Genomic DNA, 72,089 nt, shown 5'->3' with positions numbered 1-72,089 from the left:
TTGAAAACTACGGTAATCATTCATGGCCTTGATCCTGTATCAAAAGGATCAACCTACAAACGTTGCTATAGTCACGATACTGTCATCACTGCTCTCGATCGCGAGCAAAGCTAAATAAGAAAAAACTATATTGACAAAAGTGTCGCCGAAAACGTTTGAAGTCGTTAAATTTCTGGAGGTGATATTACTTGTATCAGGTGTCAATTTGATTTGGTGGTGTGAGGTAATTTTGATAGTATCATTCACAGCTGATTCCGTGGTAAAAAAAAATCTATCTCTACACTATTAGAAGCAGTGCTAGAAATCAACCGTTTGTCTGTGTTACTTAACCTTGCCAACAGGGAGAGTAATTAGATTGCATTGCAAGTCTCCCTAGGGAAATCACATTTCGTTCAATTCGTGTTGACGTTATGTTACAGTGAAATGGACATTCCCCTTCATCATCATCCATACACAGCCGATTATTTGGATCAAGATTCCCGTGTTCTAGTTTGATTTTTTAAAAACCGGTCGGTATGTCTGTCTGTTCGGTCTGTTCGGTCTGTCTGTCTGTCTGTCTGTCTGTCTGTCTGTCTGTCTGTCTGTCTGTCTGTCTGTATATATGTCCGTCCGTACGCCCGCCCACCCGCCCGCTCGCATACATCCATGCAGCATGTATGCTTGCTTGCCTGCCTGCCTGTCTGTCTGCATGTGTGTGTGTGTGTGTGTGTGTGCGTGCGTGCGTGCATGCGTGTGTGTGTGTGTGAATGAATGAATGAATGAATGAATGAATGAATGAATGAAAGAATGAAAATGTCTCTTTTTCTGTCAGATCGTGGGTGAGTTTGCGAAGCTAGGTGCATAAGTGTACTGTGTGTATGTGTATGTGTATGTCATTGTACATATACATGTATGTGTATACGTCTGTCTGTCTATCGCCCTGTCTGCCTGTGTAGGTATGTCAGAGTGTGTGTGTGTATTTTTGTGTATATTTGTATTTCTAACCATTTTGTCATGTCCAACTCATATGAATCTTGATAATCAGGGATAGGTAGAAAGCTTTCACTTTAAATAGCTACAGAAAGTATATCATTATGTGCATGATGAGTAACTCTAATATCTTGGATTAACAAGTAATTTGTTTCCATCGTCAATTGATGTGAGTACAAAATTACCCGGTGGACAGACATCTAATCTATTACGTTCATAAATTGGAAGAAAACCATACACAATTAATGTGTTTACATCTACATATACGAATACGTTATCAAATGTATGTATGTATGTATGTATGTATGTATGTATGTATGTATGTATGTATGTATGTATGTATGTATGTATGTATGTATGTATGTATGTATGTATGTATGTATGTATGTATGTATGTATGTATGTATGTATGTATGTATGTATGTGTATGTGTGTGTGTGTATGTATGTATGTGTGTATGTATGTATGTATGTATGTATGTATGTATGTATGTATGTATGTATGTATGTATGTATGTATGTATGTATGCATGCATGCATATATGTATCTATCCCCATGTAAATACAATGTGTAGGTAGATAAGTGAAATATATATGAAAGTAATAATCCTATAAATCATTGTAATATTCATAAATACTAAATAGTATTTACTAATACGGGAACGATGATCTAGATCCGTACTCTACCTACGTAGTATTATAACGAAATTAATTAAATCGTCCTCGAACCATCATTAGTTTGTTTTCAGGTATGAATATTCGTCTTTAGGTTATTAAAATTGATATGATTGCTTTACGCAGCTCACAACTTTATGTATTGTTTTAGTTTTATCAGAGAGCCTTGCTACTTTTTTGACAAGTTGTCTTCGGTATCTAGATTAATAAGTACTGCTTTTCAAAAGTTCAGCATTAACGAGGACACAAAACTCCAGTTAGTCTGGTTCGACAGAAATCTTACTAATGCTACTATATTTTATTGGCTAGATCTGATGTGACAATAGAAATCTTACCATGTACAAACATTGTTACATTTTCTTTGTGAGGAAAACCTTCATATTAATGTTATCCCACCCTTAAATGAATTAAAATGTAACAATTAAATGCAGGAAGTTGAACTTTCAATTTCCTACATATCAGTAATTCAAAAGTAAATCGACCCATCAATACATCCATTTTCATGCAGAATAACAGAAGTATAAAGATTTATTGAGACATATATACAGTCAGTACAGGACTATAATTCGATAGTAAGTAGGTCATCAGCCGGAATGGCTGTTTTGGTCAACCATTATATTTGATGATATCTTCAGAGTCAATTGACCGTCACGCTAACCAGTCATATGTTGCATGCAGATGTGAGTTCATGGTAAAGTTTACTGTCCGTGACACATTGCGTCCAAGCCTTCTATTACAACCAAAATTATTGTTGTGTCTAAATTATAATCTGCTCAACAACCATTGATTTTTTTTCTTTTGAAAATACTGTTTGTTGATAGTCTGTTGATAGTCTGTTGATAGTCTGTTGATAGTCTGTTGATAACTCTGTAGTAGTTGTGTTAGTATACCCGCAACAGTGTTTCATTAAAGTGGTAATCAATCAAGGTCATCAGCCATGAAAACGTTGATACTAGAAATATTTTGGTATTATTTGAAAGAAAATATTCCCTTAACATACCATGTCTGTATGTTGTCACATTGTAACTTTCTGTCTGTACCAAATACAACTACAGTGCTTCATTACACCAATATTTTCAATTGTTCTTCCACCAAAACAAAAGCAACAATAGTCAAATTAAAAAATATATATGATGACTTGTTCTATTGCATTGATGTTGTATAGCCTGCAATTTATACACGACAGTGATCCTGTTTTTATTATGAGAAAATGCCAAAATGGGTAAAGGGTGTTTTTTGGCTAACGACCGTCCAAGGGATGGACGCAATCTGTCACGGCTAAGCGCACAAGATGTGAAAGAAAACAACAATTATTTCCAGATACTTTTTTTCCCTTCGTAATTTTATCTTAATGCTCAAGGCGATTTGATTTATACGAAGCATCCTCACATGAACTTTTCAATTCGATGAAAGGTTCGGAACCCGGGCCGACCGGTCAACCGTACAATTCACTAATCAAATACAAGAATTTTCTAATGACATCATGTGTCAACTTCTCAGGTCACCCATGCAACTTTAATTAAATGTTGTAAATCAACTTGTTGAATAAATGTCAAAACTTTGCTACAAATTGTGCAATTAAAGCAACGACGGTTTATGGATGTCAAATGCTAATATTTGATGAACGAATTCCATGGTACATGGTCGAACTACTTATCTAATTATATAGGTCATGCAGGAATGGCGGTGAACATGTTCTCAGTCAAGGTCTGACAACTATAGTTTGTGTACATTTTATACTGACATGAGAATTCCCACGGAGTCATGAATGATACTAAACGTACAGTCTAAAACAAGTGTGGATAAATTTGAACACACTCGAACAAATATATGGGATTTATACACCCGTTGTTCTACACATGATCATGACGTCAACGCGCATTTACATCATTAGTTCTGAGATGCTCGAAACATGATTAATATTCTAGTGCTAACCGGTAAATTAACACCTTAATTACCAATTTAAAGTTTCCCTCCCAAATTATTCCAACAAAAATTCTAGGTTTTCAGCAACTTTTGACTTCTCCTTACTAATCTTTAGACCAAAATCACAAAAATATTCGTTATTTACAAAATAATGTTAACAATTTTGTGTAAAATTGAATAAATCAATTAAGTAAACAGAAAATTTTAAACTGGACAGCAGCCATTTTTTGTATACTGTTCGAAGGACTAGTTCTAAGCTAGGTAAACTACAACTAATACGAAAATAACCTTTTACAATAGTTATTAAAATGACAGTGTTTTCAGGACAACTTGAGACCAGTTTGTGTGCTCACGTGAAGATTTATGTAGCTGCCTGTAAAATAAAATTCCGGTCGTGTAAATGTTCCTACAATTTTATGAGGCATACAATAATAATTACTTATCGTCGTCGTTCAGTATATATTAACTACAGCATAAATACGATGAGATTGTTATTATTTCTACCTTGAAGACAATCTCGCACCTGAACCTGATTAGACTTGAATTTACGGCTTTCAGTTGTAATGAATAAAACTATTTTAAAGCCTGATACATAATAGTGAATGTGGAGTCGTGAAAATATATAGTTTCTCGGACAGCAGCTGAGCGGTACCGGTGAGATCAAAATCTTATAAAATTGTTCTTATGTTGTTTTACTATAAATGATTATGCATACAGAACGTTCCCATTTTCCCAATCAAAGCGCTGTGTACACAAGTACCACTGGCACATGCCTATAACGGCACAATTGTCATTATATATCCCCAACCTCTAGATACTATGCAATTCATTGCGAAGCCGTTGCTTGTGATCATAATTGCATCCTCTTTGAGTGCATAGGATGATATCCTTCACACGTCAACCTCTATCCTACCAGGTCCCTAGTAATACATTTGGGGATTACTGAACCACAACCATGATTAGAATCTTTCTCAAGGACGTTTGGCCATTCAGAAACAAAATGGCAGTTAGATAATTTGTGTAGATTTAAATTCGACCTCTCTGATCGTTCGCCAAAACTAAACTTTACAGTCGATGCGAAGGTGCGCTTTTAGCGACGCAACAATTAGATAGCGATGAAATAAAAATGAAAATATATAAATCGATCCAAATGATTGTACTATTTATTATTCTTCAAAAAATAGGATAGCACAAACAACTGTCGACAGTCTACATCAAATTATGCATAGTTGTACGTCAAGTACAATGACTGTAAGAACCGAAGATGTCAACATCCATTTATACAAGTGTCATCGTCTATAACTGAGAAACTCCACTTCAGCTCTTATCAGTGTACAGAATTATGTCCTAAATCTTAGTACTTAGAACCACGTCGGCACCATACCAACTCAGCGTAATAGAAATGGTTGGATATGTACTTACAGGCTGGGCCTTGGTAACAAAAGACTGTGGTGTTTTCAATTTTGTAGTACCATTTCAAACTAATATGACGTCATATATATATATATATATATATATATATATATATATATATATATATATATATATATATATATATATATATATATATATATATATATATATATATATATTATACCTGAATTCCTGGGTGATAACTCTATCAGTTGCTAGACACATTTATATTGGAATTTATTTTTCATTTTTCATGTATTAAATTGCGCTGGGAATTGCTCCGATCATTCACACTTTTATCCAGACGAATACACACATAGACACAACGACCACACACATATCTACAGAATTCCAGGAGTTCCCTCAAAGTCACACTCGTCTAACTTATGAGTGAGACACGACTGGGTGATACTGCTAGCCAACCATCGAATCTGCAGAACACCCACTCTTGGTTTGGGGTCGACCACAGAAAATCCCCGTCTCTGTCTCCAGTGACATTCGAATCCATTGCCTTCCCCGAGTGCTAGTCCTACAGCATTCACCACAAAACCACCGTGACTGGCCGGGAAACCGGACTCTAAGTTGCCAGGACTTGCTAGACACATACTTCAGTAGTTGGGATAACATAAGGATAGTCAGAAATATGAATAACCGCAAAGAAGTTACAGAATTATCTTGAATTAGCTATAGTATTATGTGTTCAATATTTTACTTCGATTATCATGATTTTTTTTCCTTCACTGGTAGACGTACAGAATGATAAACATTGTGACTAGTGGATATACGTTCTTTATGTGACAAGTTTCAACGAAACATTGATAAAAATAAATCTATGATAGTTAAAGGGGTATTTCGTTGATATTTTTACCAAAATAAAGTCGAATTGTGTCAAAAATTTTCAAGTAACGAAAATTTTGTTCAATCATTTTATCGCGGTACTAAAAAGGTCAATCAGAGGTCAAAATTTATACTGTGCCTTTAATATGTGTTTATTGTTTCATATCGTGAATTTTTATCATACGGATTTAGTTCTTTGTATTTATATCTCATTACAAGTGGTCTCCAACAGCTAAAAGTAATTGTGTGAACAGTTTTCTCTCTTAAAGTTGATGTTTGTCGGTCAAAGTTTACGATTGAAAGTTGAATAATGGATGGTTTATACTTGTGTGTGTGTGTGTGTGTGTGTGTGTGTGTGTGTGTGTGTGTGTGTGTGTGTGTGTGTCAACTGGTTTTCATTAACAGTAGTGGTGGGAACAACGTCGTTAGTACTGTGACCGACTTTAATACACAAATTGAAAGACAACAAGGTTTAACGAAACATTTAAATCTGGTTAGATTGTCTCTAAGCGGTGGTAAAAAAAACTAGCTCTTGATCGCGAGATTTTAGATTGCTTTGCGTCACACAATCACATTTTTTCGCCTTTCATGGCTGGGTGGTCCATTCTTCTCAAATTGAAGGGTTTTGTCAGCTGTCTTCAAACGAAAGGGGAAACATTCGGTATACGGTATGAATTCCGCTCCGTTCCTGTTTTCCGTTCATAGCAACGTTGCTACTTTACTAAATATTGCATTATTAAAGGATGTGACGGTTTTCTGTAGCCTTTTGATTACAACAGAAACAAATTGAAAGATGCAGAGACAGTTTTTAAGAGACAGGAAGAGTGAGCAGATGGCATGGAGCTGATAGAAACCAGGACGAACGAAACCATCGGAAGCCAACTACGAACCCATTCATGTCGGGTAAATCAAGACTTATGAGGTGATGGTAAGTTTGATGTACTTAACGTCAACAGATGACATCAGTAAGAAATGTAATGGAATAAAGTGAAATATATAGAGTTGATATTCTATAGTGGGAATTGTACTATACATGTATATGGTAAGATTTCATTTAATCGACTTGATGTGATATTGTATCGTTATGGTGTGTGGAGATCTGGAGTTATGTAATGTAATGTGATGTGGTGTGGTGTGGTGTGGTGTGGTGTGGTCTCACTGGTCTGGTCTGGAATGGTCTGGTGTGGTGTGGTGTGGTCTGGAATGGTCTGGTCTGGTGTGGTGTGGTGTAGTCTGGTGTGGTCTGGTCTGGTGTGGTGTGGTGTGAGGTGCTGTGGCGTGACGTGACGTGACGTGATACGATATATGATGATGTGATATGATACGGTGATGTGATATGGTGATATGGTGTTGTGCGGTGTGGTGTGGTGTGATGTCATGTCATGTCATGTCATGTCGTGTCATGTCATGTCATGTCATGTCATGTCATGTCATGAGATGAGATGAGATGAGAGCTGATCTGATCCGATCTGATGTGATGTGATGTGATGTGATGTGATGTGATGTGATGTGATGTGATGTGATGTGACGACACGGTACGACACAACACTATTCGATAAGATAGGATACGATATGACATATTTGGTAAACAAAACTTGAGAGAAATAACTAATGAAATATTACATTATATTGAAACAATGGTTTATAGAAATAATAAATGCAAGAATGTAAGAAGGAATTGTTCATGATTTCGTTTCAAATATAGTGAATAGTAATGGTGAGGGTACTAACATCTTCATCCACGACTTGTTAAAGCCACAGTCTGTAATTGACTCGGGGAGACTACATTTTGAACTAAAGTTAATTTGACTAAAATATCATACATAAAACACACTAAACATATTTAGGATCAGATTGGGATCAACAAATCGTGATAGACCGGCGGAGGTGATTGAGTATACTCAAATGGGTTAATTTCTAACCGAGACTGTTGGTGTGGTAATTTTTTACAAAGTATTTAGTAACTAATAAATTATGTCATAATTTAGTAACTAATAAATTACGTCATAACCTTATGTCACATATCTGAATACATGTACCTAGATATCGTTTTACCAGTCATTAGATATAATTAAATATGTTAAAGCATTATGTAAGTATAATGTAAGGTTTGTTACACCAAGAACCTTGATAGAATAAGATTGTGTCCCTTTAAATACAAGCATAACCATCACGAATTATTCAGTTACAGACTGTGTCCCTTTAAGCACAAAAGTAACCACCAAGAATTATACAGTTACAGACTGTGTCCCTTTAAGTACAGAAGTAACCACCAAGAATTATACAGTTACAGACTGTGCCCCTTCAAGCACAAAGACTTTTGTACTTACCATTGTCATTTACTAATAACTGTCACAGTCATTTTTGACTAGTTAGCAAAAGTTCATCCCATAAAAATTCTACACCCTTCAAAAATGAAACTTGACACAAGTGTTCACCACAAGTGTTTAACATTGAATTTGATTGACCACAAGTGATGTCAGGGTTTTTTCTTGTTCTGTAGTCTGTACATAATTTGTACATAATTTGACACTTGAGGTAAAGAAGTGCATCAAGCTAGTTAAGTATCACGCGCCACGCAAGCTGGTAATCTGCCATCTTGAATAATGAAGATGCCCCATTTTTGTCGTTCATCACCCCGGGGTGTACTTGTCTGGGCAATGGGTACAGGTGTGTGCGGATTCGGTTTCCAAGCACAGACGCTACAAACATTCAAATACTTGGGGTCAAAAGCCAACATTTCAGCCAGCAACTAAGAGTCATATACATGTATCTACATTCATTCAAAAATATGAAAAATTTGAAAATCAGCAACTTGGAAACTACATTGTCGAAAATAAAATATAGGATCAAAGGTGGTAGATGCATTCAAAGAGGGGGTAAAACCTCTACGTAATGCTTCATAAATCAACAGTCAAAATTCTACATCTGTCGAAAAGGTATGTGTGTGTCCGGGGGGGGGTTCTGTGTGAGTAACCCCCTCCCCCTCTTCTCCCGGCCATGTTCATCTTTCCTTTCGAAACATTGTCTTTCAGAGATGTATTAGTTAGGCTTTCACGCTTGTTTTTAGTTTACCTTGAGTACATCCACTCAACATGTAAATCAACTCACTTCATAGATATACATTGCCTTCAAATGTTAATATATAGACAAGATGAGAATCGTTGGCACTTGCAGCTTTAGTTTCAAACTCATCCATTATAACGGTGACATAATCGAACAATAGCACAGCTGTGGCACCCTATCCCTTTGAAAATCAGTAGCACTTGTCAGGATGCGGCGGATGGCCCGTCACTAATTATCTTACAATGTATTTTTCAAAAAAGATAAAAAGACAGATGTAGCGAACTCTAACTTGAGTACAAACCGATGTCGTCAACATATTGCAGCTGCTTTCACGTGAACACGATTGTTTTGCCGTTTTTTCTCGTATGATGGCGCCCTTTCAAATCTTTGGCAAACATGAAACGACCCTGTTTAAGCATAATCCTAGCCATGGAAGGTCAAATGTGAAGCTACTTTTTTATACTGTGTACATGTATGTCACTCTTTTGGTAATATTGATAGTTCAAAGGTGTTGTAGAATTGTATTCGTCGCTGTATGTGTCAAATCGGACCAAAACGTGAAGACAATCCTTAAATAGAATAAAATTAAGAAAATAATAAATGGCTAAATGAATTAATGAATGTTGGAAGGATGGATGGATGGATGGATGGATGGATGGATGGATGGATGGATAGACAGATGAATAAACAAATTTGAAAAGATAGACAGACGATCATGAACGCATACACAAACAGACAGACAGACATACATACATACATACATACATACATACATACATACATACATACATACATACATATACATACATACATACATACATACATACATACATACATACATACATACATACATACATACAACACACACACACACATACATACATACATACATACATACATACATACATACATACATACATACATACATACATACATACATACATAAGTAAATTAATTAATAAATTAACAAATCACCAACCAAACAAACAAACAAACAAACAAACAAAAAATAATTAACCAAATTAAATAAAGTACAACACCCAGTTCGCTTGTGCTTACATGGTAGTGAACTAATCGACCTTGAATATGATTGATCACGATGTATCCATGGCAATATGTCAATATTTAGCTAATGTATATTACACTTTCCGGCTGTCTTTGTTCATTCAGTAAGAATACGTACAGAAAGTCTAACTTTCTTCATTATTTTAAACGGAAATATACATACATGCATCCCGTCGAATAGACTCAAAATCATGTACAGTTTCAAAACTCCCGACTCGACCTCTGAATGCATTAATGAAAGTGTTTCAAATTATCAATAGATAATGGTTTTCACGACGGTGAAATTTTGTTTGCAATGACGATTCAAAAAAGAACATGTGTCGTTAAATTGACTGCGAATGGTGCAATTGACATAATTCTATACAATACACTAAATACACGTACTCTATAAAATCATTTCTTCAAAGGCACCGAAAACAAAGTATGGGATAATAACGACAAAAACGTATTGAAAAGCTGTCTTTTATGATTTCCGGTGTAGTGTATTCGGAGCTTTTAACAGGCGGAAGTGGCCATTTTATTAACATTGCCCGGCATGACAAAGGTAGGCTTTCCCCCGACAATGTGTTGATGAAATGAACATGATGTTTTTGATGTACATTTCGTCATTTGATTTGTAGCAGTCACAGTGCAGTCATCAGTTTAGCCGATAAGTCGAATCACGTGATTAATGTTACTTGTTCGAAGTACCTGAGAGTTTGATTACAGCTGGTCTGTATGATCGAACTGGTTTGGAATTATTTGTGATCCCAACCACGTGACCCAACCAAGAGTTTTCGAGCCAATTGAAATAACGCCCCGCCTTTTTATTTAAGGGGGAAAAGTCTATAATCGTTTGGCCTTTAATTTCTTTGGATATTATTTGGCGAGAAAATATATTTCCAACGAGTAACATTTAAGTAAAGCACTTTCTCTGTGTGCTACAAAAGGATTATCCTTTTGGTGAAACTGACCGTAATGTAAATGAATAATGTAATAACATACCCGTCTTCTTTCATTTTTTTATGTATGTATTGCTCTCCAAACTGATTGGGCATTCTACTTGGCGAAAGAAGAATATTTTATATACTTCATTTCCAAGGTGATAGTAATAACATCCAAGCGCATTTGATCATTGACCAGGTGCGTTTGAACAGATCTAGAAGTCCATACCCATACATAATAAATGCAATTTTCAGTCAGGTTAATTTCATTAACATGAGAAAATTACTTCTGTAATCTGACCTTAACCCGCCCCGGAGTTCTTGGAAATAATATGACTCTGTCAAAATAGAGCTGCCTTCGATCGAAAGTCATCGGGATCACGTGACGTTCCATGAATCACCTGCAACAATTGAGAAAGATTTTCTAAAGCAATTGTGTGGGGGTTTGTTTTGCAGTAAATGTACGACATGAACACTGACTCTCTGATATCGTTATTTGTTTAAAGTTAGTAATAAGACTGTAGATATATATATATATACGCAAAGCATCATTACAGGTTTATTATCTGCGATTGTTAAATGTCACAGCGGAAATAATTGTCTATGTAGAGATAAAAGTCAACTAAAACCGGTACTGTGGTTCAATCTAGTGATAAATAGACCAGTAACGATGTCCTATTCTTAGATCTAAATGTACGTTGATTGCTTGAAGCTCGTTCAATCTATGTGACGTGTAAGGGGCGAAAGCAATAGCTCTATGTACTATGTAGGATAAAAAAAAAACCTAAATTCTTTTAGTTTGGGGTGAGGGCGGGGTGTTGAACCATTTTAATTCTCATCCCACAAAACCAGTGTTGCTTTGAATGGAATCTGTTTAGATATATTCTAAAATAAAATAATAATATTTCTAAAAAAATAATCTCAAATCAATAAATGGAAAGATTTGCGCTATAAAAAATAGTAAATGCATGGCCGCACTAAAATACATTCAAGTGTCCAAAGAAGAGTTATTTTTCCGGACTACATACTGTCTTTGTATTCATAGCACTATGATATATACATACTACTATATACTGAGTAGGTGACCAATAATAAGTTGGGGGATGGGGGAGGGGGGGGGGGGGGTTACTGAGGCCTAAGTAAAATAATTCTTTTCCCTACATTGAACTATTGATCTCGCCCCAAATGAGCAAAACAGAATATGAGAGCCGAGGAAGACATACATACATACATACATACATACATACATACATAAATATATAAATGCATACATACATACATACATACATACACACACACACACACACACATACATACATACATACATACATACATACATACATACATACATACATACATACATACATATCTTCAATTATCACAAAGAAATGATTTTGTGTGATATGATCATTCTGAAACGAATTTTACAGACTTTCTTGAAATCAATTTCCTGAGATAATCGTTTAAAAATTGTTTTGTCTGATGAATGAGATTTAATCTTAACACACTCAGTGGTTTTCAATCGCTTTACTCCAAATTTGTATGAGTGCTCTATTAGCAAGCAGTTGATTCAGAGTATTAAACGTAATCATTGCAAAGTATTCGAACACGATGTTGACACAAAGGTTAATCATAGTACATAATATGACAGCACTTATTCGGTCAATGCATTTTCCCTGTACTTTTTTTCCTGTCTGTCTGTCTGTCTGTTTCTTTCTGTCGATAACTTTCTTTCGCTACTGCTCCATCTGTCCTCGATCGTGATCGTTAAAACTTCGTGATTTAGAGACAAGCAACGTATTTAAAGATTAAACTGTTATTTCATTTTCTCTTCCTCTTCCTCTCCCTCTCCTATCCTCGCTCCCTCTCTCTCCGTCCGTCCGTCCGTATGTCTGTCTCTGTCTGTCTGTCTGTCTGTCTGTCTGTGCGTCTGTCTCTATCTCTGTCTGTCTCTCTCCACTCTGTCTGCCTGTCTCTCTCTGTCTGTCTATCTGTCTCTCTGTGTGTGTGTGTGTGTCTGTCTGTCTGTCTGTCTGTCTGTCTCTCTCTCTCTCTCTCTCTCTCTCTCTCTCTCTCTCTCTCTCTCTCTCTCTCTCTCTCTCTCTCTCTCTCTCTCTCTCTCTCTCTCTCTCTCTCTCTCTCCATATACGCTACTTCATAACAAGAGAAGAAACTTGCAAAATCACACGACCGTCTCGATCTTTCATTTGCTCAACTCTTAGCCCCAACCCCTCTCTGACTTGCCTGTAGACTCCGTGGACCTTGTCTGTAACTCAATAAATTGCATAAGACTTATAAATGTGTAATTGTTGTTGTACGTACAATAACAAACTTTTTTATTTTAGCATTTTGCAATTTATTGAGTTACAAACACATAGACTTTGTCAATTATCATACATTCATTTTTCAAGTAGGAAGCCATGATAAAATTGTTTCATGAACTAAAACTGCTAAATGAATATCCAATCCTCATCCATATGGCCACTTTAAAAGTAGTTTTACAGCGTCGACATTTTGAGTAAATGTGCGAAGAGTAAACGTTGATAACCTTCAAACCTAAATGAATATTAGCGAATACAATAAAGAGATTTATATCGAAGAGTTCAACCCTTCTCACTTACGAAAAACCGGTGAATCTGGGAGATTATGCTAAATAGTACTTTGGTCTTCACTGACAAGATTTCCTACTTAGTGGTAATATGTGGAGATTAAAGAATTCACAAAATCTATCTGCATTACAACCAGCTCAACGTTTCACTGAGGCATGACCTTGTATTAAATAGTCTAGTTTTTCTACCTTCTGATGAGTTGGTGGCGTTAATATGGGAAAGAGCAGTTTAGGGTAAACGTCCGTATACAGTGTACTAGTTTGAGGTTCGCGATGGCCTACTAGTTTTCGCTGTCGACGTCAACGCTTCCCTGGACGAACTTGACATTTGTAATGCTACCCTTAACCCATTGCCGCCTTCCCAAGACGACGACGACGACGACGACGACGACGACGACGACGACGGCAACAACAACAACAACAACAACAACAACAACAGCGGTGGTGGTGGTGGTGGTGGTAATAATATTGTCAGTTTTAGATTTCTCGCACACAGCGCTTTACAAATATTGCACTTGATACTGATCTATAGCAGTACAACAGCCCTTTATACTTAATTCCTCAATTACATGGGCAACCAAGGAACTTTAGCTTTTTAGGAAAAAGTGGTGTAACGACCAGAGAACACTCTTTCCAACAGTCTTCATAGGCCAGGATGAAAAGAACATTCTAACACTTTCTGCCGACAGAGGGCTTACTTCACTGTTAGATATGCTTGCTTTTATTCAACCATATAATAAAAGTCCATATTTTAAATATCATTATGTAGAGAGAGCGAGAGAGAGAGAGAGAGAGAGAGAGAGAGAGAGAGAGAGAGAGCGAGAGAGAGAGAGAGAGAGAGAGAGCGAGAGCAAGAGAGACAGACAGAGAGACAGTCAGACAGACAGACACAGACAGACAGAGACAGAGAGAGGGGAAGAAGAGAGAGTGGGTGAGAGAGGCATCATCATGATAAACAATTAAAAGATCAGAAAAAACAAACAATCTTCATTTCATCTTATACAAACAAAACTCGCGACATTGTGTACTAATTTGTTCACTAGTGAAATTTATTGACAGCTTGCAGGAAAAACTTTGAAAGAATATTTTCCCGTTTTGGAGCACAATTTAAAAGTTACACCAAAGAACAGACATTACAAGTAAGGATTGAGATTGAAATACAGTATACTTTTTTTGGCTTGTATATACAGCTGCGAACTTGAATCACAATAAAATGGGTCAAGTTTATTGAAATCAAAAAATTTACAATACTTATATATAATTCATACTCCTTGTGAGTTCAAAAAATTGTAACATAAACATTTTGCTTAGAATAATTTGCACGCATTCCCCACCAAAATAAGGTGCAGGGGTGTTTACTATATGGCATAAGAAACATTAAATGTACTTTGTACATCTCTACATACCTATCATCCCTATTTCCATAAACATTTGGTATGTTCCTATTGCTGTCCTACAAATAAAATACCTAAATTTCATTGGTTAATGAATGATCACATGACATTCATTAGCCATGGCCCTGAATGAGCATTATTATACATATAATATATTATTGAATATTCATGAACAGAAGATTGGCAAGCATGGCTCAAAGAGAAATATTTCATGACTGAAAATTGTACAATGTAATTTGCATTTTGATGAACCAATTTGCATTCTGATGATCTAATTTGTATTTTCGACTGATAATTTTGAAATAATGTCTAAAGAGCCCAGGTCAATTCTCTTAATCATACGAGGGAATTCACAGAAACTGTTGGTTTTGTGGTTAAAATTTGTCACAAAACAACAAACCCATTTGATCTCCAACATGATAAATTCCCCGGAACAATATGTGACAGAGGTAGTTTCTATACAAGCTCAGAAAATTACTAAACAGGAACAAAAATATGAATTTGTAAATCTTAAAAAGTTCTTGTAAGACTTGCATTTGCCTTTGCACGATAATCCCATGAAAAAAAAATGTACCATAAGAGAAGCTGCATACAAAAATACCTACAAGATAGATGGCAGCCATTTTGGATATGGCAGCCATATTGGATGATGTATTCTGGGAATTAACATAGCACAAAACTAAGGTATGCATCTCAGGAGAAGATTTCTAACTAGCTTTGATATAAAAATTAATTGCACATTGTTGTTCTTGGACTTGTACTGAAAGCACTGTCTTGAATGGCGTGGAACGTCACCCCTTGACATACGACACCCTATCCTTTGAGTAACTAAGGACAAGAAAGCTTTCTGGGTGGATCAACCAATGATCATGCCATTAAACAGAATGAAGTGTGTGAATTCTGGCACCTTACTAAAGTTATTGGTCTACGGATATTACCTATTATCAGAATTATGTTCAGTAATCTGTACCCTCTACAGTTTATTCTCCATCGTCTGGAGAGTCAAAATGACAATCCTAAACTCACACAGAAGACATGGATGCCACCAAGATTATGTACTTGTGATTACCTTATTCACGGTGACAACAGAAACAATTCGTTCTTTCAAATTTTTTGGATGTACTTTGCCGGTGTGCACTTTGGCATACCTCTTGGCAATGAAAGATTATTTTCTGATAAATAGCGCCCTCTCATGGTAGCATACATTTATCAACCCTGAACAAGTACACCACTTCATATTAAACTATCATGAACAGCGCCGGTGGTGGTATCTATCAATGAACCCTCAATATGGGCATACCCTATTTGAATAAACTACCATGACAAAAATGTTTACATAAAGTGTTGTTTTCAGTACTTTTCTCATAAGCGTAAAATGAGGAAAAAGTGAATTTTATTGTGGTATCAACGTTTGAGGTGGTAACTTCTTCTATATGCCTTGAACCTTCTGTTAAAGTTTTGCTCCACCCATGAAAATAATGGTAGAGTCCGATTGACTTTGCATAACAACAGAGTATATTGTTATGTTATTTTGACAAAACTATCTTAAGGAATTCAGAGGTGGGAACATATGACTCTTGTCGGGGTAAAAACCCTGTGTGGTGGATAAGTTTGTAGTTGGACAGAGTGGATGCTGGAATATAAACTATTGTCTACAGCAAGGCATCATTTTTATGGCAACGCGGACAAAGTCCTCCCAACACTGGGAAAAAACTTACACTGCCTTTCTAAGGATGTACAGATGTGGAAGTATTGTCAACATTGAGTTATTTGTCAGTGATGTTCAAATCTACAGTAGGTCGGTATCTCCATACGTGTTCAGTGTTTGGGATTTCAATCGTTGGTTTACTGTCATTGAGGGGTTCTGTGATGACGTCCATCGACGGTTTGAGATCCGGACTGGATGTTGCGTATTCGTCTATGACTTCCATGCACGTTATTGCAAGTTTGTAACTGCCATTGCAAAGGAAAATGAAACTGCAACTATGATGGGCTGTTGCCTCAACACAAATCTGTAAAAATATAAAGTTAAGTTGAGGAACAAGTAGTATAAAAAGTGTATGCTCTTTGGATAATTTCATCGTTTTAAACATTGCAAATTTTGGCCAAGGACTTTACCCTTTCAGAAATAAACGGCAGCAATGGGGCTTGAATCTGCAACCTAGCAGATTCCAAACCAGCCATCATGACTCCACTGATTTATGTGCTTTCAAGGGCAAAAGCCTTGGACTGATAATGAGAGAGTTTCTCTTCAGATAGTAACACAAAGTATCTGAACTATTATGTACTTACCTGTGTAAATCTGAGAGAGGTTTGTCCTATACAGACAGCAGTGTCTTTTATCTCCATGTCATGAGTTCCATTCTGATGGTCTACGTACGGTTCAATGGTCAATAACACTGGTCCTATAGCAGCACCTTGTCATTTCAAACAAACAAACAGGAAATGATGCCATGAACAAACAGGAAATGACATCCCCACAAACAGGAAATGAGGTCACAACGGGGAAAATTGTATGATCAAAATAATTGATACTTAGCTAATGTCAGACATTCAGAGTGTATTACTAGAACCTTTCTACAAGATTTAAAACTAATTGGCCATGCTATCATGTGCAAAAACTGGCTTGATTTTGTTAGACATTTGACATTGGAAGCCTGGGTCAAGGTCGAATTCAATGATACTTGCAGATAGATCACTCTGATAATATAGGGGTAGACGCTTGAACTGAGTCTCTATGTATTATAGTTGCTTAGCTATTTTGCATATGCCCAGTATGGTATGTCATCCTTGTGCTAAATTCGAATGATTTTGGCTAGTGTTTGTCAGAGATAAACAGGTGGCAATAAATGTAGGGATGGACAGACAGAACCTAACGTAGTAGCTCACTTCAGGGTTCACCCATTGGGGGGGGGGGGCTTAAATGTAATCATCATATACAGGTATATACTGGGGCATGGGGTGGGGGTAGGGATAAATGACACTGACATACAAGAAATTAACACCTACCAGTATTATTGGTAATTTTGACATCAACCGTGATTGGTTCTCCAACGGTGAAATCAATAGCTTCGTCCATTGCATGAAATGTATCATTTAGCATGACTTCCCACTCCACAGGACATTGTTTCATATGTTGTACCATGTATTGAGACAAAGTTACGCCATCTATAGGTATACTGCCTGATTTCTTATTAGAAGGGTGACGGACGTTAAGGAAAATGACAGTTTTACTTGTATGATATAGCAAATAACATGTAATTAAAAATGTGACAATAACAACAATAGTGTAATAAAAATTATGTAATAGAAATGGTGCAAATAAAATAATGTAACAACAATAGTAATATAATTATGCAAATAATGTAATAAAAGTAAATAATCTGTAATAATTATAAAGATATAATCTAAAATAATGTAATAAAAGAATATGAATATTTTGAAAGTTGCAGGCTACGGTAATTATTTTTTCATCTCTATGTATATAACTTGTGGCCCAAAATACTGAAATGTGAATTGTTCAAAGTTCTCAGTGGGCACAACTACCCTGTACAAAGTCGTAAATGCCCTGGTGAGTATGGTTTATTCATTTAGACAAACGGTAGCAAGAAATTATGATCTTGCTCTCAAAGTGTACAATGTGCAGTTTGTTATGGGTTTCTGTGTAGTTGTATCCAACAGAGCATGTGAACAGTAACTTGCAATGTGCTGTAAATCATCAGAATTGAAACTAAACAGTAAAATGAAATGGGTAGTAGTTTATGATCATGATAAGGATATTATTTTCCATCTGATATCAACAATACTTGCTAAATGCTGTGCATAAAGTTTGGTTAGACTTTCTCCTTTTCCTATCGTAAGATTTTCTTCTTTGTCTGTTTGAGATACAATGAACCTTTCAACCAACACTGCAATCCTGTAATTAAAAACAGAAAAACAGAAAATTGTCATTTTTTTTCAAATACAAAACACAGTAAATACCCCATTTCTCATCAACTTTAAAAGTGCTAACTCTGTCTCTCACTTTATAAGTTCATTTCATTTCATTTAGACAAAGAGTGACAAGTAACTGTATTCATTCAATCTTGCTATCTTATAGCAGAGACAGATCGAGAGAGAGAGAGAGAGAGAGAGACAGACAGACAGACAGAGACAGACAGACAGACAGAGACAGAGAGCGACAGAGACAGAGACATAGAGACAAACAGAGACAGAGAGACAAACAGAGACAGACAGACAAACAGAGACAGACAAACAGAGACAGACATACAGACAGACAGACAGACAGACACAGACAGACAGACAGACAGACAGACAGACAGACAGACAGACAGACAGACAGACAGACAGACAGACAGAGACAGAGAGACAGAGACCTGCAATGCACTGTACTCATTCTGTAGATTTAGTAAGGGTGTCAGCATTGTTCAAATTACTCTCCATATTTTACAAGCTATCTTTGAAGACCATTCATTTTCTTCCCCTACGCTCACATAAAATAAAACTAACTTACCACAAAATCTTCTATTGGAATAAGACATTACAGACATTTTTCACATTCATTTTTTACAAATAGAAGGAAAAATAATGACATACAATGTAGAAACTCACCTTTTATTTTGTTTGGACTCTAGAGTTGTTTCATTGCTTTCTCCGTATTGCACTATCATTTCATGATTACTGTGGTTCATTACGTCTACAACCATGTGGAATTGTGTTGGACTGGAAAGACAAAAAAATGGTTGAATTCAGTCCATTTTAACTCTCTATTATCAAAACAATATTAGAATGGAATTGCTACTGGGATCCACAAATGACAAAATCAGACTCAGATTGCTAACAGAAGTCAACTTAACTGTTTAAAGTCAACACAGAATCAGAATCAGATTGCTAACGGGAATCTCAGTGGACTGCACAGTTTAATGTCAACATAGAATCAAAATCAGATTGCTAATGGGAATCTCAGTGGACTACACTGTTTAGTGTTAACATAGAATCAAAATCAGATTGCTAACGGGAATCTTAGTGGACTGCACTGTTTAGTGTCAACATAGAATCAGAATCAGATTGCTAACGGGAATCTCAGTGGACTGCACAGTTTAGTGTCAACATAAAATCAGAATGAGATTATTATTTTGATTCTAAGTCATTACCTCTTGGCTGGTATCGTCGTCCACCTTGTGAACACAACAGAGGGTTGTATTGTAACTTGCATACCAACATTGGCCAGTCTCTGGTACCCTGCTTTATAACTCTCTTTACTACTGTACTGTATCCTTAGAACACCCTCAACAATCTGCAACAAAAGAATCAACAGTGGCATGAAGAACAGCGCCCTCAACATCAGGGGGCAGGAGAACAGCGCTCTCTGGTGACAAATACTTGCAGTGATGAGGACCAGTGAGAGGTAAGCTTGTTTGGGAACACTTGACAATCTAAGGAATTACACAAATTCTTGCTACCTTAGATATGAGTGAGCTACCTAGGATGGTCATTAAAATCACACAGGTAAGCTACCTAGGTGAGCCATAAAGATACCATCGAACTTCCAGGCAAATATGGCAAATTGGGCCGTGATCAGTTTGATGAAAATTCTGGTCAACCATGTAATTTTCATTTGCTAGAGGGAAAACTGACAGAATCCATGTATTAACAATGTACACTTAAATGAAGTAGTAAATATTGATAGAATTATAACATACCTTATTATTGTGTGTTTCTGGGATACTAGATTCCTGTGGTGCTTTAGTAACGGGATTACCAGTTTTAGAAGACTTGTATTTAGCCTCTGGGTACGGCAATGGTGATAATGGGTTTTCTGTAAATACACAATATTGAGCATTTGTCATCTCACTTCTTCTCAATTATGTTCTTACACTATTTTTATCGTAGTACACTGTATGTAACTCAGAAATAAAAGTCTTGAACTCTTCTTGTTACTGTGTATCAAGATAATGACACAGTTTCAGCATGTGTGTAAGCACGTCATTGATGGAGTGATTCGTGATGTCAAATATGTGCATTTTTTAATTGTTGCATTTTCAGTCATTTACACAATTCTACTCTTTTTTATTTTCTGTTTTCACTGTTTTACAAGGACTCTGTTTTTGAATGAAAACAGGTCATTATCAAAATGATACACTTTCAACAGCATTTTTCAAATTGTTTGTTTTTACATGTTCGTTTTTTATCATCTCCACCTAGACAGTAGGTAAAAACACAACAAAATAGTTGTGCTTTCATTTGAAAATGGCATCGTGTAAAAACAGCCTTCGACAATAAGATTACCTTCTGGTAGCACAGCATCTGTAGAAATAAAGTCACCAAGTGCTTTGACATAAACTGTAAATGTAAGATTACTTCCTGGCTGCAAAGGAAGTTGAGTTTGAATGTTTTCTTCACTCCAATTGAACACACTTTTGGCAAGAGGATCTACAAGATAAAGAAGATAAATATTTTGTAAATTTCATACTTTTCAAATTTTAATGGTATTTATTACAATGTACTAGATATGTAGCAATGATGACTTACCTAGTGTGTGCATGTGTGTTAGTGTGTGTATGTATGTATGTATGTGTGTATGTATGTGTGTGTATGTGTGTGGATGTGTGTGTGTATGCATGTGTGTGCATGTGTGTTAGTGTGTGTGTGTGTGTATGTATGTGTGTATGTGTGTATGTGTGTGTATGTATGTGTGTGTGCATGTATGTGTATGTGTGTATGTGTATGTGTGTATGTGTGTGTATGTGTGTATGTGTGTGTTGTGTGTATGTGTATGTGTGTGTGTGTGTGTGTGTGTGTGTGTGTGTGTGTGTGTGTGTGTGTAGCCACAAACAGAATGCACAACAGAGTGCAAGCTACTGAAAGTTCATAATTGAAAATGACATTTGAAGAACGAGTACAAGAAATGTAACCAATAGTTATACACACAAGATAATTTGATTAACTGAGAGCTTTCAACTGCAAACTGTCAGTCTTTCACCTGTAAGTGTAAAGACTGACTGACTGTACAGACTGTTTTTTTTTCTGAAGAAACTTCATATAAGGCACTTCTGAGATTGTATATGATTGGTCAACATGCATCGTTTACATAATTCTCAGCCAATCAAAGTACATGAACTTTACTCACCTTTCGTCTTGAGTTTGTCCAAGGCAATGGTGATGACATCAACCGGTACTTTACCACAGTTACTAAGTGTAATGGCACACTCATGGCTGAAAATGACATCATAACAAGACTCTCTTATCAACTTCGCCTTGCATGAGAATCAAAATTTATTTTACTATGGAAAGTCATTACTTTATGATATTAAAAATACTTTCCATATTTCATATTCAGAAACTCCCCCCCCCCCTCACACACACCCACATCCACCCACCAAAAGTGACTTTCCAAAAATGATAGTTGTGATTGCTGTTAGCATTTACAATACAAAGTCATCTGGTGCCATTATGAAAATGTACAAAGTTTTATGCTGCAGACGACGTGAAAAGTTTTCTCTATGATCTCTTTGTAGTCAAACATACACTATCTGATGATAATTACCACCAATAAAAGTAACAGGTATAATTGTTTCCATTGTGTTCTAACCAATCATAATAAACACTGAAAAAATTTCAATCAATCAATCAATCAATCAATCAATCAAACACATTTAATGTTACATTACTGAGTACTTGATTCAGGCATTTGATAAATTTTATATAAAGTGCCTGAATCTAGTACTCAGTATATGATTAAAGGTGCTGAACAAGTAACCCTAGTAGAGGTATTTAAAACGTCCTTGCGAAAAGATGAGTTTTATCCTCTTTCCTGAAAGTTTCAAGACTGAGTGAATGACATAGTTCAAGAGGTACACTGTTCCACATTAGTGGAGCAGCACGTAGAAATGCATGTTCATCATCCGATGTATTACACTAGCTCTTAGGATTTTAAGTCACATGGCTATAATTACCTTTCACCAGCTAGTAACGTGACAGCAAAGCTAGCTAAGACTGCATCAGTAGATGCTGTGGATGCCTTCATAGCTGCCGATTTGGGTAGAGATGTGGAGATCTTTAACTGTGGCAGTGCCGGCACCACATCCACTTCATAGAAAGCCTCTGGTACACTGGGAATGTCTCTCAGTCGACAGTGACATCGCACACCGAGTACATGGGTTATATATCCTGGGAGGGTAAAGTACAGGGTATAGTTAGATTTTGTTACATGTATGTATATGTATTACTCGAAGGAAGAAAACATCAGATAAAATACAAATGGGTAAATTGATAGAAACATATGCATATGTACAGAGTCATACACATGGTTGCATGCATGATGCACAAACACATGGACACATGCATACATACATACATACATACATACATACATACATACATACATATATATGGACATGCCCACACATGCACAGAGACAGACAGACAGAGACAGAGACAGACAGACAGACAGACAGACAGACAGACAGACAGACACACACACACACACACACACACACACACACACACACACACACACACACACACACACACACACACACACACACACACACACATACACACATTCACACTCGCACACATACATATATGCACATACTCCTAAGTTAAGGTACGCAAACCATACAACAAAGTAAAGGAAATCTACTATACACATAAACTTGGAGTGGAAAAAATATCAGAATTAACATGACATGGAGAAATACTCACTCCTAGGCTCCCTAAGTGATCATGACTTTTAATAGTGGATTGGGTAGTGTGTTGGACCCTTAACTTACCTACTATTTTAAGGGTACCAGACCCTTTAGGTGAGTCATGAATTGACAATGGATTGGGTAGTGTGTTGGACCCTTAACTTACCTACTATTTTAAGGGTACCAGCCCCTTTAAGTGAGTCATGAATTTACAATGGATTGGGTAGTGTGTTGGACCCTTAACTTACCTACTATTTTAAGGGTACCAGCCCCTTTAGGTGAGCCATGAATTGACAGTGGATAGGGTCCTGATTCAGCTGGTAGTGAGAACGACGCTGGAACAGGATCAAACTCTGGACCTTCTGTCAGTAATCCCTGTATAAAAATTACAAAAATAATATTACTAGTAAATGATTCCAGAAAGCTGTGACAACATCTATCAGAGAAGACATTTCTTCATTGTATTGAGGGACACGCAAGCATGGGACTGACGTAGGAATCAAACTCTTTTACTTAGCAAGCACTGAGTTAAGTATACGCATAAGAACACTGAAGTACTTGATAGCGTTGAGTAAGTTAAACCACTTTGAAAGTGAGGATTATTTCCATAGCAAAGTACTGTACAGGACTGTACATAGCTTTGTTGATTCCTAATACATATATATATTTACTACACTGCCTGCATTGTCATCGTTCACACACTTAACATACCTTAACATATAACTTACCATACTACAATGTATAACTTACCATACTACAATGTATAACTTACCATACTACAATGTATAACTTACCATACTACAATGTATAACTTACCATACTACAATGTATAACTTACCATACTACAATGTATAACTTACCATACTACAATGTATAACTTACCATACTACAATGTATAACTTACCATACTACAACGTATAACTTACCATACTACAATGTATAACTTACCATACTACAACGTATAACTTACCATACTACAACGTATAACTTACCATACTACAATGTATAACTTACCATACTACAACGTATAACTTACCATACTACAATGTATAACTTACCATACTACAATGTATAACTTACCATACTACAATGTATAACTTACCATACTACAATGTATAACTTACCATACTACAATGTATAACTTACCATACTACAATGTATAACTTACCATACTACAATGTATAACTTACCATACTACAATGTATAACTTACCATACTACAATGTATAACTTACCATACTACAATGTATAACTTACCATACTACAACGTATAACTTACCATACTACAATGTATAACTTACCATACTACAACGTATAACTTACCATACTACAACGTATAACTTACCATACTACAATGTATAACTTACCATACTACAATGTATAACTTACCATACTACAATGTATAACTTACCATACTACAATGTATAACTTACCATATTATAACACATAACTTACCATATTATCAACTTTGAGTTCAAATGGCAGTGGATTGTAAACTTGTAATGACACTTCACATGTATCTCCTTCTGCCCACTTAAAATCTATTATTATGCAAGAAACAAAGATAATTTACATAATTACTAAATGTTGAAGGGATACGGTATAACTTCATTTGGTATTGTCTGCTTTTTGTCTTTGAACATAAAAAGTTACTTAATGGAGGAGTAACTGTATTATGTGGCATATTTTTGGTATTTCTATATTTTAAGATCAGTGTTTTATTTGTTTAGGATAATAAATAGGTCAAATCTATTCAACTTCTCCAGGTTTTTGTAACCGAGTTCCATTTTTAGCAAAGTCATACGACTACGGATGAAAATCTAGGCATTAAATTTTATCACATTTCCACTTCTGTTATCAGGATTACTCATCAAAAGTTGAGATGAAACTAAAATGCATGTTTTAACATATTTTCGACGACTCTTAGTCTATTACCAGGGTTGCCAAACCTTAGCATAAACACTGAAGATACACTTTTGTCATCACTGCATCACTTAATGAAGTATGTGTTATTGCTCAATGGTTAAAGCCATAACAGTGTCACACCAGGACACAAAATGGCCGACTTTAGGTGCAGGTTCTGTTTCCATAGCATTTATACTCTTTAACAACAACATACATAATGTCAAAGTTTTAAAAAAAAGTGTGCAATCTTTAGGCACTCAAAAATAGTTTATACAAAGCTAGCCACATATTTCATGGGGACACGACAGAAAAAAAGGATAAAAACAAGACTTCTGTGATAATGCTATGTTTGGCAGTTTGAATTTCCCTAAATTTGCATAAATTACCCGCAATGCCCTTTATAGAATACCCTTGTTGTGTGTTCAGTTCCATGCATGAAAGACACACTTTTTTATAAACACCTATAAAATAGAACGGACAGGACAGAGGTAAATAATTCTACTTCTAACTTACCTAATTTTGTCTTGGATTGATTTTTACCGTCTACTTTAGTTTGTGGTACGATAGGTGAGTAAATAAAAGGACTGTTTATAGTAGTCGGGGTTTTATTGGAAGAACTTTTGACATGATGTGGTCTGAGATGAGACGCTAGGTCTAATAATTTAAATGACCTGAAAAGAAAAAAATAATATTTAAAGTTAAAGATATACTTTTTATGACTACATTTATTAATCCAACACAGCTGATAAAAATGGCAACAAATAATGATGTATAATGAAGTAATCGATAATCGAGGCTTTGGTTTTCTAAGATAGACACAAACTAAAACTATTGTCACAACATGTTGATACAACAGTGATAAGCTATTGAAAGGAGGTTGGCTCTCTGAAATATAGTTCCTTTAACTTGCAGTGTACTGTTTTGGGACTTCCAATGTTTACACTATCTTGATCACAGGGTGATTAGAATTACACAACACAGGAACGGCTATCGCCCACTTGTGTAAATCTACCACACTGAACAACAACAGTTTGAATTTTTATCTGTCCTAGTAAACCAAAAGCCTCCATAACCCGCGGAATCGTAACATGAGTTTACTGTATGGGACCAAAAACTTTGGCGTCACAACAGTGGCAACCATAATATTCTCACTAGCAGCAAAGTACATCTACAATGTAGTTATTTGATTTCCAGTATTTTACTGATAACACGTTTTCATGTTAAATGGGAACACCATAGCAAGAAATATAGACATGTAAATATTAAATGAACCGAAAGAGTGATACTATAGGGTGACTCCCAGGTACAAACGTGGTGTCAATGTAAAGTGGACGCTAATTCAATAGAACTGAGAGTAAGTTCATTTTCACCATGTAGTATAATAATGGTACAAATTTACCACATTATTTAACACTCATTTAAAATGAAAATATGTTTATTTTCCACAGTGATGTTTCTGTTTACTGTTTACTACTGACCTGACACAAGGAAACCTATTCATTGGTACAGGAGGAATGATAGTGCCGTTTTCCAGTGCCAATGGAGTAGGTGTACCGGGACACTTAGCTGTGTAACTCTCCAATACTGTACACATTTCTTTTCTTTCACCTTGGGTCATGTGATCAAATAAAGTATGCAACAAAAAACTCATATGCCTGCAATAAAGACAAATAGTAGAATTGAGTGATTTGCATTTCATACTTTACAAGATGGGATCTTATTGGTTGTCACACCAACCAATTGCTATCATTCTCTGAAGGTGTTATCTGATTGGATGTCAAATTTGGGAACTGTAAGAGATATAATCTGATTGGTTGTCTGTCTGTCTTCAAAACATCTACTGATCCATACATGTCCACATAGACACAAAGTTTCTAAATGAAAAACTGGCTTGCTCTCCAACCCCCCAACCCCCCCCCCCCCCCCCCCTCTTTTAGCCTACTTATCCTCAGTAAGATTTAATCTATGTGATTTACAAAGGCATGGGTGATCAACCAATCACTGGCTTTGTCATATTTTGAATATCAAATACAAAATATAGTATATGATAGTTTGTGATTGGTTTGAAAATTTCCAGGGAATTGACAAACGGCTGAATTAGAGAAATTCCCCTATTACAATGTAAACATGATAGACTGTAGCAAATAATCAAACTTGTATACTTTGCGTGTAAAGTGAGTTTGCAACAAATATAGTATGGCATTGTTTGACTGGGAACTTTTCAACTGATGTTGATAAATTTAGAAAGTAAAACACATACCTGACTGCGAGGGCAGGATTTCCCATTCGCTTTGCAGTATATACAAGTTCATGTAACACTCTTAGTTGAACCACTGGCCAACCATTCACATACACTGAAAGCAAGGAGAAGTAGATTTCAAGTTAGTTGTAGTTAGTAAAACGTTTTGGCTATATTTTTGCTAGGTTTGTTTCTTTTCTAAAAACGTAATGCAAGCCGATAGTGTAACTAACATGAATTCTTCCACATCATCGTACACCCCTCCCCCTCCCCCTCCCCACCTCACCCCCTGTAACTTACATGTTGGATTTTCTCTTGGATCCAAAGACAACTTGTATCCTTCTAGTGACTGTAGAAGTAAATTATGACACTGAAAAAAAAAATAGATAAAATATATGGCATTAAAAAAAAATAGCGACTACTTTCACTGTAAAATACTGGGAAAGAATAGTAAAGTAGATATCACAACATACTATTCTCTGAAGATGTAATTTGATTGGATGTTAAATTAGATTGGTTGTCTTCAAAACATTAACTGATCAATACAAAACTACATAGACACATGAACTAAAATAATTCCTTCTGTTTGTGTTTTTCAATGATGTACATTTATGTATTTACAATTTAAGTTCTTTCAAATACATTTTGTGGACACCTTGATTTTTAAAGTTTATTTGTTTTGAAAATGGCTAAAAAGTAAGAAACACCAATATGGTATATTTAGTCTAAAATCATTGAAAATTACAGTGATTGGAGCCGAAAATCCTATTCAGTGAAAAATTACAATCTGTGATTTTTTTGACTTGCGATGCACGCCAAAAGAAAACTTGTACATGATGTGAATACTTATATACTTGGAATGTATATCCTGTGTTTGGGATGTGTATGTGTACAACACTTAGCTCTGTACTACATGTATATGTTGACTGTTTCTGATTTCAAGGACTATGCTATGATTGCAATAACTTACTGCAGACCATCCAGGGTGTGGATTCTGTGGTGAAACACACTGCATGGCAGCTACTCTTTTGAAGAACGATGCCTTTCTATGGAATCCTATCTGTGCATATAACACTGATAGTGTACTGTATCTCTGGATCTTTTCTTCGTCAGATAATGATAGATTTATATAAACTACATTCTGTAGGAAATCAGACGCTTCCAAGTATTTCTATGAAATTGAGAAAAAACAACAAACTTGTTTAATAATATAATAGTAACGTGTATTTATAACGTGCCTGTCCTCCAGAGAGCTCCACATGCTAACAATTATTACCCCTGGCACAGATCTATAGTGGCACAATTTCCCTTTATAAGTCAATTCCCTGAGGAGGATACAATCGATTGCAGCCTTTATAAGTGCATAGGATTACAGCATTCACATTGCAACCTCTATCCTACCAGGTCCTCAATTATACAGCTGGGTTGACTGAGGCACAATTATGGTTCAAATCTTGCCCAAGGACTTTAGCCATTCAGAAACAAATGGCAGCAATGGGGTCTCGAACCTGCAACCTGCAGATTCCAAGCTGACCACTCTAATTGTTCGGCCATCATGATTCCACAATATTAGTCTATGCCATTCACAAGTTGGTTTTGAGTTTACAAACATGAAATAAAAATCTATATTGAGTTTTGTTGAGACTATCTATTTGTTTATCAATCAAATGCATACTTACATTTTGCTGTATGAGTACTCTAGTGGCTTTAATACTAGCCTCCATTTCAACAATGCCCGCATTCTTGTACTGAGGGGGAAAGACATGTAGATAGTTAAATACTACATGAATCAACGTCTGGATTTGAATTGTTGTATCTCTGAATATTTTTTGTTCCATATTCCAGTTATCAGACAGATAAAAGATGTCATGGTTTGGCCTCTAGGAGTGCTGTTTGCAAGCTTGTTTTGGGGCCAGAGTGAAGGCCAGAATAGTGGATTATCATAGGGGAAAGACAACAGATGTTTTCCATTTTGCTGTCACTGTTAGCTTTTATTTGCAACTACCAGTAATCAACACATGTCTAACCACTACTCTAATGGTCTTTGAAGTACTTTTACACACATTTGTTCACAGCGTCATGCATTGTCATGATACAATAATACAAGGCATCATATTTCTGTATTATCATTGGCCATGACAAAATTTAGCTTTCACTTTGCCAAAGCTGGGGCGCCCTCTAGTGACCCTTATGTAAAATGGGAAAAAAATTTAGTAACTGGCATATGATATAATTATGATATTATAATCAGCAATTGAAATGATTATATTTCTATATAAGTATTGCTGAGAGGTAGGCGTGGTGAATTGGTGGTGAACTCCACATATCATAAAGAGGCAGAATAATCTGAAATAATGAGGCTATTCAAATTATTATGTACCTATATGTTGTAGTGTACTTGTTATTTAACTTAACTAATAGTCTGGAAAGTATACCATTGCATGTGTACATGTAGAAAACAAAAGAATTTGTCAATTGTACATTGGAGGCGCTATACCATGTTATGCTCATCTCACGTCATCAGTGTTGTTGCAAAGTCCACTGAGTAAACCAAAGCCCTGTCTTCACCCTTGATGAAACTACTTCTGCATATATTTATAATACTTTCAAAGTCAACTTGATTGTAAAAAAATTCAGCAACCCCAAATATAAAATACATAATCAGAACCTTGCAGGAGGTGAACTTAATTTAACTTTGACTATTGCATGCAAACCACATCTTACCTTGCTATACTGGACAATCACATCTCTGTACTCTTACCTTGCTATACTGGACAATATCTCTGTACTCTTACCTTGCTATACTGGACAATCGCATCTCTGTATTTCTCAATAATATCTTCTCCAGATAGACAGTTCTTAGGAGGTTTGGTATCCATACTGTCTGAAATCCCATTGGCTGTGTATGAACCTTGACACGAATACAGGAAATGTTAATTATATACATTACTGTTCAGTATCTTGATTTTTTAACAAGTGTCTGTCGTATCATACAATGTACACATGATTACCTGATTTCCATCTTTTGTAAAAGAGTCTCAAAAAATTTAGTCATTTGACTACTTTCCAGAACTATATTATCAATTACTTTTGTTCAAGCATTTATGAAAGACATTCCCTCCAAAAGAACCCTGACATAATACAAACTGCAACGCTGTAGTCAGAAATAATCAGAACAGTTATTACAACAGGATACAGTGTATTTGTCAACAAACAGAGGCACTTCACTCAGACATACATCTGATGACACTGAGCCTTCATTTTAGCCAAACACATGCAAAACTGTTTTTCATGGAAATATGTTCCGCTTACATACTTTACAAGATGTTCTACTTCTATATTCAGCTGTTGTGAAAAGTGTCAACAACAGTTGCACAGAATAAGTTGGGCCACCTGGAAGAGTTACTTACAAGTAGTGTCTACTTTCACCTTGCACTGTCTGCCAAATTAAAGTGTGCCTGACATAGCCTAAATTGTTATTCTGCTAAATTGTTCATGTGCCAAAATAAATTATTACTTATATTAAAATTTTACAGTATTTCCCAGACATTTATCATAATACAAAATGTATCACTGTTTTCTTCCCACACTGGCTGATTCAGACTTACTTGTTTTCTGTCTAATGTCCTTCACTCGTGACGGACTTCCGTGGAACGTAAAGTTACGTGAAAATGCAGGTTTTTGTTGGTAGGGATAAAGCATTATGACAGATGCTGAACATAGTCCTTCATATGCTCCTATAGGGGAGAAAAACACAGAAATAAAAGGTGTTGTGTGTATGGAGGGGGGAGTAAGTGTAAAAGTTCTTTTCATTCAATGTTTCATAAACAAAGTACATTATCCTTTGGTTTTTGTCACTTGCAACATTATAAAAGGAATGAATCTATAATGATATTACTAAGAGGAAGTAGAGTACATATGAGGATTGAGAATTGTAATGTATGTAGGGGAACAGGGCAGTGGGTAGCCTTCATCTTCTAGCAATAGCCAGTCAATGACATATTGTCAAAATGTGTTTGCATGTGTTGGGGGTTGGGGGTTGGGGGTTGGGGGGGGGGGGGGGGGATCCTTACCCGCCAACAATAACCAGTCATTAGCTGATTTTAATGTTTGGAGGAAGGGTACAGGGGAAATAGGGGTAATTAGCTAGTCATGTGCTGATTTCACTGTTGGATGTGTGTGTGTGTGTGTGTGTGGTGGGGGGGGGGAGACGACATTGGGGTCTATCCTTACCTGCTAACCATAACCAGTCATTAACTGATTTCAATGCTGTGTGTGTGTGTGTGTGGGGGGGGGGGGACATTAGGGTTTATCCTTACCTGCTAACCATAACCAGTCATTAGCTGATTTCAGTGTATCAGCAGCTGACTGATAATGTAGGAATGCATCCTGTGTCATACCAGCCTGTAGACATAAATCACCTATATGTTTCTTCATTCTACCTTGAATTCGTTTCTTGTAATTCCTACAGTACAAACACAATCAGTAAGTCAGTCTTCAGACAAGCCACTGAGGGAAATGACACAGGTAGTCATGCTTCCTACAAGGGTGTATGTACATGTACATGTGTAAAAGTTGTTCAATAGATCAGTTTACAGTAATAGTTTATATTCAGCCAAACAAGTGATGTTTTGACAGTGATACCTTGATGTTGCACTAGCTGCAACATGTCATATGATCATTTTCTTGAAACTTGTTTTGTTAGATATACTGACTTACTCATAATATCATATACCCTGAATAGTACTGATAATGAATTCCCTGTGGATAAGTATATTTATGTACTTGTATACATAATGGTACAATAAATCTAATCAAATTGATTTTTGGGTCCGCACCCTAAAATCAGTGCCCCATGTAATCACGATTTTAACCTGATACTTTACTACTTATGGATAAAATCGACTTCTAATTAACATGTACATCTAATTATTGGTACTTGAACAATTTTCAGTGAATGTACTATTGGTTGTCTCATTGAAAAAAATAATATTTTCGATACAGTTCTAGCAGCTTTGAAATACATTTTAAAATAAAACGGTACTAAGTATTCGATGCAATGTATTTAAACAAAAAAATATCATCCTTTACGTCAATGTCACATTGATAAATTGATGGTAGTATGTATTGTCAACAAGTTTTATCAAAATTATATTCAAATTGACAAATATAAATGCAAATGCCAAAATAGAAGTATTTGAAGAGAAATATTTATTCCTATTTTAAAGAACAAATAAATATAAAATTCAATACTTCTGTTTAAAAAAGAGGAAACAACGTGGTGGGTCAACAGTTCGATATGGTAGAGACAAGAAGAATTGGTTAGTAAGAAGTAAATCAAATGTGAAAGGAACAAGAAGTGAAAATAAAGAATCGACAACAAAATATATTTTTGAATCGCTTATGCAAATCTAGCCTGAAAGATCCAGACATTATATAATGCCATCACTCACCAAATCATATGTACATAATGTGGATGTTATCCAATACAGGTCCCATTGCTCAATGTATACATATTTTAGTTTTTAGTTTTTTAGTTTTTATGACAGGTTGGTGCATTTTTGTTCCACCATCTTGTGTTGTGCAGGTATTGCACCTACACTATAATCATAATATGAAATGATTTTGTACGTATTATGAGTACTGTGTGGTTATAATGCCTGCACCATACATGTACATACAGTGGGTCAAAAATTTAAAATCCAATTTTTAAGTTTTCAAATAAAAGTGTATACATATTATAACTCAATACACAGAGATGGCATTTGCAAGAACAGACCACATTTTCCTGTCTTTTGCTCTCCAAAAAAGCTCACCTGCTTTCTGTGTCAATTCCAACGAAATCTTTCTTCTCAAATGGCGCCATAAGTAGTGTGGCCTTGTCTCCTTTATCACTAGATTTATCCAGTCTCTTAGACTCTAACACCCAAAACAACGACGCTGCAAATTCCTTTATGTTTTCTTCCAATTTAGTACATTCTTCAAAACTTGGATAAAACACAACATCAAGTCGACTGCTTTGTGCCTGTGATTGTCCATTGCTGTCTCCAGTGTTACCAAACACCAGACATCGTGAGTTATACAGTGTGTTTTTATACCCTTCCTTCAGGGAATCAAAGTTGGCCTGGATGTTGGCGAGGTCACCTTCTGATGTACACTTGCCACAGCATAAAAGTCCCAGGACTTTACGATGACACTGGAACTCCCCCCAGTCACTATTGGCCTGTGGTACATTCCTTTTGAACCTCAGACAAACTCTTCGTTTCCCGTCGGACAAATGTACGTACGTCTGTCTAGATATGCGATCAAACAGTTTGTTGTACGCTTTAGTCTTGTGCGGTCCGACTGCCTTGAGAAGGACCAGCAAGGCTTGGTGGTCCTCGGCACGTTGACTGTAATCAGCATAACTCATCTTCACATCTGTTAGAAATAAAATTATGGGATGTTAATGAAGTTTGATTATTCACTATGGACAACAGACAAGATAGCCTGTAAGATATGTCGTGTTTTTCCGCCCTCAACCATGTGGTCTTGTGAAAGGAATTAATAAATGCATAACACGGCATACAGACTACAAATCAAGATGGCGTATGTGACAGAATTAGAAATCCATGATACACTGTACATGAGTGCAAGTGTAGCATACTGAGGGTACATGTATTTGCATAATTACTTGCAGTGTTCTTTGTGGTCGTACATTCGTGAAAGAGAGCAGCAGAAAGCACTGCAAGCACAAGTGCAAATACCACTAAGCATCCACACTGGCACTCATTTTGCGTTCTATTATTATTACAGTATGTTTATGCAAAACAGCTAATTTGCATAAAAAATGTTAATCAAATGATGTGATCCACAAATTTGCATATCATTTACATACAGGTATGCAATAATGTTTTTGGTATTGCACTGCAGTGTAAATACCACTTGTATGCATGTGCATAGTTCAAGAAGGTTCTCTGACTTGAGTACGGAGTCAGACGTATTTAGTCGATACGGTATGACACTGATCCAAGTGCTCTCAAACTTGTGAACAATACATTTGAATAAATCATGAGATAGTGGGCCCTTATTCACTGACAAGCCCACACTGACCTGAACAATAAGGTCGGGTACATGTCTAAAACTTGAAAGACATGGTGTTCAAATTAATTGCATGAACTAATTAGCGAACGAGGACGCAATATCTCATTATCATTCATGACCCAGAGAAGTCAAGTGTTTGAGACAAAAGTCGTATTCCTTGAGTTGTACAGTTCACAAAATGAATTCAAAATTATTTGTCAAGTTGACTTTGAAGGCTGGAAGAGACATAAGCTTATTTATTGACAACTTTACACATTTTACATCGAGGAAATCATTGACAACTTTACACATTTTACATGGAGGAAATCATTGACAACTTTACACATTTTACATGGAGGAAATCATTGACAACTTTACACATTTTACATGGAGGAAATCATTGACAACTTTAAAAGTGTCGGCATCGGTGTTCAATGACAAATTTGAGACCATTTGGATCTCTGACAGAGAACAGTCATATTGACCAAATATATCTAACTCAGTACTCAAGTCAGGGGCTCCTCAGACTACATGTAGTATGTGCACTGGTGCAAGTAATCCCTGGTACAATGTACATATATAATTTAACATGTGTCTATAATTAGCATACAAATATCAGCATCAACACACATCAATACATGTATGTTTATTAGGGGGTGAGTACATGTATATAACTTAAGAGTTCATTCCTGGTCAATGACACAAATATGGCATAAGCTTTGAATCTTAACCTTATTCATATCCCAGGACCCCTTATATTATTTCTAGATCCTGTACCTGACCTCTAACCTCTGACCTCTGACCTTGGCATCCATAGATTAACAGTCTCAATAGAAAGAGTGAAACATGACAAATAGTTCAATATTGATGTTCACTTCTGAATATGTACAATGTACACCTTTGCAATTTCTCATTTACTTGGGAAAACAAAATTTCATTTTCAAGTATACTTAAAAATAAAATTTAATCAAAAATAACATGTTACTATATTTGGTAATAACGCAATCCAGAGAGTGGTCTGACAGATGGCTCATGATAATTATCTCTGTGAGTATTCATGCTAGAAATAGTTGTTGACATGATAATAATAAATTTAATAACGTTAATATCAATTTTATTGACAGTAGATTTATGATATGATTGATGAGTTATTTATGGATACATGATAAGATTACTACTGAAACAGTTTAAATAACATCCAATTTGTTTCCAGCGCTGTAACTTTTAATAATTATAGTTCCAATAATAGCATGTATTTAGCTGTGATTAAAAAAAATTAAAAATGTAATATACACCACACTTTTGATGTACTATAGTCATATAATTTTCAGTGCTGGATTACGTTTGCTAATGCGTGAAATCGGTTTTCACAAAAATAAGTAATTTTATCTCTTTCTTTACATAAAATTGTAATTTTTTATTGCTATTGTGAAACTCGTACCTGCCCAAATTTGTCTTAATTATTTGCATGTCTGGTTCATAGACTTTGATAAGTGCAAAGTGAACTATTTCCACGGCCCTCGCCAGAAATGTTCTTTCTGTTGCTTTCAAAGTTTGTGTATATATTTTTCTTCTCTGGTGGAATCAATATCAATTCAATTCAATTCAATTTAAGTCCTGCTAACATACTTTACGGGTTGTCATGTTTCTATATTCAGCTGTTGTGAAGCGTGTCAACAATAGTACCACTGAATATGATGGGCCAACCAGGTACATTGTAAGTTATTTACAAGTGATGTCTGCTTTTCCCTTGCCTGTTCACCAAATTAAAGTGTGTCTGGCACGTCCCAAATTGCCGTTTCACCAAATTTTTCAAATACCAATATAAATACTGTACAGTATGATATTAATCAGTTTCAACCCAAATGTTAAAATCCTATCGTCTTGGAATACAAAAATTACTGCTATTTTATCAGTGGAGCAATAAGGGATAAAATAGATTCATTGTATTGTTTTGTTCAATTGTTCTAAACCAACTTCACCATATAGCTCTGCCAGATTCAAGACCCTTCTTTCTCACATCCAAATTTTACTGCGAATGTTGCATTGCCCTTCAAACTTTGGAAATCAAACATTTCAGAAAAAATTACATGTATTCATAACTTAATCATCATACTTGGAAAGATCACAAAAATAATTATTTTAAATGTTATGGTATTACATGGAATACCAGCTTTCTCATGCAAAACAAAAATGTGGTTCCAGTTGCCCAACCCAGTCTAGTCTTCTCCTAACTACCACAACTTATCTTTAGGCACTTTGTAAATATTTTCCAAAATCAAATGTAAAATTGAAAGTTTTACAACATAGCATCATACTGAGCTTAGATGATGTTTGGGCCATACATGTATGTGATCAAAACAAACATGATGGCCTGCAGAGTGTCACACACTTTGTTCGGTGTATCTTATAAGAAGTGAAATCACATATGAGAAGTCCATTTTGAACTAAGTGAATACAAACACAGACAAGTACATTGTAAGCTACTTGTCTGTGAGTGTGATACAAACAAAAACTCTAAAAGATCCTATCCCTCCATATTTTAAGTACACAGGTAGTACACAATACAATATGCAATGAATGTGCTGCTAACTAACTAAAACCATACACCCTATGGTCTCTAAAACCCAGTAGTAATATCAGTAAATCATTGATTGATTCCACTTACTGTATCACAGCTGTGGATTGATTTGCATAAAGAACCTGTAGTGTAACTCAAGTGACACTTTTTAAACCGTAGATTAAGACTGGTCTTTTTAAGAAAGTTTGTGTATGATCTTTATTATATTGTATTCTTTATGAGTTGCGACATTGTTTATAATGGAGAGTATTCATTCAATATTTATCTATATAGCATGTTTCTTTGTCAAGCTGTACTTTATCCATTGTATTTTCATGTGTACTTTTATTGTCTGACTTTTTATCAAAAGTAATTTGTGTATTTGTCTATATTTTAAATCCCCCCCCCCCATCTTTTTAGCACCATACAGTGCCTTTGAGCAATATTACATGTACTTGAAATGTTACATGTATTACTTATATATTCATATAATCTACTCAGTATTTGTCTTTATTTCTGCTATTTTACACTTCATTTTATACAGGTTCCCGTTAGTGAAATACAATACACCTATTAACAATAGAAGCTGTGTTTGTTTTGCTTGCTTTGTTTTAAACACTACATTACAAAGATCATATCCATTCAACTCATGTCTTGGTAAATCGGGCTACAAAAAATTATATTTTAATTCTCGTAGCTGTTCACATACACACGTATGTAAATATAGACTTATGATGTATTTAATAGTTATTCTTTCCATGTGTGTACGTACGTACGTAGATGTACGTATTCCGTTGTGATAATCAGCAAAATAGTGTTAGATTTCATAGTAATTTCCAGGGGCTACTTTGCGGGCTAATACAGTTGCCGGCCTTGACATGACCAGACTGACGCCATATGAGTGTCTAATGATTCACACTATCAATGTACACCGAGAACACTTCAACGGTATCCCTTCAAGGCTAGTCGCTAGTCGATCAGACATATTCTACGGCCATAAAGACAATTATTACGAACGTAGAAAATTATTTAAAAAATGAAGCTCTTATCAAAACATGAGTCACAATAAAGTACTCGCACCATCTGTGCCTGGTATCGCAATCAAATGATTTCGGAAACGTTGTTTGATGGAGAACGACGAAGGGGCGTTGTACGACAGGGTTATCTGTAGTTGTTACCTTTTGATGTTGACGGTCTCTTAGCAAAATAGTCTGTCCCTTACCTGCTGAATATTTCTTCAGCAAAGAAACGTTTCACACCTCTTGGATGAGCGAAAATTGACGTAAACACACTACAAAAGCCGATTTCATCAAAATCCCCACCGCCATATTGGATTAGACTGAGCAGAGATTGGACGATGACTATATTGCACTATTTGTAGAATCGTGTTTCGTCGCAAGAAATCGTCACATTTTGTTTTCAGAAATAAAAATTGAATTTAAAAAAATCACAACTTATGGCTTTTACATGCCTACAATATCCTTTTATTGGCTAATTTTATTTTATTTAATAAATAAAGACTACTTAATTTATAACAATAATCTTTCGAACACATAGTCTGTGAATACATAATTATAAAGACAACCATGGCGGAGAAAGCAGAAAGTAAACTCGTGAGTTTACCAATATCACGTATCAAGACGATAATGAAGACGTCACCTGAAGTGTCATCCATCGGTCAGGAAGCAATTCTTTTAGTTGCAAAAGCTACGGTGAGTTAAAAAGTTGCCAAGACGTGTACGAAAGGAGGCAAGTTGTGACTGCTGAACAGACCCATGAACTCAGAATATGTTCATTGTTGTCCATAGACCACCCTGTGTAGCCAGGCTGTGTAGTCCTATCTATAAATTGTCACATGTTGCCGAACCGAGATAACTTTTTTGTTTTTGTTTTCCAAATAAAAAGTAACATAAAAAACAAAGAAGCTGTAATCAAATACACATGTACGAGTATAAAGTTGGTCTCAGATTCAGAATCAAATTCACATTGGCCAGTCTCATACTTTTAACTCGTTACACATGTGACATGTACCCATGGGACATCAGAAATAGTCGGAAATTTCCCTGATTGGGATAAAAAAATTACGGATCAGGATAAAAACATACAATGTAGATTAGATCAGAATAGTTTATTTACTAAAACGACTGTAAAGTCAAACAGGAATGCAATGTGTCTTGGGCCTGACATTGTTGAACATCAAAAAACAACACAGACAAAACATACAGTAAAACAATATAATACAGTACATTACAATACAATACAGTATAAAATCATGGTAAAACAGATAAAACATAAAACTTAAGGCTTCATTAAAATCACAAATTGTAAAATGCTAAGGTAAAATTCTGAACATGCACTGCTTTTGGATAAATGTTATTCTTAAAATGTACAGTTTTTTATGTTCTTTCCATATTTATCCAAATCAGAATAAACAATTTTTAAAAATTAAATTCAGGATAACATAAACTTTTGGAGGAGAATCCTCATAAATATGATGAAAAACATCTGGTAGATTTCACCATTTTTATCATAAAATATTGATTTTTGACAGGAGTTATTCATTGCTGACTTTGCACAGAAAGCACATGAAAGGGAAACAGAAGGTGCCAAAAAACTAGCCTATAGAGATTTGGCTGAAGTAGTGGGGGATACAGAATCAATGCAGTTTCTTGCAGGTAAGGTACCTCATTATACTGCAGCATTTTAAGGCATAGAATTATTTTACTGCAAGTGATGTCAAATTAGAGGTAAGTCAGAGAATAAAAATGTTGGAAAACTTGTCATATTTGAAATTCATGCCAAGGTTTGTCGTCTTGCTTTAATAACAAAGAAAATCATTCAGTGATGGACTACATGTACATGTATATTCTCACAGAGTTCGCATTATGTGAGTGCCAGTCAGGACCAATGTGTATCACTTTTATTGGAAAGAGAGAAACTCCACAACATTGTTGTAATTTTCTTCATTTGTTTGTACATGTAGCTCAACAATACATGATATATAAATGAAGGAACATCAACAATGGCAGATCAACTATCCGCAAACTACAGACACAGAGTAACAGACACAGACTGCACTCTTGATGTCATTGAGTGTTGACACTATCTTGACTACAGGATGATTATAACCAAGTCACTGCTATCACCCACTTGTGTAATCTACCACATGCAACAACAACAACAACAATAGTTTGTGTCTATCTCAGTTCACTAAATAGTATGTTTTCCATACTAATATTTCCTTTTTGTATATTTCTTTTTTAAAGATATACTACCTCCAAAGATAGTTGCCCTTGATTACATCAGAGCTAGAAAAGCTAAAGCTGAAGAAGAAGCAGCTAAACTTGCAGCAGCCAGACTTGCAGCAACAAGTAGTTGATACTGAGTGAATAACTTTTTTTAAGTGTCATGTTGTTGAGTTTCTTGACCAGGATGACCCTGCTGCTGTTTACAAGGATGTATATAGATCTCTGGTTTGTCACACATTCATGTGCTAGTCGGCCAATTTGTGTGTAAGGTCTACCAAATACTACTACCATTTCAAAACTCATAGACTTTCTCTTTGTCATACTTTCAGTCATTGACATCAAATTTTGACAGTATCCTACCTGATTATAGTCATTAAGGTAGGAAGCACCTTTGGGACCAATTTTCCAAAAAATCAAAATTTTTCCACCGGGATGAAAGTTTGTTCCTGACCCTTTTGAAATAGTGAAAGAAATGTGCAGTTTCACCATGCTGTTTTCAAAGATATTGGCATTCTTTTATGGTAGCACAGTATGTAGGGGTCATATGTGATTCCAAAATGGATTAATTTTTACATATTTGTAATCTCTATTGAAAAAATCGGTACAGTATCCCAGATTTTGGGGTTTGAGTTTTCTTGAAAAAAGTAGCAGCAAAGGTTTATAAAGATTTATATTAACAAGTCACATGCTACGTTAAGGCATGATCGTTATACTTAAAATAAAACTTCTCACTGCCATTGTAGATTTTCCAAGACTTCCCTGCTTGGATTTCTTAAAAGCAAGACTGCAGTTTCATGGCCTTTCAATCAGTTTTAGACGACAGAATCATTTGTAGTCACTGTAAGAGATAAGGACTAGTAGAAGGGAGGGAGAGAGGGTTGCAAATCGGGAAAATTTGATTCCTAATTCCTAACATTTATTTGTGCTGTTATTTTTATCATTTTCTTGTAATGCACCTTATTCTGGTTACCCATGAAGTAGTCATCAAAATGTGGCCAGGCTCACTCCTAAAAATTATGTCTGGAACAAAATTTTCACTGATTGAGAATGCAAATAATTTTGTGGTGAAAAAAGTCGTGACTGTTCAAAGGAGGCTGTACCCAGCTGTCATAACAGCTGTACCCGAACAGCACTCCAAGTGGCCAAAATTTAAAATCTTTTGTCTTTCTGATATCTGGTGTTTTGCCATAGTGTACTTCTTCACGTCATTGATAAAGTTGAAATCAAACGTTATGGCTTTGAAGTAGTCAACAATGAATATTTCTTTTAATTTTGTTGTCAGTTTAAAATCTTGTGTGCAACAGGAATAGTTTATTACAGAAAATAACATGACTTTTTCTTAGAAAACTCTAATAACGTGAGACATTACATTAGTGTAAATGTATACAGCAGTAAATACTATGGAGGTGATGTGAGGCTATTACAAGGCTGCCACTGATTGGCTAACATACATATACTTTATCACTTATTAACAATACAGCCAACAGATGTACTGTTTTCATTGTTTTCTAACCAATCAGAATGAACCTTATAAAGTGCTTCATTATCTGAATACTATGCACTAGGTATATTTTTTTTAGTATTTCTTGTAAGTTCATAACTATCTTGTATGTGGAAGTATTTCATAGAAGATATGACTTTTTTGTAAACTTACAGGAAGAGAAAACTATTTTCACAATAAAAAATAACATTTATATTACACCAACTTTGTCTTTGTTTATTGGATGATATGAAATTTATAGAATTATAGGTTATTAAGTCTACTTGAATTCACAGATGAAACCTATATTCAAATTTGGGGTTATGTTCTTAATATGTATAAACACTGATGTCTGTTATGATTGGATATTTTGTGTCATGTGATTGCAATGACAATGGAAATGACATGGGAAATTTGCATATTGACTGATTTAGTATTGGACTGAGCTTCATCCATACACTACACACACACACACACACACACACACACACACACACATACATACATACACGCTACACACACAGACACCCCACCCCAGTTAACACTACGAAGGCTTTAATAGATACACAGTGTACACGAACAAGGCAAGAAGAAGAAGGCTTAATTACAATGACCTCTCCTGAAAACAATTTCGAGCACAACTAAATTGTAAGGGTCAGTGAAATAGGTATGGGAATGCCTGTCTGTCTGTCTTTGTATGTATGTATGTATGTATGTATGTATGTATGTATGTATGTATGTGTGTATGTGTGTGTCTCTCTCTCTCTATATGTGCACACCTTTGTATGTGAACAAAGTCATGTGGACTAATAAAGATACTTCATATTGTATTACCTAATAGATGTCTAGTTTGGAACGTAATCCAAGGCAAGATTATCCAATCTTAGATATGCAAATTTGGTACATATGGGATTTATTTAGTCCATTGCCATGACAACACCATGATCATAATAGAATAATTGACTGCTTCTGGAAAATGTATATGATAATTATTATCCCATGGTAGTCAAAAACTGCTAAATATAAAAAATAACGTACACATCTTACAGTTAACAACGTTCATTTAAATAACAGAATTGTCTACACAAAGGTAGATATAGTGAATCATTTATAGGAACCTGGTGAACTCACTCAAATACAAACACCCAAGTTATCTTGTGTAAATGATTTTAATATAAAAACAATATAAATAAAACAATACCTTTCTTTTGTCATCTGTCTTTACAATCTGTATGTATAGTATTGGCTTGTGACAATAGATGTATTATACAAAGATATAAACCCTTGGCTCATCAGAGCACTACATGAACTACTATGTTACATACTGTATAAGTTACGAAGACCTACGGAATCATCAAGTTACTGCTACTAGGATATAGAAAGAGTATCACATCTTCAGAAACTGTTCAATTATGACTGACTGCTCGAAATGTCAACTGGAAATTATCTTACTATTTCTGTAATACATTTTACATAATACTTGGAAGGAGGCGGGTTGATTTGTATATCTATTTGTTGTGGTTTTCCAGGCATCAGAAATTATCAACTTTGTTTCTCTTCATGATCTAGGTTGAGGCTCACGCCATGCAACACACAGCACATGCTGCTATAATTGAAACTAACTGAAATAAAAAACAAAATGAGAAGGAAACACATTAAAAATGTAAATATTATGCAAATTTAATGTAATTTAGAAGTAGATCAAATGGATGAACAAAATGTTTGTTCTCAGTAAAAAAAGAATCTTATTTATTCCACAAACATGGAAAGTACATCAACAGATTTACATTATGAACTTTTACTTTAAAATCAACTTGATATAACATAATAACCCCGGATGGCCTTTAGGCATGTAAATGAAGTAGGTTTGACATTATATTGAGCGTATAAAACACGCCCTCTATTGTTCTGGATAATGTTCTTTCGTTTTTACTCATCCTGTGTAGCGTCGCAGTGTTTTGAATCATATCAAGGCATAGCGCATTTGCCATTAATATTTGCATTTTGTATACCCACCTGTACTAAAGCCACTGTGATAGCGATTCCTGCAGCTATGTAAAAGTTAGCTTGTATAAAGGCTTCAAGTGACGACAGACAGCCCTAACAAAATGAAAAAAATATTTGAGTCCAATAACGAAAAAAAAATTAAAGTTCAACATGAGATATGTAACAAACAAACAATATAAAATGAAATTTATAGAATAAAATTAGCGATATCTTGATAAAACAAACGGATAAACTTGAAAACAAGAGGTAACTTAGACCAACATTTCATCGTTGAGCGCGCTCTTTTAATCGCTGTGTGGAATTGTTTGATTTAAAGAGCGCCGACAACGATGAATCTTTCTGTACTGTCTAAAAGGAACTTACTTCTGCGAAATAGTAGCCTTCGACACTATTATGACACTTCGTTCTATCACTGATTTGCTCACTGCCATCAGTAGCCAGTACACAACAGCTGTCTGGATAACTATACATATCACCTGAATCTGCGTGCCATACTGTGTATTGATAATCATCTGGTCCAGTTACGCCACAACATTCTGCCTGAGAAATATATAATAAGAGAAAAAAATACGTTTTTGAAAATGTTGGTTTGTTTTGTCTCACAGTAGTTTCAGTTCAGTTCAGTTCAGGTCAGCTAGACACTAGTTTTTATTGAGTAGCCATTCTTCTCGAGGTATTGGACTTCCCGGTCATCAACATTTGCAGGCCCGCGGGGATTGACTCTTCCATACCGTGCAGTCTGAACACACGTATAGTTGAATAATATTTATTGCGCATGCGTTACAATGCCACCGGCCCATTTGCAAAAGGAGTACACATCAGGGGAATACAGGTTACAGTACGCTTGACGTACAGGTATTTAAGATCACGATACAGGATTGTTTGAAGACGCTCTCAACTCAATTGCCTTTATATAAATTTACATGACTTATTATTTAACAACCCAATATAGCGTACCAGACACGTCAAAGTTCCAACAATAAAATCTGCTGGTGATGCGGGCAGACATTACATATTACGTACCTTTTTATTCAAGGTATCCCATGAAAGTGTTAGTTTATCATCAGAACCATACATAACTAACGTTGTATTAGCTTCATTGGCTAGGTAGCCATGAACACTTGCTGTACCAACGTAAAATATGAAACCAGCTGCCAAGACTTCTAGGATAAATATTGTTATCTGTAGTACCGAGTACTGGAAAAATGAAAGAATTGCCATGACAACAAGTGATGACATACAATCTCACGATAAATGGTGAAGAAAAATTGATAATATTCTGTGTGAAAATGATTAAAACTTGGAAGGAAGAGAGAGAGAGAGAGAGAGAGAGAGAGAGAGAGAGAGAGAGAGAGAGAGAGAGAGAGAGAGAGAGAGAGAGAGAGGGGGGGGGAGGCAAAGGGTGGAAGGGAAGGAGAGAGGGAGAGGAAGGGAGGGAGAATGAGATAGAGGGAAGAGAGATGTTTTTATTCTATTCTACTAGTGCACAACTCATTATTTTTCCGCCCTTTGTCAAAAAGATACTGATGTAGTAATAGCACGATCTTGTTATCGCTTTAGAAATGAATGATATCATTCACTTGATATTCTGACATGATACCCATAATAACTATATATGGCAGTTCTGAGTAAGGTGGGAGTAGTACAGTAATAAATCAAATTAAAACACTCTATGATCTCTCAGCATTTGATGTGTTTGACATTAATATACAAAACTTTCATATCACATATATTGCAGAATCAACACCTACCACTCCCAGTACCGTTTTATTCGATGATACGGCTCCAACAAAGGCGAGAAGACAGATGATAATGAGAACAATTCCAACGACCACTGTAATCCACACAGACGATGTGATGATTGCATTATCCAAGACTCTGTTGAATGCTGGGAATTCTACAACAATCCATATACCAACGCCGATCATAATGACAGCAAAAACCTGAAAAATGTAGTTTACACATAATGATGATAATTTCCCACCAAAATGTATAATGATTTCCCGCCAAAAAGTAAATGTGTGTAATAAAATCTTCAAATTTTTAGGGAATTTTGAGTCTATCTTAGAGTAAATCAATGAAATATATATACGGAAGATTTTATTTTTCAAAACTATTCTCACATAATTGCTATTACACCTTTGCTTTCATATAAGTCTAGTTCCAGTATTCTTTGCATATTCAGTACTATGAAATTGGCGACAACTGTAAGGTTTTATATTCTCGTGTCTCTTCAACATACAAAATTCGATATACATGTATTTAATGCTGCACTGGTTGTCAATTGTGGCAGTGGAATAATTTCCATATCAGAAAAAAATTAACAGGGGTGCCTCGGTCGAATGTATAAGCGTTTAGAGATTGCACCAGTCAGCTAGGTGCCGGGAACTTGAAACAATATATAACAATTCTTCACTTTCTGATCTCTTTGGGGTTTTATTTTCTTAAACCTTTTCTTTTCATATTTTGCTGATAAATATGCAACATTTCAAAAATGTATTGTTTTGCAGTATTTTCACTCGTAAAGTGTAAATTTAAAAAGATAACCAAAACTTGAAGAATATGACATAAAATTTATCACATTTGCTAAGAATATATATATTTTTTTTAATAGATCGGAAGGTCACGGTGTCAAGTAGTTCTGGAAAATCCTGACATTTGATCAACAATATCCATGGAAGAACCTGTCATCAAGTTGTGAATGTCCTGTGAAAACAGTTGTCCGATAAATGATGGATAAAATAAACTTACCAGAAGAACGATGTTTAGGATGACCAAAACTACCCTCATACAACTCTCCATCTTGATATCGTTGTTGTCTAAGATTTAAATAAAGACACGAAAGAGAACATATTTAGATACCAGTGTTATGCTTATAATAGGACAGTCAAGTTCTCAAATCTGTATGCCACTGTTAAAATTGGTCGTAATATTTGAATGGCAATTCGGCAAATCCAGCTTAAGGCCTAGGTAATGTCGGTTGAACGTGTACGGTGAAACAGGCAGCTGCATTAACGTCGATAATGTTCAAAAATGTAATATGCACCATGTATATATGTGCTCCATGTCTTACATTGGGGAAAGTTGTTCGGTACCCGGCTAAAATGGACACGTTCTGAAACAATCATATAAGGGCTATTTTCACGAGATTCAACATTTGAAGGTAACTCGATTGCAGTATATTAGAAATATTTGACATTAGTGAGTCGTGACGTCACGTGATAACGTATCACGCGTCAAAAACAAACAAGTCATAAAAACGAAACAATTAAAAGTTCACATTGAAATGGAAATTTAAACTGAAACGAGTTGAATCAAGAATCAAGGTCTGCTAAGAAGTTCACCAGCATAATATACGAGCATATTGCCATAGTTACCCATACACATTGTCATATTTCAAGTCTACTATAGATCTCAAATACATTCTGAAATGGACAACGAAATGAACAATAGAGACAGTTGAATGGTTCACATTGTTTAATCCCATCAAATGTAGTAAAACTATTTTAGTTTATCCTATGTACCTTTCAAGGTTACGAACACAATAACTGTTTTCAAATAGGCACATTATTACGAATAGACCTGTTGATCCACCATTGTCAACTTAACAATACAATTCCTTCCTTGACCCAGTATGACCTGTAACTTAACAATTTGACTGTAAACTTATAATGTCGTATACTTGTCAACCGATTGATGAACTTTTTTATTTAGAGCAGCATACGTATACTCAAACTTAGTATTTGAAGCGTTCAGTACAATCCGACTTTGGTGCGAGTTCTTGAACAATGTTTCAAAACACTTCTGGTTTGTTAATTCAATTTTTTTACCAGAACAATATTAACCATTGCCCAAGATTCTAACATTATACATTGGGTATTCTACGAATCTTACCGATATACCACTTCCTTCATAAACAAAAACATGTATCATCCTCGCTAAGACGTTTGAAATATATACATCGTTTACACAGTTACTAGCACAGTCTAATAGAATGCACTCCATCACCATGGTGTAGCAGGGACAAGTTATAGAAATGTCAAATGATGGTTCGTACTTAATATATAATAATAAACTAATTTTATGTAAAGCGATATTCTTTAGAAGTCCTGAGATTTGTAAGATATTCAAAATTCAAAACATGAATTCACAAAAACAAGTTTGGTTTGCAGGAATGGTAGATTGAAAATTTGCTATATTTTAAAAATAATTGGCCGCTATATATTCTAGTTGCAGCTTGTCGCTAAACTTTCACCCTAATTAATATTCAAAATGGCTACTACGCTAAAAAGTATAACGATGTTTTGATTCCGAAATTCTATGTAGCAGTGGATCTAACGTTACCTGTCATTTGTTTTGTTGTGCTGTGAGTTTAATTGAGTACTGTAACACATTTACAGCTAGAGTTTTCTAATCGCTTCAATTCCTTTCAAAATATCTGTTAATGAAAATGTCCACTTACCCTTTTCGAAAATATCCAAATGTATTTGTTTATGTATGTATTGAAACGGTAGACTTGTGAGTTTATTCGACTTAGCTGACAGTGACGTTTTGTCTTTGACCATGAATATAATGTATTGTTTTCACCTGCCTCTCAAGACAATAGATGTCTATACTTTAAGTGGTCGTAATGACATTATTATTCATCAAGACAATACAAAGGGGGTGGGGGGTGGGGGGGGCAATTAATCAAACGAAACCAAAACAATTCTCTGCTATATGTCAACACGTTTCTATTATATTTTCATGAAAAGTTCAAGAACATTGAAAAGTAAGTTCATATCTCAGTTCCTGAAAATTCATTCCCGCACAATTGTCAATAATTTCTGTATTATTTAACACACTGACGATAATGGACCGGAGATTTGGCATTTTTCAACTGATTCGGTCACACCATTACGTATAAATTAATGACAATGTTAATGTCTTACCTGTTACCCTTGGTCTTCGTTGGTGTATCTATAACTACGGTAAATCACACATGAAACCAAAACTCCCTGACAATATTTCCAAAATCGTTCTCGATTCTATCGTATGTTTACTATCAACACTAGTTTTCAAGGCGGTGGCCTTTACAAAAAAGTATGCATATACTCGACGTTTATTTATATAGGCGGTAGTTACTAGGGTCGCTCGACACCCTTATTGAGTATCTGATTTACATGCAGTGAAAGCATCGCCTGTTTTCATGGCCTTTCACCGTAGCTCCTCTGTCAAGCTAACGTCATTTTATTGTCCTATTCAATGGGGTCCTAGTCTGAGATGACCTTTGATGCCATTGTCTGGCGACTAACTCTTTTGTTGACGACAACCACTCAGTACACGACGACCCGATGAGGACACGAACCGTGGTTGTATGCAAAGTATGTTCAAAACATTATCACTCGCTGTGTTTTGGGCAAATCTATCTATCTATTCGTCGATTGATTGATTGATTGATTGATTGATTGATTGATTGATTGATTGATTGATTGATTGATTGATTGATTGATTGATTGATTGATTGATTGATTGATTGATTGATTGATTGATTGATTGATTGATTGATTGATTGATTGATTGATTGATTGATTGATTGATTGATTGATTGATTGATTTAAAGCTATCAATTCATTTATTGAATACCATAAATTCGAAAAATACACTCAGAGATATTTTGGTGGTGGAACCAATTCCCACTACATGCTGTGCAAACATCGACCACTAGACAAGAGGCAGGTCTCTAGTTTAGAAACTTTCAAGCATAAATAAATAGATAAATAAATAGATAAATGAATAATTAAATAAATAAATAAATAAATAGACAGACAGACAGACAGACAGACAGACAGACAGACAGACAGACAGACAGACAGACAGACAGACAGACAGACAGACAGACAGACAGACAGACAGACCAGCGACATGAACGTTACCAGAGTAAGTATCAAACTGCCTCCATACCTTAATTCTGTATCAAATACTGGGTCTCACCATGGCCACGTACAGATATATTAATGTTTCCTTAGATAAAGACAACTATGGGTACATTATGATCTCCTCCGTTGCCTAAGATTAATTGGTCGCCTAAGATTAATTAATACACGACATAGCTACAGTGTAGTTGGAATATAACAAAATATTTCTTATTTCTGAATTAGAATTTATTACGTGAAAATTAATACAAAATCCTTAACAGGAGAATGAATACTAGATAAGATGGGAACAATCTATTGTGCACTTTTTTTTTCTTTTTTTTAAATGGATGATTCGAGCTGGTTTTCGATTTGGTCACTAAGTTTACAGTTGCATTACAACATTCTCAAACAACAGTGATGTTTTATCCCATTAACTCCTAAATCGGATCCAGATTCTCTAATCATTCAGCGTTATTGCAAGCTGTCATCACTTTTTAATTCAACCTAACGTATCAAAATGAATCGGCTGTCGAGGGAACACATATCTACGTTTTCATTTCCTTCTCGGCGTGTCGTCGACACCAAGAGGGCGCTGTCTCCGTGTGATACCTTTATACTTGTGTCTATTTCAATCACATTAACAGCGTGTATGAAATGTGATTCACCATGTACGTGCTTTTATGTGTGATTGTGTTAATGTATGAAATCTCGACAAGGTGTTAATTTCACAAGAGCATGGACGAGTTATGTCCAATTCATATTATTTCAATATGTGACCTCCTTTCATTCAGTTCCAGGGACTTTCCATTTAAGTAAATAGTTTGAAAATATATTCAATGTTCAATCTACCAACGTTTGTAGATTTCAATGACAGTTTAATTATAGAAAGATAATATGTGAAAGAAATGTACATGAATGAACTTGAACATGTACTTATTTCTATAATTGAATGGACATGGGTTATCTGCCGGAACATCAAGTTAGTAACTGGCGAATAGAAAAGCAATAATGAAAGGAACTTTCATTGCAAATAAATAACCAGTGAATAACGAGATTTGAATTACTTGCTATGTTTTGAAGAAAGGTCACAAAATTGACGATACAGAATTGTCACTGTAGAAATACAGAGTCCGACACTAGTTGTATGATATTTTGTGTTACGCTGATGTTTTGGACGAAAAGTGACAAAGTGAAATTGGTATGGTTTTTGAAATAATATAATTTGTCATCGGGGAAAACCCTTTGGTCTGTTCACTTTCTGTGTTGCATTTTTATAATAAAATCATAAAATGTATTTCCTAAATGATTGAACGAAATATCTTTCTCTGTCCGTCCTTCCGTCCTTCTGTTAGTCTGTCTGCCTATCCGTGTCACTTCCCTCGCTCTCTCTCTCTCTCTCTCTCTCTCTCTCTCTCTCTCTCTCTCTCTCTCTCTCTCTCTCTCTCTCTCTCTCTCTCTCTCTCTCTCTCTCTCTCTCTCTCTCTCTCTCTCTCTCTCTCTCTCTCTCTCTCTCTCTCTCTCTCCCCTGCGTCATGTTTTGACATTCTGCCTAGGGCAAGTACAAATGTATGTGTTATCTTGATTTATTACCATTTCTCAAATGAACCTGAACTCGTTACAAACAATCACTTCATCACTCGTAAATCACCGTCTGTCATAGCAAAGTTCATATTATTAATGTCACATAAGGTAACATGATCAGTATATATTTATTACTACCTATCAACAGGACGAAATTAAAGTTTATTTATAATAGCAATTGTACTCTTGAACTTGAAATAAATGCTGCTTCATCACTAGTTCGGTAAAAAAAAAAGACATTTGTCACCATTTGGAATATTAGGTCGGCGTAGTTATTTGTTGTGTCTTATTGTCGTAAACGGATCCACCCCCCCCCCCCCTAACTGCTTCCATTCCCGACCACAACCCCACCTCCCCCTCTCATGCCATCCCATTGTCTTTTTGTATGTTCTTTCTATTTCATTTCCCCCTTCAAATAAAACGTTCTCCTTATTCAGGTTATATAATATGATGCATTGATTGAAATATAGAATACTAGTGATATTTCAGTAGTGTCAATTTCATTTGATTTCATTTTATACTGTATAATCTCTTAATCGCTTTTTTTCTTACAAATTGCACCGTGGTACATTTCGTAGACGACCGTATTCCATCATGTGTTGAGATGTTTTGTAGGCCACAGTGATCGATACATCCTTTAACATACCTTCCCTGTCCCTACTCGTCCACGTTATCACTTTCTCTTCCTTCCTGCCTTTATCATCCTAGCCTACAACTCTCTCTCTCTCTCTCTCTCTCTCTCTCTCTCTCTCTCTCTCTCTCTCTCTCTCTCTCTCTCTCTCTCTCTCTCTCTCGCTCGCTCTCTCTCTCTATCTCTTTCTCTCTATCTATCTATCTATCTATCTGTATCTCCGTCTCTCTCTGATTCTCTGTCTCCGTCTGTCTGTCTGTGTTTATCTATCTCGCATTCGACGAATTTTCGCAACCCTAGAATCACTCGTATATACATGATCGATGGTGGTTTTCTGAGAAATTACCAATTTGCAGAAAAAAATTATATATGCCAACGGGGGACATAGATTATAAGTTTTCATAATTTACTAAACTAATAAAGCGAATACACGTTTTGTCACAGAGATAGTTTATTGAATGTCAATCGATTTGTGAAACGTGTGTTGATGGATATGTTTGTCCTTAAATGTTATTTTTAGCGTTGTTTGCTAATATCCTCTTAACATTTCATCGGTCGATTGATGGAGCGATTTCAAATTAATAAAAGGTTCGTGTAGCCACTGTCACTATGAAGTGTACATTACGTGTTGCTCACACCGGCGTGTTCTGATTAAATAACGTAAATTATACGGGATATGGATTCTAGTATACGGCATAGAACATTGAAAGTGAGTAATGAATGCAATTGGAACTACAACCGAATATATTGTCAGAACAAAATGAGATACAGACGCCCGCCCGTTTCAATAGTTTACTTTAACTCGCACCGCTTAAATAAATAATTATTGTAATACCGTGGTGTTCTTGAAAGTCTCATCATTCAACGCTAGATTTACAAACAATCAACTACGGTGGCCCATAAGTGACAATCAGTCTGCAAATGAAAACAACTTCGGCAGAATATTGATAAAGGAGCGTTCATGTCGTGGGTTCTGTGGCGCTTAAAGTTGCCATATGGATGAGGATTGGGTATTTATTTTTTTGATTTTTATCAATTTTATCACGGTTAAAAAAATCAACGTGAAACAACATATACCAAGTCCTTGTTTGGAACTCAATGCATTGCAAAAGATCAATGAAATATATGTGTAAAAAGTTCGTTATTGTACGTACAATAACAAACTTTTTCCACATTTTGTTTAGATCTTTGCAATGTATTAAGTTACAAAAACAAACTTGGTTCTAATTCACACATGGCCATCACTTTAAGCTATGAGTCAAAATATCATGCTTCCGTATATTATGCTTATAAAGTTACAATTCAGTATTATGCAATTATTCCAAACATTTTTTTTTCTGGAGAGAGCATTCACGACATAAGGGTATTGCCGCTACTCGTTGTTAACTCGTAGTGACAGGGCCCCTTATGTCATTCATATTTCCTTCTGCTGAATTCAAGAATTAAACTATCTGGGGAATAATATCTACTGCCAACTAGAGAGACTGTAGACGTTCAATTAGGCGGTAAATGTTTTTTTACGTCTCATACAATGTTTTCGTGACGAACAAAATTCAGATCATTCCAAATCAGTACCGTTATAAATATAAAAAGTTCAGTGATTTGGTCCCGGATGTTAGTATGCAACGTTAATGGCCCATGATTCAATCCCAGGCTCTGGCATCAGTGTTATCAGAGGAGGCATATGGATTAGATAAGACTACTTTTTGTCAATGGCCAATCTTTTAAGTAGTTTTGCGAGCAGACAACTGTTTTTCTCACCTACCGTGTAATCGTAATCTTACATGGGCCTTTAAGATAACAAATGAGCATTTCTCTTCTAAGTAAATCAGGCAGAATCAATTGTAAGGAATTGGTGTCCAACATATAGCTATTTATTATTATGTAATACTTTTGGTAAACGAAAAAAAAAATCAGAAAGCAAAGGGTCTTTCATTGTGACACATGCTATTAGAGTAGTATGCATACGGTTGATACCATTTTACCATAAGGGGTGTTTCCATGGGGGGAACTATATACTAACATGACAATGTTATGGCCAAGTTATCGATAGATTAAAAACCTAATGAACTGACCTTCCATGCTAAGGGTAATTTACCACGTTACCGTAGCAATTCGTCAAAGTTAAAAGAGGCCACTAAGATAATCAAAATATCAGATTACAATTGTAGCTAACAGCAATGTTATTCTACCAAAATATAATGAAAGTAATCAGAAATAAATGAGAAATAGACTGTTAATTATGAGTATCGGATCATCACCTTTATTAAAATTAATTTCCCCTCCAATAATTTATAGGAGGTCGAATTCATATAAACGTTTGTATATACAGAATTTATTTCTGTTCGATGCAGAAATCAATCAATTACTGCATATGTTACACTTCAACATGACAAGATTGAATGAATAGTTTCTTTGCTAATTTTTGTCTACATGAAATGAACTAATAATGTGCAACCGTGTGGGAACGTCAATTTTCTAATAGGAATGTATACACACTAGGACTAAATAAAGAGTTTATAATCATTGCAAGGCACTCATGCAAGTTACATCATGTGTCTGAAAACGTTTGTATTGAAATATTTTGGAGCACGTCTAATATATACATGGGCAAATATAGAAAACTACGCATAGCTTAGTTTCAGTGTCATAGTTGAATTACATTTCCCCTTGTCTGTTTTGCAGCGTTTTTTTTATCTCAGGTGAGTGAGTGAGTGAGTGAGTGAGTGAGTGAGTGAGTGAGTGAGTGAGTGAGTGAGTGAGTGAGTGAGTGAGTGAGTGAGTGAGTGAGTGAGTGAGTGAGTGAGTGAGTGAGTGAGTGAGTGAGTGAGTGAGTGAGTGAGTGAGTGAGTGAGTGAGAGAGCGAGCGAGCGAGCGAGTGAGTTGGTTGGTTGGCTGGTGTTCTGTATGGATGTAACTGTGACATTGTGTGTTATATACTCACTTTGGTATAAACATACCAGGAAGACTTCAGCTGTATGTAAATTATACTTAATTAACTTTGAATTCCGTTTCTCAAAGAAAACAAACAAGATTTTCCCGGTCTATTTATGTTGAGCCTGATAACTTTGACCTGAGAGTTATTAAAATGGAATGTCTGACAGTATTGTCATCAATTACTTAGAAATTAGCATGTTTGTGTTATTATCAACACCATTAACATCTCTAGAGTTAAAGTAGAGTAAGGAATTTAATTAAAAGTTGGATGAAGAAAGGTAATTATGGAACACTTTTAACCTTTTGAATTTTATCATCTTAATGAAAAGTTTTAATTAAAAATTGACGAAGCAAGAAAAAGTTGATGAAGATTTGAAAGCACAATCGTTTACTTTTTACAAACGTTATAAACTAATCAGATGTATTTCATTTTCTTTTCAACGTCAGATAGTATTGAAAAAAAATGATCTACATAATAGAGGCGCTTTGAATATACACTGTAATGTTTTATCGTATGCATTTTAATGATTCACGTCTATGTACATGTTAGGATATATTTAAAAGACTTTATAACTAAACAGTCGTCGCAATACATACAGACGTACTTACCTTCATTAAATGGTTTTGTAAGAATTGTAAGTTTGGGCTTATGAACTTACGAACACCTGTGCAAATTTAATTTCTTTTCATACCAAGGCAAATAATGTAAACTCCCTTTGAACTAACAAAACCCAATTTGTGTTCTAATGTTATGTTGTTAAAATACCTCTGTAGTCGTTAGCAAACTAAATAAAACAACACAATGCACATAAACAATGGAGCAGAAAGATGTTAATAATACCAAAGTCATAATTTTTTATCCCGCTACAACAATGATGGAAAACTCCAAGTTAACATAATTTCCGGCGAAGAAGTTTCCGACTTAATCATCGGATATTTGATACGCTGGTATTTGGCGTACCAGTGGTGGTACGAAGCTTTTAGTGTGCCAGGTACGGAGAGTGCAGATTACCGTACTGTTCTGTTCACAGACTATTTGGCGGTGGTAGAACAGTTCCTAATCACACACTGGTAAGTTAAAACCTGATAGTTTTTCAATATTTTTTTTTAAATTTTTAATTGCATTTAAATATTTTTGTCACTTTTCCTTTTCCTTTCTTTAGTTGTTGATGTTTGAGAAAAAATAAATGTCTGATATTAATGAATATCAGTTATTAATGAAGAGAAAGTAGCCGGAGTTACTACAGTTTTTGTTTACAACAACTGGTTAATTTGAAAAGACAGCGATAATTTGCTAAATAGCACGTTCAGAAAATGAGCATTGAAATTCTTGTTTGTACTACGTTATCTTTTATAGGAAGGCACAGTTCTGAACCTGGTTGGTGTGTGTGTGTGGGGGGGGGGGGTACTTGGCTGGGTGATGGGTACAGATGTACGGTAGCGGATTCAAATTACAAATACAGGCTTACATGAACAACAATACAAAGCAACACTTTTGAAGTGGTTCCCAAATAGCCATACAAATTAATCCCTACCTGTTAGAGGGAGAGAGAGAGAGAGAGAGAGAGAGAGAGAGAGAGAGAGAGAGAGAGAGAGAGAGAGAGAGAGAGAGAGAGAGAGAGAGAGAGGGGGGGAGAGAGAGAGAGAGAGAGTGAGAGTGAGAGAGAGAGGGGGGAGGGGAGAGAGGGGGAGAGGGAGAGGGGGAGAGGGAGAGAGGGAGAGAGAGAGGGAGAGAGCTACAGACAGACAGACAGACAGACATACACACACACACATGTATACATACAGACAGACACAGACAGACAGACAGACAGACAGACAGACAGACAGACAGACAGACAGACAGACAGACAGACAGACAGACAGACAGACAGGGGAGGATGGACAGACAGACAGACAGGGACAGAGAGAGACAGAAAGAGATGAGGAAAAGGAAAAATTCTTTCGACGAGATGTTAGTATCAAACATTTTATTATTCCTGGGACCAATTCATCGTACACTGGCCGTAATGAAAGTCAGAGTGTAGGTTGTAGTTGGCAGTAACTGAAAGCATACATCATTCACATCACGTTCTATCTATCAATTTCTACAACTTGCAAGGTCACATTATGATTTCTACTTCCTGAACCTTAATAGAATGACCTCAATGATTGCCAATATTATTATCACATGACCACATGATAACCACTGAGTAAACTATACATATTGGTTGATATAAAGAAACAAACGTATATATATATATATATATATATATATATATATATATATATATATATATATATATATATATATATATATATATATATATATATATATATATATATATATATATATATGTGTGTGTGTGTGTGTGTATATATCGCTCAGGAACACTATGGAGTGATGGATGAATTACAAAATTTATCAATACTAGCAATTTCCTGCCTGTATTTCGACTTCATTTTTGGAGTAAAACTCCATAGTTTAGGATTTTATTGTGAAATGTTTGTGCAAAAGGTTGTTTGTTATGTATTATTATTTTTCGACAACCTACTTAACTTTGTGTCGTGTAGGTCATACGATATTATTAATGGAATTTAATAATACTGTATCATTTTGAGAGCTTTTTGCAACAAAACAGTACATATTATTTCGCCTCCTAAAATAATAAAACGTGTGTGTGAAGTATTGCGATTCATCTTTCAATACTCACTTCAAAAACAAAAGAAAATCCCTCATTTATGATAACGTTTCTCTCGAGCAACAAAGGATATTTCAAAAGCAGAAACAGTTCGTGGTCTCAGGAAACCATATTTGGTTTAATTACTTGGATATTGAGAGAATGGGGTATTTTTTTACGCCCAGTGGCGTGCTATTAATGTAGCAGACACTGACAGATCAACCGTGCTTTGAAGGTTTTTAATTGATGTACACTACACCACAGGTTTGGTGAAATGGAACCTTTCCATCACCGTCCAATAAATCAATGTAATCACGGGCGGGATCGTTGTTCGTCTTGGAGCGTGCATGGTGATCCTTTCAAATACAATCCCTAAGGTATATCCTGCAAATGTTCTTTTTTGTTACCTTTTCAATTTTGAGAAATCACGTGTTAATAGAAAATGACAGAGTATAATGATGACATTTCAGATGACAACATCAGCCTTGTGGAACTCGATTTGAAACTATATAAAGGGCTGTGTCCGGTGTTTTGGGATAAATTTCAGGTATTCCGAGAGTCAACACATTGCAACGTGCTCCTCGCCCAGATACTGCTTCGTGTAAGAAGATTCACTCACCAATAATGAATTGGTGTTTGTTTTTTTTGGCGATGATCCCAATATTGGGGATAGTTGCAAGCCTTCCTAGTGGGTACGATTTTTGGGGAGAGGATCCTGTCGACGTTGAAGAGGAACATGGACGCGAAAGACGGCAAATCGTCGACGACTACTTCATAAAAACGAAACCAGCAAGTAAGTCTACTACAATAATAATGTAATTAATTATTTTGCACTTTCCTACTCTGTTCTCAAGAGCGCTTTCAGGGACCTTTAACAACACAACGGTCCAATATACTTCCTCAATTCCCAAGGGAGCATACAATCCCCATGCAGCCTCTATAAGCTCATATGATTCCAGCAGTCACATTGCTACTTCTATCCTACCGGGTTTCGAATTGTACAGTTTCTTGGTTGAATGTGGCACACTATGCGTCCAGCTCGAACCTGTACCGTACATATTGAGGTCAACTCTCCCTATTCCATTATGATGTGGCTATATATTTACGTTTGAAAAATGACATTATGTCCAATCTGCAAATATTCTACAGGTTCTATTACAAGTCAAAACGTCTACTGCAAATGGGTAACGTCTGTTAACACGAGTCGACATACTTGAAAGACTAGACGTCAATACGCTAAAGGTTAACTTGCTGTAAATATTATAAAGTATTTACAATTCTATATATTGAATGACGTCATTACGTGCTTTGATTTCTGAGTCACAAGTATTACTGAAGCTTAGACCAATTTGCTGCAACAATATCTAGTACTTCGAGTTCTGATGTCGGTGGCGCTACGTCATGATTCTTCGGTCGTACCGGGCCAGAGATTTCAGATCGCAGGGTACAAGATTTACCAAATTTACACGGCCAAGTTACATCTTACTGATACGAAAGTACAGAATCGCCAATAAAAAACAATGACCTACAAAAAAAGTACAGAACCTCATCGCATTGCCCCTAGTAAACTTGCAAACGCGTTCGATATGGAAATGCATTAATGGTAGACCGTCTCACTCTTTAATAATTATGTAAGACAATTCCGTCATTCACTCTAAAGGGGCATAGTTTGTGTCTTTATGTTATTGGTACGTGGTGTAGTTAATGAAATACCATTTTAAGCTCTTCTAACTGTAGCAGACAATATTTATCGGAAACATCAATCTTCACAAGCGCCAATTTAGTGACAGAGAAAATAACTAAAACGAACTCTGTGTGTGTGGGGGGTGCGTGTGTGTGTATGTATGTATGTATGTGTGTATGTATGTATGTATGTATGTATGTATGTATGTATGTATGTATGTATGTATGTATGTATGTATGTATGTGTGTGTGTGTTCGTTTGTGTGTGTGTGCGTGCGTGCTTGCGTCGGTGCTTGGTTATATGTGTGTTCGTGTGTGCGCGCGCATGTTGGGGGCGTGTGTGCGTGCGTGTCATATCCTGTCGCATGAGTGAAACACCAAGGTATGTTTATTTCTCCTATGATAATACATTGTGTAGTACCTAGAAGTACTTTAAACCTACACTACCTGCAACTGGTGATTTAATTTTTTCGATCAACCAACCGACAATATATTCGTAGAAAATTGTCCCAAAATGCAATAATTAGACACTCTGTAGATGTCAATTAGAGGTCTGCTTATCTATAAATAGTATAGTAATAAGTTAAATACGTGATTCATTGGAGCACTAATTTTGGGGTGCGAACCCAAAAAATCAATTTGTTTTGATGCGATGCACCATACTATGTGTACTGCTACACGAGTATGCATACGAACAGGTAAGTACTATTCAGGGCGTACAATGTAACGCCGGATCAAGTCAGATTCAGACAACTGTCGACCGGTCCAATTGACCTGACCTACCGCTTTAATTAAAGTTAGAGAATGGCCTCTACCGGATAATAAATATGTATTACGATTTTCACTATAAATCAAAATTGTCATTTTGGACGTCAAAGTGACAACATTATTTCATATCACTGTTCATAATAAATGTTGTCATTTTATATAAACTTTAATTTAGGCTAAATAATTGAATTAATTAATTAATTTCTACTGACCTAGTTAGACAGCGTATATCATAATTATGACAATGATTTACAACGGCCAAACTGTCATGAATGTCACTATGACGTCATACCAAGTCATACTTTTTCATGTGACATAAATTTCCTCGTTGACTTTGAATTTCAGTTGGCATTGAACTTAAAGGGGTATAGACCAGACCTAGCTTAATATCTTTTTCAGGGAGATTTTTTCCCATATGAAGAATAACACATATAGAACTATGCTCGCCATAAAATTCAGTCACAGGGGTGAACATCTCCGGAATTCGTTACCTGAATATATAAATTAGACTAAATCTTTTAAACACTTCAATTATAGAGACACATTTTTCTGCCTAACCTTTATTCATATATCTGGAGGTATAATGTCACACTGTGTGTATTTCTATATTGTAATGTATTTTAGAATTTGTAAGTGGACGTGGACTTTTGCGTGATTGTCGATTTGATGTATGAGGGCGTCGATGGTCAGAAGCCGACCCCTCAACGCTTTGAGTTGTTTGTAATACATTACTTATTGATAGCAAATACATAAAACTGTGGTCTATAGCAGTTACTACCAAATTAGAGTCACTGTAGAATTTCAATTTTGCAGACTAATGTTTATTATATTCCACACGTTTTGTTGTTACAAATTATACAAACAAATTTCAGGCAACGATAGCGCGCGCACGCACGCATTAAAAGTCAACTTCATAAACAAAATAATGATAATTAGGTCTAGATCTTGTCCCGTGCTTTATTCAAATTTCTCGGAGTACGCAATGTTCCAGATCTGAATGGAGTTGAGAAGTTGATAAAATATTAACAGCACTTTATCATTTTTTTCTTTCGATAGCACGCCCTCATGATTTCGCCAGAGTTCTTAATAATTCCATATTATTCTACGAGGCACAGAGATCTGGCAAGTTGCCAAAGACCAATCGTATTGCCTGGAGAGATGATTCTTGTGTGCATGACGTGGGAAATCAAGGGGAGGATTTAGATGGTGGCTGGTATGATGGTAGGTACAATGACTAGATAGTGTGGAATATATTCACCAAATAATATGAAGACCAAGGTATTCTTAAAGGCCGGCTAGGTCCAGTACAGTTTGAATTAGTGTTGAAATTGAGGTGTGTGAGAAAAAAACAGATGTCTAATAGAAAAAGTTTGTCAAGAACAAAAGCGTATTTTCTTTAGTCAACTCATTTTTCAAGTACTCGGGTACATTACGGTCTGTGATTGTGTATAAAAACAATGATATGGTTAAAAGGTAAGATAGCATCTCCTAAACACTGTGAAATTAACACCAGTCCTTCACTACACAATATTCTTTTAAATGCTAGTGAAATTTTTTTCTGTATGCAAAATGTGGTGATGACGTCATCATTTAAGTATCAAAACCGGGAGGACAAAGACTCCAGAAATCGCCGAATTGAAACATTATACATTATTTTCGATTGTTATGTTACAATATCTAGGTAGAAAGAAATTTGTAAATTAATCGAATCAACTCTGCCTGGGGCGGCGCTATCATTATTAGCGAAAGTCGTTCCACTGATGTCAAGTCACAGAAGACTCATAATGTATGACAGCACGGACAGGTGGCAAATTTGTATGTCATTATATATATATATATATATATATATATATATATATATATATATATATATATATATATATATATATATATATATATATATATATATATATATATATATATAACTGCACTCGTCTCAAATTAAAATGGTGCCGCATTATTCTTTTATTATTTTTGTCTACAGCTGGCGACAATGTCAAGTTCAACTTCCCCATGGCCTGGTCAACGTCGGTGTTGGCATGGGGATTCATTGAATTCATGGATGCATACGAAGAAGCCGGCCTGAAGGAAGATATGCTGGACAGCATCAGGTGGACATGTGATTATTTCATTAAATGCCATACAGATTCCAACGTGTATTATTACCAGGTAAATACTAATACAATGAAAATCACAGGACCAGAAAAAAAAACGTCGCCTGGTTCGACAAAAATCTTACTAACACTGCTACATTTTATCGTCTGGTCCAACTGCAAAGGGAAAGTTTTAATTAATGCCAAGACATGATTAGATAGAATCCAATATGGCCGCCTAAAACTGGTCAATGTAAACAATTATCCATTTCCCTGAAAACAAGGTTGTGAAACCCCACATTTCTTTCATCATGACAAAACGACCAGGAACAAAATTTCATATGGCAAATCTTTGGAGAGATTTGAATGATCTTTATTTTCCGAGAAATTGGTCCCATTGCACACTATACCTTAAGTATGATAATTGACTCATCACAATACATATAGTTATTAATAACACTTTGATTAGTGACTAGTGCTCAAATAAAAGAGCTGACTGTCTTACCTTTGTGTCAGGTTGGAGATGCCGATGTAGATCACAAGGAATGGAATCGTCCCGAAGACTTGACGTACGAACGAACACCTTTCAGAGTTAAAGGAACAGACAAGGGAACTGACGTCGTTGGCTTAGCAGCTGCAGCCTTGGGTTCATGTGCGGTAGCATTTAAACAAGCAGGAAGTAAGTGTTACCATTGTTAGCTTAACCTCATCCCTCATTTAATTTCATTTCCCCTCAAGAACTTATTTAATGCCAGAAAAACAAGGCTTCGGAGGAGACACAGGCCCCCTCAAATATTTTACTTGTATGTGACTTATCGTGCAAGTCTGGGTAATTGGTAAACCTTTTATTATTTTTATATTTTTGAGAGATGTTTTTATTGTAGTCAGAAGAAGTAGTTAGCATCACTACATTTCAGAAATTAATTACTTTATAATTCCTATATACTGTCACTGGACCAATTCAAGAAACTGCAGAAAATTACCCCATTTTTTTAGGTGATTGTCGAGTGTGATTTTACGATTGACAAAGAAACATTCTTTTGTTTGTATCCCTTGTACAATGAATTTGCAGGATGTAAAATGTGGTACCTTCTCATTTCAATGCCTTACGTAAATAAATTTCTTTGCAACCAACCAACCCGGCAACAAACGAAAGTTTAATAGATTTGGTAATAACGTATCAGCCAAAAGATACTGCTCTGCTGAGATCATGGCTCGCATACAAAGGTGTTAGCTGCAGTTTGAAAAGAACTTTTGCCAAAATGACTTCATAACTTCACTGTCATAAAATAAGTACATCACTTCCAGACCACAAATCTACTTGGCATGGGATCATTTTATGTAATTGTGCATTTGTCATCAGAATACTGTGTGATAGTTTCCATTGAAAGTTTCTAGGTTTTGTGTTAATTGTAAGTTTAAAAGGGTATTAAAGTGATAAATTACTTCCCAATCAATCTTGAACTGTACAGTGGTTTCCAAAGCTAAATTAAAATACACTTGTGAGTGAGATGGCATTAAATATTTCAGTATGGGTTTAGGAGTAATAATTTTTGCGTTTTCAATGATACAAATTGTAACAAGCAACTGTAAAATTCATCGTTGGTGGCATTTTTTTCCTTGTCTAAAGCTTTGAGGATTTGACATGTCTGGGTTTGCCTGCCACCTTTTTTTGAATAGATTGGATGACACCCCATCATTTGACAAATACATGCTGTGGCATAATGTTGCAAAACATAGTCATTCCAGTCTAAATGTTTCCTCTTCTGTAACTGAAACTAATCTGATGCAAACTTGAAATGACTTGTTTACATACCTCAAATGTAATAATGTAAACGTTAAATGTTAAATGCTAGACAAGAAAAAGAATAGAAATCATGATATGTTCTCACAGCTCATCTATAATAATAGTTTGATGACTAGTTGCAGAGTAAAATGTTTTCAAGGAATTAATTTGTGACAAATATGATTCATTTGTGTTTCTAAAGGCAAGGAAAGGTTTGAATTATTTTCGTTTTAGACTGTTATTTTGTACCGATTGGGGTACAGCGTATACTAAATGATGAAAATTAATGCCGAATATTAATATATTTTTCTAATACTATTTTCTGTAAAAAAAAAGTTTTTATTTTTTTCAATTTTCATTCACAGAGGGCGGTCGCGCAGCTATTTATAGAGATGAGGCGCTAGATTTGTATAGAATGGCGACGAGGAGGTTAGGAACCTACAAGTATGGTAATTACTACCAGTAAGTTAGCCTCTGTGTTGGTGTTGGGGGCGCTGTTGTTCTGTTTCATACTACAAATATCGTGTTGGGGGCGCTGTTGTGTTTCTTACTACAAATATCGTTGCAATTGTGGTATGAAATGAAATTTTATTTCATGATATCATCACTACGATTTTACGGTCAATAATTTTTTGTCCATTTATCTATAGCTATTTATTAATAAGTAGTAAATAAATTAATTTATTAGTTAGTCAACCAACCAACCAATCAATCAATCATTTACTTAACCAATCAATCAATTTATCGATTATTTATTAATGTGTTTATTCATTCATTCTTTCTTTATTCATTTATTCATTTATTCAGTTCATTCATTCATTCAGTCAGTCAGTCAGTCAGGCTGTCAGTCAGTCAGTCAGGCTGTCAGTCAGTCAGTCAGTCGGTTGCCCACTCACCCACCCACCCAACCATTAGGTGTTTTGCATAGAATGTACAGAGAATGACCATACCTATAATGTTTTCGTCTATCTATCTTTTTTCAAAGTTCAAAGTGAGTGCGTCTTTTACAGAGGTAACGAACCTAGTTTTATTTCAAAATCTATATATTTGCATACCAAACACTTGATGTTAGCAATCATAACGAAAAGAACTATAGCGACAATTTTTTTAACACTCAAGGAACGTAAAATGGGAGGACGAACTAGTCTGGGCATCGATATGGGTTTATCGTGCGTCAGGTGAAGAGAAATATTTGGAAGAAGCTGTAAAAATGTACGAGAAGTACGCATTGAAAGGACGGTCTTGGAACTTTGCTTGGGGCGATTCTAGAGAGGGGTCTAAGGTAAGCCTTTCATAATACCTACAACCTAAGCAGTCATAGGAGTCCTTAGATAGGTATTGTGACCTGTTTCAATAAGATCATCATCTTTCATTACGTGTACCAACTTTCAATTATGTAACCACAAGCATAATTGTGCAGTTGAACTTGCATATAGCTATCTTGAATGGTGCATCCATCATCTCAGATTCTGTATAACCGTGGCTATAAGGGACAGGTCAGTTTCTCCAGCCTGAGGGGCGGTGGATTCTTAAGTCGGGCCGGCAAAAACTCACTGACCTCCCCCCCCCCCCATCTGTAAAACCAAAAACAGGCTGACCCCTATCACTTAATGCTAAAACATGATGACCCACCCCCCACCCCCCATATATAATATTCAAGACAGGTATTTTTTGTGGACTGCTTGACTGTCTTGCATATATACGTTATGAGATCCCATGTTAGCACTATCATAATTATAATTATTGACTACACAGGGTAAATATATTCCAAAAGGAGTTTCATAGCATCTTGACAATGAAAGGTGGGGGAAAGCTTGAGAAGGGAACATGTACATCTCTTATGGGGGTCCAAGGGGTCTTCCCCTAGAAGCCCTGGAGGCTTTTTACTCTGAAAAGTCAATTTTGAGACTATTCAGACCCTTTCAGACAATAATTTCCAAGCTTTACAAGACAGCACCAACATGTGAAAAGCAACTACATGGGGTTGAAATACTTTTGAAATATAGTTTCATAGCATCTTGACAGTAAGAAGAGCTTGAGACTGGGATATGTCCACCTCGTTTGGGGGTTCCAAGGGGGTCTCCCTCTAGAAGCCCTGGAGGATTTTTACTCTTAAAGCCAATATTTAGGCTATTCAGACCCCTTCAAGCAATAACTCAATCCATGCTTTACAAGACAGCAAGTATCAAGTATCAGAAACTATTCTTTATAACTTACATAGGGTTGAAATATGTTCTTAAACAGTTAAATGGCATCATTATATACATGTAGTAAAGGTCAGTACATCTGGTAAGATCATTTGTAGGGGAGATTTGGAGATTAAGGCAATTTTAGACTACCTTGGCAAACATTTCACATCTTTAATAGACAATATCTCAAATTAGAATTTGGTGAAAATATTTACGTTTAATACCATTATGACAGTAAAAAGGTTGTTGGTGCATCTGATAGTTGGTTGAATGCATGAGTGACCTCTGGGGGTGAGGGAGTCCAGATCTGCAGTTTTGTGTTTCTATTAAGGCAATGTTTAGGTTATTCATAGCCTTTGAGGTAATATTTCCAAGCTTCAAATAGCCAACGTTAATGTAAGCTTTAAATGAGTTTCCCATGTCACATAAAAATGGCCCTGTAACATTGGTATAGGAGCATTAATATTGCATGTATAGTAAAGTCACCAGTATGTTAGAGAATTTAGGTGGTCATACCTAGTGTATAATAGAAACTAGAATCTGATGAGATATGGTGATTTGTAGTGTCAACAACATGTAGTGTCCAAAATAGAAAGTGTATTAATACCTTCTGACAAGTTCATAGTAACGAGTAGAACATTTTAGATTAACATCTTTTATAAACTGTCTATGAAGATTACCATTACGAAACCTTCAAGTTCACTTTTGCCCCAAAGTGCAATATAAGTGAAGCACTGATTGCGAAACAGCCAAGCATTTACACGACATGTTCTGTAACTAGTGTGGTAGCTAGGTAATACATGTATATGTATATTTGTAGTTATGTTTGAACTAATAAGTAATATTAAAGAATTCATGTAAGAAACAGGGATAAGAACAAACATTTACATCTACCTCATTTCAGACAAGGCTATATGCCATTGTAGAAAAAGGATCTTTTTCTTCCATCACAATCCAAAACACAATGACCCCCCCATCCACAATTTTGAAAACAGCATGACCCCCCCCCCCACTGCCAATTTCAAAAACAGGGTGCCCCCCCCCCTACAAATCCTCCACCCCCGAAGAAACTGACCGGTCCCTAAAAAATCCATAAGTCTTTCATCTGATCATGATATTACTTGTTATTCCCCCATCACCCCCTGGAAAATTTGTTTAGCAAAAAATACAGACAGCCAAATATATCATATCCATGCTATACACCACCACCACCACCCCCAACCAATCACCCCCACCCCAGCCCACTCCACTCCGGAGAACGACATGTCCTTAGGAGCAGTGCTAGACTGGCACAGTCCTTGGAAAAAAATTTGTCTCATCGTCTTTGAATGTTTTTACTTTGTTAATCATTTCAAGTCTTGGGAAGGAAAGTGTGGTGAACTTATCAAATATTTTTCTAGTTACAAGATGGGCCCTTGGGAAGCTACTAGTAATTGGGGGGGGGTGACCACATTTTCCTTGAAATAAAGACAGATTCAAAAACATTATGAGAAAAAAAATCTCCTAAGGGACTGGTGCCAGTGTAAAACAAAGCGTTACAGTTTGGATTGCCAATGGCATATAGCTAGTCACTATCACCAGTTTTTATCTTTTCACAGCTATTGTTGTACCAACTAACTAACGATGATATGTATAAGGATCATGTGGAGAATTACCTCGACTGCATTATGCCATTTACATCGCCTCAGTTATATACACCAAGGGGACTGTTCCACAGATCTGATTGGGGATCATTGAGATATTCAGGTTGGTGTATTGAAACATTGCCCTATGAATATATTGTCTCTTTTGCCAAAGTGTGTGTTGTTTACCATTATAGACACACTAGCTTGTTCGCGTTACTCACATACACACAAAACAACAGATGTGTTACATGTGTACCCAATTGGACCTTGTCGGAGTAACTGGTATTCAAACATTATGGATATATATTCAAACATAGTTATTATGGTCTACCCAAAATAAGATGAATGAATACAAACACCCCTTACTAATATTATAGCATTTGTGTATTATTTGAGTGGCATGTAACACAACATAACAATTATGAAAAACTTGTCCACTGTGCTACATAGGTAAGGGATAGGATTAGGGTTAAGGTTAGTGTTGGGGTTAGGTACCGTAACATTAAACCATGTAAATCAAATTGCGGCTGACAACCATATAGTGAATTAATTGTCAGGTGTGATGTGAGGAGAGCAGTCACAATGGGTCTCACAGGAGCAAAACGGGAACAGTTGGGTAAGATATTAGAGATAATATTGTGGTGATGTCGACATCGGTCCCGACAATGTAAGGAGTGTGCCCATCTAGTGTTTGGGAGTTAATTTCTGGCCTTCAGCTCAGCCACTGAGATCCAAACAAATGTATTGGTTAAAGCAGTGCCAATTTCATACCAGTCCACTCTGATGGTAGTAGTTGGAAATAACCAAATACCTTAAAACTTTCGACGTGGTGGCAGCAGTGGGATAAAGTCTTTAAACAATTTATTCTGGGACTAGTGTTCTTTTCCATGTCTGACAGCATTTAAAATATGGTGTGTGTTTTTAAATATGTTAACGGGGAGGGTCATGATTCAGAGAAAGGAAATTAAGGGAGAGTCACTTTTGTGCACGATAGATTCAGGGAAGGGTCATATTTTACGCAACAGCCAGGGTCTGATTTCCTGTGAACCTAACCCCTGTAATTACTGAGGATTCCCTAAAGTTATCGGCCCAAGCGTACTCAAAACGGAATTGATTTCACAACCGTTGAGGGTTAACAAAATATCTACCAATAACAAGATTCATACATATCAGGAAAGCATGAAGCCCCTTGTCACATTATTACCATCACGTTACAATTTACATTTTATCATAACGACATCTACTTTTCAGCTGGAGTTTCCTTAATAGCATTGGTTGCCGCAAAACATGGTATGAAGCCGAATGTGTACCGAGAGTTTGCATGCAACCAGACTAATTACATGCTTGGTGATCATGAACATCATAGTTTTGTTATTGGATATGGAAAAGATCCGCCATGCAGACCACATCACAGAGCAAGGTAATATTACCATTCTGCATGTTCTAGTTAGTAAACTTTGATTCGTGCTTTTAAAAAAGTTAAACACGAACGTCTTCGACTTTTTTCACACGAAAACTGACTCGACATTTTACAAGTAGATGCAAGATGGATGAGCCGTATGCTGGCATTTTCCGTACATAACATTTTAGTTGCATTGTGAAGGACTGATCTAGACGACAACCCCATCTCTCGATAAAACCTAAAATTATCTAAAACGTTGACACACAAAAATTATATGCAACATAATGATTTAATTCTGAAAAGAGAACAACATCTGAAGACGTTTGATTTCATCAGTACATCACAACTGTACACTGCACTGCGAACTTTTTTTGAAACTTGAATCAATTTGCAACGTAAAGGTTTGGTGTCGTCATTCAACGTCCAAGCACAGACTTCAACATTTTTGTTCAACTTCAGTTAGAATATATGACACAATTTTGAAATTCTTAAGTGTACCCTTAAGGATTATACTGAGTTTCAGTTAATACTCTTTACAGCTCATTTCAAGCTAGTGTTCACTGGCTATGTTTGATACAGCCTCGCTGAAACCAATAAGTAACTACACATACTGCAAGATTGCGCCCGCATTTCTGAATCAAGTTGTAGTATGTTTATGAAATGGTTTATTACATTTAGACAAATATGTAGCAATGTAAGAAATTGGGATCTTGCTATGCTAAAGCATAGAATTTGTAGTCTGTTATTAGTTTATTAGCTGTTTCAAACAGAACAACTATACACTGACATGACATGACACAGTCTGTACATCCTCCTCCCAAATGTAATCAGGGATTGCTATAAGAATAACTAGTATGAGGTGCTTTGTGTTGAATTATGAACAATGAGGATATATTCAGACAATCTTGAGTTGTCCCATTTACATCAACAATTTGTTTACTGCCCAGCTCCTGTCCAGCTCCCAATCAACCCTGTAACTGGCAAAACGCCATGCATTCACGCATTTACATCAACGATCTGTTTACTGCCCAGCTCCTGTTCAGCTCCCAATCAACCCTGTAACTGGCAAAACGCCATGCATTTACGCATTTACATCAACGATCTGTTTACTGCCCAGCTCCTGTCCAGCTCCCAATCAACCCTGTAACTGGCAAAACGCCATGCATTTACGCATTTACATCAACGATCTGTTTACTGCCCAGCTCCTGTTCAGCTCCCAATCAACCCTGTAACTGGCAAAACGCCATGCATTTACGCATTTACATCAACGATCTGTTTACTGCCCAGCTCCTGTCCAGCCCCCAATCAACCCTGTAACTGGCAAAACGCCATGCATTTACGCATTTACATCAACGATCTGTTTACTGCCCAGCTCCTGTCCAGCTCCCAATCAACCCTGTAACTGGCAAAACGCCATGCATTCACGCATTTACATCAACGATCTGTTTACTGCCCAGCTCCTGTCCAGCTCCCAATCAACCCTGTAACTGGCAAAACGCCATGCATTCACGCATTTACATCAACGATCTGTTTAATGCCCAGCTCATGTCCAGCCCCCAATCAACCCTGTAACTGTCAAAACGCCATACATTTACGTCAACGATATATCTGTTTACTGCCCAGCTCCTGTCCAGGTCTCGATGAACCATGTACTTGGGCGAACGCCATGCTTAACGAGGGTTGTAATTACCATGAGTTGACGGGTGCTTTAGTTGGTGGACCGGACAAAAATGATGAATGGTTGGATAAGAGAGGAGATTACTACAAGAATGAAGTAGCGTGCGACTACAATGCTCCATTTCAAGGAGTAATGGCAGGTAAAGAGAAAATACTTTTAAAGGGGCAATATCTGCAAGTGGTATATTTTTTTAATGTTTTGTTAGGTAAAATAGCCAGATGGAAGCACAATAGGATACTAACAATTCTAAATTATGTTGTGACAATTTCTCCTTCTATTTTTTTTTCAGGTCTTCATAAACTCCGGTTAGATAGAGACCTTCCACCAGCATGCTTCATTCTGAATAGTCGAGTGTAACGCAATACATGATTGGAAGGTTGAGATTACCACCATTTGACGACGGCAAGGAACCATTTGACTAATTCTGGAATTTGTTCCAGAAATAATTTTAGATCTATTATAGTTGTAAATATTGCGCAAAATGTTTGGTTTTTAAGAATATGACATTAAGCAGCTTAATTTCGCTAATATATTGAATATCGCTTAAATATAAATCTGCTACATTTCAACTGAAGTTATTAAATATGGATTTATTAAATATCAGGACCATTAATCGCCAATGTTTATATCGGTGTACCATATGCAAATGAGATGAACTAGTTACATATTTGTTCTCAGAAATGAAATATATATTGAAATCGAGGATTTTCATTCGCGAAATATGTTATAATGTAAAAACGTTAATTCCAAATACAAACTTCAAAATTGTTACCTGAACTTTTCAACTGCTGTTAAGCATAGATGGATGGCGATACAAATTTCCAGACACCTGTGACCCTTATTAGGCTCATGTGTTCAGCGTTCACGTGTTCTGAAATGTTGGTATACCTTTTGACAAGTTTGTAAGTTGCAGTCACAAATTTCAGGTAATGATGTTTAATTTTGTGTCTGGAACCAAAGTCTACTTTTGAATGGAGTAGATTGCCAAAATTTTCATTATTCAGTATTCTATCGATGGTTTAATCGGCAGTGTTGTATTTGTATATTTAGTGTCGTCGTTACCAGAAGGGAATATGAAAATCAAATTCTCATTT

At 35.9% G+C, this 72,089-nt stretch overlaps 4 protein-coding genes across 5 annotated transcripts in view; 2 read left to right on the top strand and 2 right to left on the bottom strand.

The window, feature by feature from the left end:
* Positions 1 to 14,540: 14,540 nt before the first annotated feature.
* On the bottom strand, positions 14,541 to 38,668 carry LOC144444517 (trafficking protein particle complex subunit 9-like). Its single transcript, XM_078133960.1, has 23 exons — positions 38,553 to 38,668; positions 33,525 to 34,128; positions 32,028 to 32,173; positions 31,317 to 31,445; positions 30,504 to 30,619; positions 29,388 to 29,456; positions 28,679 to 28,879; positions 28,009 to 28,078; positions 27,730 to 27,823; positions 26,948 to 27,124; positions 25,983 to 26,140; positions 25,020 to 25,105; positions 23,814 to 23,940; positions 22,831 to 23,044; positions 22,005 to 22,090; positions 21,164 to 21,307; positions 20,578 to 20,693; positions 20,029 to 20,171; positions 19,487 to 19,597; positions 18,656 to 18,791; positions 17,885 to 18,077; positions 17,168 to 17,292; positions 14,541 to 16,887 (listed from the first exon to the last, which is right to left on the bottom strand). The coding sequence occupies exons 2-23, from the start codon at positions 34,118 to 34,120 to the stop codon at positions 16,642 to 16,644; spliced, it is 3,483 nt and encodes a 1,160-aa protein (XP_077990086.1). The 5' UTR covers positions 34,121 to 34,128; positions 38,553 to 38,668; the 3' UTR covers positions 14,541 to 16,641.
* Positions 38,669 to 38,916: 248 nt separating this feature from the next.
* On the top strand, positions 38,917 to 41,801 carry LOC144445061 (chromatin accessibility complex protein 1-like). Its single transcript, XM_078134610.1, has 3 exons — positions 38,917 to 39,042; positions 39,882 to 40,005; positions 40,597 to 41,801. The coding sequence occupies exons 1-3, from the start codon at positions 38,917 to 38,919 to the stop codon at positions 40,707 to 40,709; spliced, it is 363 nt and encodes a 120-aa protein (XP_077990736.1). The 3' UTR covers positions 40,710 to 41,801.
* Positions 41,802 to 42,931: 1,130 nt separating this feature from the next.
* Positions 42,932 to 49,141, bottom strand: LOC144444858 (23 kDa integral membrane protein-like). Of its 2 annotated transcripts, XM_078134409.1 has the most exons (7): positions 48,997 to 49,141; positions 46,817 to 46,884; positions 45,817 to 46,008; positions 45,089 to 45,262; positions 44,429 to 44,605; positions 44,075 to 44,158; positions 42,934 to 43,680 (listed from the first exon to the last, which is right to left on the bottom strand). In XM_078134409.1, exons 2-7 carry the CDS (start codon positions 46,865 to 46,867, stop codon positions 43,636 to 43,638), a joined length of 723 nt encoding a protein of 240 aa, XP_077990535.1. In that variant the 5' UTR covers positions 46,868 to 46,884; positions 48,997 to 49,141; the 3' UTR covers positions 42,934 to 43,635. The 2 variants fall into 2 exon arrangements, with proteins under 2 accessions (XP_077990536.1, XP_077990535.1); XM_078134410.1 differs by lacking the exon at positions 44,075 to 44,158 and having other exon boundaries at positions 42,932 to 43,680.
* A 9,186-nt stretch (positions 49,142 to 58,327) lies between these two features.
* The window catches only part of LOC144444703 (endoglucanase F-like), a 13,923-nt gene continuing 161 nt past the window's right edge, over positions 58,328 to 72,089 (top strand). The window contains exons 1-10 of the mRNA XM_078134223.1: positions 58,328 to 58,564; positions 61,279 to 61,443; positions 62,207 to 62,391; positions 62,832 to 62,994; positions 64,467 to 64,563; positions 65,221 to 65,383; positions 67,889 to 68,036; positions 69,167 to 69,335; positions 70,941 to 71,134; positions 71,285 to 72,089. The exon at positions 71,285 to 72,089 is cut by the window's right edge and continues 161 nt beyond it. Coding sequence (XP_077990349.1) covers positions 58,396 to 58,564; positions 61,279 to 61,443; positions 62,207 to 62,391; positions 62,832 to 62,994; positions 64,467 to 64,563; positions 65,221 to 65,383; positions 67,889 to 68,036; positions 69,167 to 69,335; positions 70,941 to 71,134; positions 71,285 to 71,352 — 1,521 coding nt within the window. The 5' untranslated portion in view covers positions 58,328 to 58,395 and the 3' untranslated portion in view covers positions 71,353 to 72,089. The remainder of the gene's footprint in view (positions 58,565 to 61,278; positions 61,444 to 62,206; positions 62,392 to 62,831; positions 62,995 to 64,466; positions 64,564 to 65,220; positions 65,384 to 67,888; positions 68,037 to 69,166; positions 69,336 to 70,940; positions 71,135 to 71,284) is intronic.

This window comes from Glandiceps talaboti, chromosome 13 (genome assembly GCF_964340395.1).
Source record: "Glandiceps talaboti chromosome 13, keGlaTala1.1, whole genome shotgun sequence".
Lineage (NCBI taxonomy): Eukaryota > Metazoa > Hemichordata > Enteropneusta > Spengelidae > Glandiceps > Glandiceps talaboti.
Note: the sequence above shows the minus strand (reverse complement) of the source record. Positions and strands in the feature narration are given on the sequence as shown.

Bases quoted from the DNA above. Each gene is read 5' to 3' on its own strand.
- LOC144444517 (XM_078133960.1), bottom strand. From the start codon at position 34,120: ATGAGTTATGCTGATTACAGTCAACGTGCCGAGGACCACCAAGCCTTG. The intron at 29,457-30,503 runs GTAAGAGTACAG...TTTCCCCCTCAG, and splicing joins CGATTGTCCAGTATAGCAAG to TACAAGAATGCGGGCATTGT. The intron at 23,045-23,813 runs GTAAGTTAAGGG...TTACCCTCCCAG, and splicing joins TGGTACCCTTAAAATAGTAG to GATATATAACCCATGTACTC.
- LOC144445061 (XM_078134610.1), top strand. From the start codon at position 38,917: ATGGCGGAGAAAGCAGAAAGTAAACTCGTGAGTTTACCAATATCACGT. The intron at 39,043-39,881 runs GTGAGTTAAAAA...GATTTTTGACAG, and splicing joins TTTTAGTTGCAAAAGCTACG to GAGTTATTCATTGCTGACTT. The intron at 40,006-40,596 runs GTAAGGTACCTC...TCTTTTTTAAAG, and splicing joins ATCAATGCAGTTTCTTGCAG to ATATACTACCTCCAAAGATA.
- LOC144444858 (XM_078134409.1), bottom strand. From the start codon at position 46,867: ATGGAGAGTTGTATGAGGGTAGTTTTGGTCATCCTAAACATCGTTCTT. The intron at 44,606-45,088 runs GTACGTAATATG...TATATTTCTCAG, and splicing joins GGGATACCTTGAATAAAAAG to GCAGAATGTTGTGGCGTAAC. The intron at 43,681-44,074 runs GTGGGTATACAA...TTTTTATTTCAG, and splicing joins TCACAGTGGCTTTAGTACAG to TTAGTTTCAATTATAGCAGC.